A 70,991-nucleotide genomic window follows, 5' to 3' on the forward strand; every position below is an offset into this window, starting at 1 on the left:
AATATCATATTTTTCAACAAAACTACCCATTTTTGTACGTACAAATTACGTCAAAGTTGTAAGAGACGAAGAAAATGTTGGGGAATTTCACTCCCTGGTAAGCAGTGAGAGAAGTGTGGCTGACACTTTCTTCCTGAGTAGAAGAAACAAGGGATGAGAAGGTACTTCACCACTTGGATATTCAGTCCTTGCTGCCTCCCCGGGGAATGTGGTGGCAGTGAGAGGGCTGCCCACCCCACTGCCCTTGCTGATCAGCTTCCCTCTGAAACAGCAGGTCTGTGGGAGTGAGCCTGGCAGGGGCAAACACAAGGAGCTGTGCTGGCAGGCTGGGGGAGCTGGCTGTGCCAGGCCACCACGAGGGCACAGACAGGAGGAGCTGTGGCTGTGTCTCTATCTCACTCTTGCCTTATTTTTACAAGACTTTTTACAAGGGCACACGGTGACAGGGCAAGGGGTAGTGGGTTTGAAGTGAAAGAAGGTAGGGTTGGATTAGGTATTAGGGAGGAATTCTGCCCTGGGAGGGTGGTGAGGCCCTGGCACAGGTTGCCCAGAGAAGCTGTGGCTGCCCCATCCCTGGAAGTTTCCAAGGCCAGGTTGGTTGGGGCTTGAAGCAACCTGGTCTAGTGGAAGGTGTCCCTGCCCATGGCAGAGGTTTTTTTCAAATTATTTTTAAGATCCCTTCCAACTCAAACTGTTCTATGATCTTTTCCTGCTCCTGAGCAGGAGGTAGGTGGGCAGATCGTGTTGCTGGGGCTGGGAGCTGATCCCACCCTGGGCACCTCTAAGCCATGGAAGACTTTTGCAGAAGTAGATGCCAGGAGAGCCAACCTCCACCCAGGCTTTACTGGCAGTGCCAACCCGGGCTGGTCCACCCAGTTCACAGCACCTGGCTATCAGAACCTGCGCAGCCACTGCCCACACCCAGTTTACTCTGGGTGGGCTCCCTGTCGAGACAGAACAAATTCCTCTCCACACGCAGTGTAACCCACAGACCCAGCCCAGTCTGCCCTGGCTGAGTGAGGTCCTTCAAGGCCTCAAACCAAAGGGAATTTAGTCCTAGTGAGTGCTGACTACTCATTTCTATCCCTGGCAGGAGGAAAGTCAGCTCTTCTGGGAATAGACGTGGCTGCACCACCACTGCTTTACTCAGCCCTTACTCACGTGGGAGGTGGCAAAGTGTGTGTGTGTGACCCTGCAGTGACATTTCTGCCCTACTCCCCAGGCAGCAGTCACTGGTTTCCAGCTCACATGCCCATGGTAAGTCAAGTACAGCTCCATTTAAAGGAAAAGCCTTCCCTGGAAGGGTAGAGGCAGCCTGGTGTTGCCCCTTTGTGCTTTGCTTTGTGCCTGTGATTTTAATGAGTTCTTTGCACTTAGATAAGCTGAGCACGGTGTTCCCAACTTGTCTCATCCACGTGCAATAAAATGACATAATTCATGAGGAAATCATATCTAAATTATCCTGATTGAAATTCATCAAATCAACTGAACATGTGTGCAAGGGTAGCATGAGGCCCAGCAAGATCAAGGCATGGAAAGGAAAATCTGTCTGGATTTAAGTTTTTGGCCAAGCACCTCTGAGAAGCAAAAAGATCACCTCGTGGAGTTACTTATCAGGCTTCTGTCTGGGTGTAAAGGAGCTGCATCAGCCCCTGCACACACTGCCATGGGTAGGATTTGTGCAATCAGCAAATCTTTCCTGAACTGCAGCAGAATACACATGCTCTGTGGCCATCACTGCCACAAGCCAAGCAAGAAACTTCAGCTAAAACAAACAAACAAACAAACAAACAAACACAAAAATTCCAAATGGGCTTGCACTGGCAACTTCATTTTGGAGAAATGTAATTAGTGTTTTACTGATTGGGTTCTGCATGCCTGTGACTTTTCTGGCTTCCCCTCAGATCATCCCGGTGACCAAAAGTGGCACCGGCGCTGCATTCACACAGAGGTTAATGAGTAGGACCTACAAGAGGAGTGAGGGTGGGAGGAGGGGTTTGCCGTCCCTGCAGGACATTCAGCATCGTCAGAGCTCTGCCATCATCTACTGACCCATCCTAGGGTGTGCAGTGACCGTTTGAATCCATTTATGTCCCATTTCGGATTCTGTGCTCAACTCCTCGAGGCAGAAACTGCGCCTCGCTTAACATTTGCAGACTGCCCAGCAATTCGGGGCTACCGTGGTACGGCATCTTCTTCCAGCAGAAAGCCATATGTGGGATTAGCAGTAAAAAGAGCATTAATGACATTGCTCTAACTTCCCCTAGGAAGGGGAGACACCCATTTTCATTTTAATCCTTCCAGATGTCTGTTTCCTGGTGGAACGTGGCTGTCCCTGGACAAAGCTGGGTGAATTTTAAACTGAGAGGCTTCCAGGGGAATGTTGCAGTTTTCTCTACCCACGTGGAGAGCCACTATAGAAGACTGGAGCTAGACTGAAGGAGCAGTGGTTAGATTTGAAAGACACAGTCTGAGATTTGAGGACAAGGTTGCAACTGGGCCAAACCTATTTGGGATGATTCGCGTCCTCACTAGGATTGTGATTACTGCAGAATTGCCAGCTGGTAAATCTCAGCTTGGTATGGAGGGAGAGAATGCTGGAAAAAATGCATGGTAGCCTCAGTGTTGAGAGGGCAAGTGTTGGCTCCATCTTCAGCTGCTGTGGTTTTAGGGGCTTGCTCGTCTTTCTGGTGGCTGCGCCTGTGGGACCACTCAGAGCTGGAGGGCTGATGCACGTTGCTTATGGAATCATATTCCTGGCAGAGGCATTAGAAGTGATCAGTGGCTTTTGCAGACATGTGATAGTTACAAGGTTTATTGCCAGCACCATGTAATCACTGAGAATAGTGCTATTATCCTCCCCACCCTGCTAACTCCTTGAGGATAAAAAGGAAATCTAAAAATTTTGTGCAATTTTCCTCTTTGATCCTCCCTTGGCAATCCTTTAGCACAATGGCTGTGCAGCTGGGAGTGAGGAGACTGATGTGGGTGTCACGTGAGGGATTTCAGTGGGTTTTGCAAAAAGGATAATGAAACTGCCTTTTTGGTCCAAAGATGGAGAGTCCTTTCAAATGATTAGTCCCCTTCACCTGTGAAAAGACAGGCATCGTTGATATCCTTCCAGGACTGTTTGAGCAGTAAGTACCAGCATGAATAGAAATGTCAGGCTCCATATGTGTCCCTGTTATTATGCTGCTTTTCCCTACATAAGAATACATTTAGGTGGGCTAAAAAGGGGCTCTTAATGGAGTAGAGTAGCTAATACTACTCTGAAAAAAAAAAAAAAAAGGCAAGAAACTGGAGAAGATAAAAGGTTTCAGCTTTGGGCAATGTGGGAAGTGGATGGAGCTGATGCAAGCTAATGAACCCATATTTTGGCAGAAGAAGGTGTAATCATGCCTGATGCAAACACTGCAGCCCAAAACAGAGCATGGAATGGCACATACCCTGCTAGGCCTGAGTAGCTGCTGCTCCTGCATCCGGGAACGTGTAACCGGAATTTTGTCCAGTGAGCCCGGCATGCAAATTTGTGTGCAAATGTAACTGCCAGACCTGCTTTGTGGATGCTGTAGTGCACCTTGAGAGACACCAGCAGCGTGGAGACATTGAACTCATGTCCAGGTGAACAGTGCTGCTTATTTTGGTGCTTGGTAGGAGTGCCTGAAACTTCATTCCTCAGCTCGGACCAGCAGAGTACTCAGTTTTATTCTTTACACGCAGAGCACAGGGAAGGGGTGTCAGTGCCCTGTCTCCCTCTGCAGTGTCAGCTCCTACCTCTGCTGCCCTGGGAAGTGCACCTTGCATGAGATCCTCAGCAGGGACTCCACTGCCCTTCCTGAGCCTCTTACAGAATGGTTTGGGTTGGAAGGAACATTTTGAAGATCATTCCGTTCCAACCCTCCTGCCATGGGCAGGGACACCTCCCGCTAGACCAGGCTGCTCAGAGCCCCATCAAACCTGGCCTTGAGCACTTCCAGGGGTGGGACAGCCACAGCTTCTCTGGGAAACCTGTTCCAGTGCCTCATCACCCTCACAGTGAAGAATTTCTTGATAATATCTAATCTAAACCTACTCTCTTCCAATTTTAAGCCATTGCCCCTTGTCTTATCACTTCGTGCATGGTCTTAGCAGCACTGGCAGAGCAGAAGTGCAGCCTCCCACCTTGGACCCCTTCCCCTCTCTAGGAAGTCTGGAGGTGATGCTGGACCCATGGGATGGGCATTTTGGGGTGCCAGGCTTGCTCTTCCTTTTGCTACAGCTGTCTCCTTGCTGCAGGAGCTAATCCATGGCTATGCTGGCAGTCACCTGGCAGTAAAAGTACAGCAACAATTGGAATGATGCAGCAAGGGCAGCATGTCCACACACACCCAGGGCTAAATCAGGCACCTTTATCTCCTCTGGATTACCTGGTGTGTTTACAGAGAAGCTGATTTTCCAGGCAACTAGTTACAGGCACCAGCCTGCAGCTTCAGAAGGACTTGCACCGTATAAATGCACATTCAGAGGGCAAATTCTGATATAACCTGTGGTGGTGAAACTACCTTTTGCTGAGCTCTGAAGAAGTCAGGGCTCAAAAAATGAAAAAAAAACCCAGGCAAACCTTATCTGGGAAACAGGCTTTGATTTTGACCCTGCTGTATGGAGAGCAAATCCTTCCATGCAGCACAGCCCCAGGATTCAGTTCTTGTCTGAAAGAATGTCCCAGGGATTGTTACTGACTTTTACAGTCTGCAAACACCATTCTCACTCTGCAAACTTTGAGTTCCTCTTGTAAGTCACGCCATCGAATCCCCCTCCATTTGTCTTTCAAGATGATTATTGTCTCCCTAGTTAATTGTTAACAACTGGGATGAGAAAAGACCTCTGTCCTAGAGATAAATTCAGAGGTGTTACAAGGTTGTTGCACTGGAAATAATGGACTTAATCTCAACTTTGAAAAAAGTGAACAGTCCAAGTCAGCCTGCATAGGTCATGTTTGAAAGAAAGAGCTGTACCATACTAACTGGTACAAGCTTTTAATATTAAACAGCTTGTAACCTTTTCAATTTAATTTTATGCATTTTCATTCAAAAGATGCCTGCTGAGCCTCGAATCTGTAGAACACATGAGGCCATATGAATCCAGTGCAGCTCAAAACTTTGGGTGCCGCTAGGTGTTCACAATTCCCTCCTTAATCAAAACAGTTAAATAAATAAATAAATAAATATGTAGGCCTAGGAATGCCTTTTGTAAATAAATAAATAAATAAATATGTAGGCCTAGGAATGCCTTTTGTGAAGGTGCTGAGCACTGTGCAGCAGTAGGACAGCACCTGAGGCTTCCTACATGGGTGGAAATGGCAGCCTGAAGCACAGGTCAGTGAATGAACCACCACGGAGGGTGAATAAATGAAACACCTGGTAGGATAAAATGAAAGGCTGTAAATAAAGGGGAGGTTTCTGTACTTTTTTTGTCCACTACAAACCAGGATCTCCCTGGGTGTAGGCTGCCTTCTAGATGGACACAAAACTCATTGCTGAAACTCTCTGGCAAGGCATGTCCAGCCTCCACCGGCTCAGGATGACGCAGCCTTGGCTCATCGACCCTAAAATGAGTGGTGTGTCCTCTTCAAGCAAAGGATCTGGGACAAGTCACTGCTCCTGGAGATCTGCCCTTGGTAACACACACACACAAACATAGCAGGCAGCATGGCCAGGAGGATCAAGGTCTTGAGTGAGGGTGAAAGAAAAAAAGCGTTACGACACACACATCGCCCCAGTGAACTCTCTGAAGCACACGGTGTTTTAGGCTTGTTATCCTATAACCTTTAGGAACATATTTCATCAGCTCTTCCCTGAGACAAGAAATCCCCTCCCTGCAGTCAGACCCTGCTGGCCAGGCCCGGAGGCACCATGAGAGTCCAGTGGCATTGGGAATGATGGTGGGACATCTGCCACGGGGAAAGGAGGCAACAAACTCCTGCTTGTGAGCATGGTCTGGGCACTCCAGTGCCTGCCCCAGGCTCTGCCTCGCTTTCTGGGGTGCACTGGCCTCCTCTCAGGCACAAGCCTCTTACCCACTGCCTGCACAGCTTCCCATCCCTCATCCATGTGTTTTCCACCCACCACCCACAAGATCTGAGGGCAGCTGAGGAGGAATCCCAGCCATGACCATGAGCAGCCAAGGTGTCCCCTGTGGGCTGAAGTCAAATGGGGCAGGTTGTTTCAGAGCCAGACAAGGAGAAGTGGCAGAAAACAATTTCTGAGAGGGGTGTTATGGGCTTGTTTGTTTTAAGGATAATTCTGCCAGAAATTAATAATGTGGGTTTTTCTTTTGAAGGGAAATCTCATTTCATTTAGTTGAGGCTTTTTCAGTAGAGAAAATAAAATTTCAAACTTTCAAGACTGTACTGGTTTTTTTTTTTTTTTTTTTTTTTAAATGGAGAAATTTGCTTCTCAAAAAGGAAATCTTTCTGCCTTCCTAGAGAGGTGATTGACTCCCCAAGCATATTGTTGTTTAAGATGCCCTTAAGGTCAATGCCCTTAGCAACGTGCTGTAACTTTTGGTCAGCCCTGAAGTGGTAGCACGAGCACTGTGGGACAAATTGGCTTCCAGGGGTTAACCAGGGGAGCTGTTAAACTGGGCATGGCTTGGGCACAGCAATCTGAGGAGGATTTAGACATTTTTGTGTTGATTTTCTCGTTGCATTTTTCAGCCTGGAGCGTGTCCCAGCTGTCCAGGACACCATCAGTGGGGTGAGAACAAGCTCTCCTAGAATAAAAAGACACAGAGATGCTCCAAGTCCCTGTCAGTTTGGAGCTTTAGGGCAGAGGATCTGCTGGGTCTCTCGGCCAGGCAGTAACTCTGCTTCCACACAGTTTGGAAAACAGAGATTTTTTTTTTTCCCTCAGAGAGGTTATAGCAAACGTTGGCTGTGAGGAGACTGGTTTGCACCTTCCAAACCCTCCTGGTTCTAAGTTTGTCTTGCAACAGAGCCAAGAGTATTGCAAAAATATGTACAGTTAGCTGTTTTATGTGTGTGCCTGTGCCTGAGTACACCTGTAACTCCTGATTACGAGCCAAAACAGTCAGAAAGCTTTTTTTCTGTGCATGTGAGTTTGACTTCTCACTAGCAAACACATCAACTACAGCACGATGTCTGACTTGCTGATTACAGCTTCTTCATTTGTGAAGATGACTAATAAGTGGTTTTGGCCAGAAGTTTCTATTTTCTGATAATGGTAACTGTTGTTTTTCGCACCACAGGTGCTTTACAGATGTGTGTCTCTGTTTGAAAAGAGAGGGAAGCTGTGTTGGCTTGCTCTGGAGGGTATTTGAAGCCAGTATTTCATGTAGGTTTATTACAAAGACTGGTTTCTTGCGCTATCACAGCACCCACACACAGACCAGGACTCCAATGCTCCAGTTTTTCAGAGTACAAAGGACACCTCTGCCTCAGCACTGCCCTGGAGAGCTGAGAGAAAGGAAAGATTGCCTGCTGCTCTGCCATGTTGCCTAGAAAATGATCATCCAGGCTGTTTTATACACACTTCAGAAAGTCTTTGCTTCACTTTGCTGGTGCTGAACAAATCTTATTCACAAGGGAGAGGATTGCACATACAGAAGGGTGGCTCAGGAGGGCAGGACCTGCCTGGTGTCCTTTGGACCACAACCTGGAGCTGGGATGTGCCTGATTCCAGAACAATCTCTTGGAGATATATATATAGATATATATATATATGATAGTGTGGGAAACAGGTAAACCTTCACAGGAAAACTGAACAGTGATGATGGGCTCACACTCCCCACCAGCTCTCTGCTTCGCTCCCACATGGAGCAGATGCTGTTGTTATTGCTGCTCAGAGGCAGCTCTGAGAGGAACAATTTCCATCTACAGATACTTCTGTGGCATCACATAACCCCTGCATTAACACACACTAAATTTTCATTGCACATTGGCTGCTGGGGTGTGTGTGTGGGGGTGTTACTGATGATTTTAAAGGAATTGTTTCCCTTCCCAAGACCTGCAGTTACACTGTACCCTCAGTTTGATCTGATTATCAAAGCCATACTAAGAAATGAAGGGAATCACAGGGCTGTGGGACCTCCCAGTTTAAAAAAAAAAAAGAAAAAAAGGGGGAAAAAGGTAAAATCCCTTGTTTTCCAACCTAAATAGTGTGACTCAGAAGTCTAGGAGTAGCAATGTAAGGCTGGGGTGCACATGCCACTGTTATGGTGCTGAGAGTTGCATCCAACAGGTCACAGGAGGTTCCTTGTAAGACACCTACTATAAACTGAAACAACACTGGGATGTAATATTCACTGTTATTCATTGCATTAGGGAGAGAAAAGGATTAAATCACACTTGAGACATTTGTCTGCCTGCCCCAGAAAACTTCATTTTCATGCTAAGTCTAATTTTAAAATGTCACCTTGAAAATGTGTGACATTTTAATGGGCTGATTGCCAAGATCCTCAAATCCTTTAATTTGCATATGAATCACAACGTTAAATATTATGGGAAAAGTATAAAACCCTAGAATTATGAGAGAATGCCTTGCATTACCCTTGGTTAAACATACGTTGGGAGGACTGTCTCCTGGAAATCTAATATTAACAAAGGCAAATGAGATTAAAAAATGCTGTGGTATTCCCATTTATACCATTAGCTGGTTGTGATTGCATGTGGGTTTTTCTTGCAGCTGCCTAATAGCAGCCTGGGTGTTGCCTGTTCTTTGAATAAGCCTCACAGCACATTGCAGCATCATGAGGATGGGTTGCATTCCCCTCTCCCACATTTCTGACGCAGCTCCAAGAAAGCCAGCGGGATTTCATCAACGCCCTCTGATCGTCTCTTCTCAAGTAAACAGTTTTCAGGTTGCTCCTAAAAATGATGGGGCCAAAACAGGCCCCAGGGGCCATAAATTCCCAAAGATCCATGCACTTCATTTAGGGAAGGAACCTGGACTGTGCAAGTACCTCCTGTATGCCAGGGTCCATGACTAGGCTGGTGGGAGTTACATGGATAAACACTTGCTGGATTAGGGCTTGTGGTTAGAGAAAAGCCTTCCAACTGAAACAAAACTTCCTATAAGGATCTAACTCTTGAGAAGTTTTAGTGAAGTTTTCCTACAGCAGGTTTTCTCATCTAATGTGAGTGGCTCAGTGCAGGACTTGGCACGGCCTAAGCAACTGTTTGTAGCTCCTGTACAGCTCATCTGCTCTGGGAGCTGATTTGTGACAGAAATCCGCTTGAATGGAGATGGTAAATTCAATTTACTTGTCAGAAGGAAGTGAAAAATTCCACGGCAGAACAATCTGGGTCACAATGTACTTTGGATTAAAAGATTTAGTAAAGAAAAAGGGCCCAAACCACATAATTCTGATTCAACTTTCAAGCACGAAAAGTTTGAGGTTAATCAAAACTAGGGTTTAGTTCATCCATTCATGAAGATATCTGTGTGAGTTGGAGCTCATCCTGTGCCTGGATCTTCCCATTTCCCTTGGGATCTGTTCAAACCCAGGGACCAGACCCTTTCCCAGTTTGCAGCAGAGAGCCCAAAACCACACAGAAAAAGCTGTTTAAAGGAGAAGGCACCAACAGAGAGAACTGGCTGAGTCTCTGTTGGCTCTCTGGAAACTTGCAGGTAGGAACAGGGTAGAGAGGCGAAAGTTTCACAGTTCTCTGAATCTCCCTGAGAGGCTGAAGGGCTGCTGAAATAATACAGATTTTTGCAAAAGAAAAGAGACCAACTATGGGGAAACCTGTGGTGCACAGGTGTCAGTCACAGTCTGTTCACACAACTGCAACACCGGGCAGAGCTTGGCTCCCGACGTTTACAAAAGCCCTCAGTGGGACTGGAGTTCTTTTGGTGCTGCACTTGTGGTGCATCTGTACCTCAAAAATAATTCTAAAGCCTCTCCTCTGCAGGAGGACCATCCCTCCCCTCTCCTGTACAGCCCATTTCCTCGTGTTCGTTATGAAGGCATCTGTCTTTAGGAAACACAAACAGCTCTCACGTGCATGCATGTGCAAATGAAAACAAGGACAACACCCATTTCTGTAGAAGAATATATTATTTAGCAGATCAGTTTAAAAGTAAAAAAAAAAAAACCAAACCAAAAAAAACCTGTACATCTTTGAAGGGGTTTTTTGCTGCTTTTTTGCATCAACAAGGATAAAAATGTGTTTGCACCGTGGTTTCAGCTTTGTGCTCCCTTCTTTGCTCATGCTGAAGGATCCCATGATGTCCAGCTGTACCAGACCACAAAGCAACCCTGCAAACTCACTAAGGTTTCTTCTCATTTCTTATAGTTAAAAAAAAAAAAAAAAAGAAAAAAAAGAAAATTGCATCCACTAATGCCGGGCTTCTGAATGTACTGTGAACACTACAAAATTCAGGTAATAATGCAGAGAAATGTGTCATTAGGGCCTACTGGGCAAACAAAAATGTATGCCAGGACCCTGGTCAGTAAACAAGCATCTGTTAGGCTGTGCTGTAATTAGCATACTGCTGTACACATAGAGAGAGTATCTTCACTAAAACAGCTTCTTCTGGTGTTTTTGGGCGCCAGTGGAACACTTCCCAGAGGAGGCTCCTTAGCTAAGCTCCGATTTGTCTCTGCACGCTGTGGGTGACAGGCTGGTCACCAGAGAGGCAGCTCTGCCGGAGGTTTGAGCCGGTGCACTGTCCGCAGGGGGAATCCCAATGGGAGGCTGTGCCGGGAATGTCGGAGCGCCGGGAACCCTCGGCGTCTGTGCAAGGAGGTTGCAGGCTGCAGATGAGGTGCTGGGGCAGGCAGGACATCCGTCCCTGCCATCCCTGCCACTTCTCCTCATGCACGGTCCCAGCTGGATTTCGACGCGGCCGCCCGCGCCTGTTTGGCCAACACAGCATTTCTCAAAACCGGAGCAACCTCGGGGCTTGTGATTTTTCTTCAAAGGCTTTTCTCGTCTCACTTTTCGGTGCTGCCAGTTGTCAGACTTTCACTCTTCTGTTTCTGCAGCTGAAATGAAGAGCAAGGCAGGATTAGTGCCCCCTGACTCACGGGGTGCCGTGTTCCAGCACTGCTGTGAGTCACACGCCTGGCTCCCCACAAGGCATGGGCAACATTTCTTGGGAAGTAATAGCTGGCAGCTTGGAACATCACAGGCACTCTTTCATCCAAACGACTCTTGGATGCATGTCCTGAGCAAACTCGGTCTTTCTCATCATCTACTGCACTAGGCTCACAGATTATTAATTAAATCCTCTTGTTTTGGGGTATTTCTGAATTCAAGCAGCTCCTATTTTCCTAAGACCTTTTGTGCCAATACACTGCAATTAAAGCTCCATCAGTTTGTATAAAAATGCTGTTTTGACAGCTTCTGTAAACCAGAAGTAAAGTCTCAGCTCGAATTGAAAGATGAATAAGACTCAGACAGTCTGACAGTTGTATTTGAGTTCTTTCTCCCTCGTTTGAGAAATGCTCCTCTCTAAACTGAAGAATCCTGAAAGACTTTGTTCTCCTTTAAAACACAGTGCCCTCAAAGCATGTGCTCTTTGATTAACCAGCCTTAGTATCTGAGCTCCTGAGGGGCTTTTCCTCCAAAGCACTTAGGAGGAGGTGGGAGCTACACCAGAAGGCTGCTATTCCACTCTTGGATGATCAAGTGAATGAACCTTAATTTCCCACAGAGCTAACAATATCAGCACAACTTGTGCTCCAGGGCACTTCCCAATTTATTTTAATGACAGAGTGGCTGATAGCATCCCGACTACATAAATGTTTTCATGTCATAAAACCCCTACTCTGTGATGCCACTTGGGCAGGTTTTGTCGTAGACCTCCGCAGGGAAAAGTGGCCCTCCCCTGAGCCCATTTGTCAAAACGAGAAATGCCCTGTAAATGGAGGTCCCCACTGAGCCATAAAATGGTTGTGTGTTTAACCCTCCTGGGTGCTGTGCATGGCAGAGTAGTTCCTCATAAAATTTCAAGCACATCCTTGATGGCAGACACGTGACTGGAAGTTCCTTCCCAGAAAATAAACTTAACGCATTGGTGGTGCAGTGCCTTGAACTGCCCAAGCCCAGGACATTTTGCTGCAGTCTAGCCCAGCCTAACTCCTTCCCAGGGGCTGGCAGATCCTTCCAGGAGGAGGTGTTTGCTAAGCAGCTCCCTTTCCATGGCCACACTTGTGTGGTACCTGGTGGACTCTGCAAGGACAAGTTCTCACTGTTTGTAGCACACACCTCTCCCCAGCCAGGTGTACTGGGTGTGATTCTCATGATAATGACTATGCTGTAAGCATTCCTGCTGTTTGGGAATTAAGCTGCTGTTTAATTACAATGTTTGGCATATTCGGTCACAATATTTACTATATCAAGGGGATATTTAGAGTTTACCTCTTTTGTAGCATCATCTATCTGTTTTAATCCCTCGTAGTGGTCTCTGGATTCCCACAGGGGCTGGAGCATCACCTCCTCCACTTCTGGGAATAGCTGGGTGAAAACAAGAGAAAGAACATCAACATTTCCTGTTGTATTCATGAACTTCCCACGTTCTTTCATCGTACGTGCTAAAAACAGGGTGGAAGGCAGGGTGTGAACGGTGCATCCCCATTTCCCTGGCTCTGGGAACAAGTGATGGAGCAAACACTGGATTGCCCCTGCATTCCCCACTTCTGCTTCTGGCCCTGGGTGCCTCACCTTTGTTACTGTCTCAAACATGGGGATGAGGACGAACTTGAGGAAGCCGATCTGTGCCGTGGGCTTGGTCACTTTGTCGCGGTCCATGAACGGCGCCACTGGAAGCCCCTCGGATTTTTCTCGGTCGCTCTGGAACGAATCCAAAATTAAAAACATAGATCTTGGCTAGGAGCCCGTGAGGAGAATGAAGTCCTGCTGATCACAAGCTAAAGAGCAGTAGCCTTCAGACACAGATCACAGAGGTGTTTGAAGATAGCACAGAATAGCAGCGTGCTTCCCTCGGGCCTCCCTCAGTGAATCTGCTTTGTTGAGAGCAACATCTGAACAAAGACAAGTCTGCTCAGTTATTTCTGCTCAGCACTGGCATGAAAGTGTTCACCTCCAGGCTTACAGGGCATCTAATTCCCTTTGCAAACCCACTGGACTTGTGAGATAAAACATTTCAGAGCATCCAGAAAGGTGGTAATGGCTCTTGCTGCTCTGGAAGTGAAGGAATAGGTCTGTGATTTCCTCATAATTCTCCAGAGTGATTATTTTCAGCTATTCAACCAGAAATTACATCTCCTTCTTTACTAATAACAATTAGAACTAGTTCTGGCTAGCCAGGTCAGTGGAGAGTAGTTCCACTGAGTGCAAAGGGTTTGCCAAGCTACCTACTTAACCACATAACTCACTATTTCTATGTGGGTTCATGGGTAAGGAGGTCATGGACTATGTCTGCAAAAAGGACATCCTGTAGCAGATTTTATCTCCCACTTATTCGATCATTCAGCACATGGTGCCTTTGCTGGGTGGCCAAAACAGTAAGGCACAGAAATGCTGTAATTTTGAGGAAAAACTGGACACCCAGTGAGCCAGAAATTATTCTGACGCACCACCTCGTCTCTTGGAGAGGCCCTCCTTGTCATGCACCCGATCAAAGTGCAGACAGAGCGCCCAGGAAAGCTGTGGCATCTGCTCCCCAGGGCACTGCAGCTGTGTGTGGGCTGGGATCCCAGCACAGCTCGGACACGCTGCTCAGGAGCCCCTGTGCCAGAGACAACCGAGGGCTGCTCACCCAGGGATCCCTTTGTGAGGCACCAGAAACTGTGCCCAGCTGGGAATCCAGTGAGCAGCGATGCTTGTGAAGCTCAGAGTCTGACTTTGCACACCCCAGCAAGTTTTCTGCTTCCTCTTCAGGGGAATGTTCACATGCAGTGAAAATAAACTAGTTCCTCTGTGATATTGGATATAATTTACTTGACAGCTTTATCTTGCCGCTGCTCTTGTCCTTTTGGCTCAAAAATAATATATTTGTCAAAAAGCCATGCGAGGCAGCTGCTTTACAGAGAACAAGCTTCAGCCTGCTGGCATTAGGATTTCTGGGTTGCTTTTGTCTTTCTTCTGAAATTTGCAATCAATTGCACTTGGCATCTGAGCAAGTTCTATTTCTGGCTTCCTTCTATGACTTTCTCTAATAGAAACCCTTCCATGGAATCAGGGAATGGTTTGGGTTGTAAAGGACCCTAAGGATCATCTTGCTTTGACCCTCTACCATGGTCAGGGACACCTTCCACTGGTCCAGGTTGTTCAGAGCTAGAGCTGGACTGGGCTGTCTGACAAAGAAGCACCTGTAGGTGAGGTTGGGCTTCAGGAAAAGCAAGAAAACTGTGCAGTTGCATCTCTCCCTCATTCTTACCTGCATAAAATACTCCTCCAGTAAACAATCCACCCAGGGCTCCGCTACTTCCATCGGGCGGACTTCGTTGGAGATATCACAGCATTTTATCAGCACCATCTTCAGCTGGAAGAGGATAATACTTTAATACTATAGTTTCAGTGCCAGCCCTTGTCACCCCATGCACAGCTTACAGTGCAGTGGGAGGCAAAGCTTTCAGCCAGAAAGGACAGTTTCAGGATTAAGTCAGAGGTCTTAAATGATCTGGGTGCTTCTCCCCTCTCCCAGCTACTCTGTGTAAATCGCTTTTTCCCTCTCTGTCCTGGTTTCCCTGCCTGTAGCACTGGGATGTGTCACAGTGGGACGTGCACTTATCTGCTGCCTGAAGAGATTTGGGCACAAATGACTATTAAGCTTTCTGTGGAGCACTCAGAGGCAGCAGGGGAAAGATTTCCCTAGAAGTCAAAGACAACTGGATTGGGAAGTAAAGGAGTCTAGAATGTATACTCTTGTGGATATTTTTTTGCCCCACAGTAATGGACCTGATGGGACTCCAGGATTTCTAGAGCCTGAATAATCTCTTTTATATAGAGCTCTTCCAAATTGCAATTATTTCTGGTGGGGCAGAGAATGTAGGAAGGATTCTTTCTTTGATATTATATATTGAATCCTGGTTTTTAAACAAACAAATATTAATCTAAAAGCTTTCACACTTATGCACAGAAAAATAACAATCCACAAAACCTCCTTACACAGGTCATGTGTTCTTCATTTGAATAATCAAAATTCTCCATTTTTTCCTTGAAAGAGTCCAGTATTTCTGCGTGTCTCGCCATGTCTGTAGCCAGGATTAACGTAATTATCCCCTAACAAAGAAAACATGTTCACATATTAGCTTGACATTCTTTACAAAGTCTACTATTGCAGAGCTAAGCAGGGTCTTTCTCACACACAGAACGCCTCAGATACATTACATTGTTCGTAATGAAAGGGGAAGTTTCTGACTTGGAACTGTCAAGGAAACCTGGAAGAGGGTGATAAAAAGTTCATGGTACACGAAAATGATTGATCTGTAACACTGCTGTGATATTCCAGAGACACACTGAGGTTTTTCCTTTCTGACTGACTAATTGTAGAAAAGCAAACTGTACAGCAGGGTGTTAAAAGCCACACTCTGATTGCCCAGATCCACTTTTGGCTGCTTGGAAGGCACTGTGGGTTCTGCTGCTGACTCTCAGTGACCCTAATAAGAGACGAAAATCATTAGATGATGGATGTCATCTGTGCTCATCCTCTTTGCATTATGGGCTTTGAAATCCTCAGATGCAGTCAATGTGTCAGGAGCTCTGCGTCCTCCTGCCAGGCAGAGTTTATGACGTGAAAACATGTGGTTAATTTAAAGCTGTGGGGTTTTTGTACAGATTGATCCATTTGGGCCCCGTGCCTGCTTCCCATGCCCTGGCAGAATCAGTAACTACAACCAGACCAGTGTCCAAGCCCTTGTATTAGTCTGCTTTTTCGTTTGGTGTGTAAGGAAGGTGTAATGTGGAAATTAAGACTGAATTTTGGCCCTTCAAGCCCTAATGGGAACTGTAGCATTGTTCACAGTCTCAGAGCTAACTGATGACTCCCAGTCCACCAGAGCCTCTTCCAACAGTACAAGTGCTCTGCTTTGCCCACTTTGAAGCCATTAATAAAATGTTCCCTTGAAGCATAAACTTCTACCATGAGAGTTTAATCCTTCCCCAGCCCAGAGCTAATTGGTTCCTTGGATAATATAAATATATCCTCCCAAAATGCCATAGGCTTTAATAGTCAGCATGTACTCATTATTTCCCAGCCAGGCATCCCAGGGAGTAGTGCTGCTGTGGAAATTTTCCAAGAACCCTTCTTGGATCCTTCCAGTGTGAGGGGCTTTTTCAGTCCTGCCCCTGCAGTGAGAGCGATTCACTCGCGGGGAAGTCCGTGGGTGTTTTCACCTCCAGGGGCAGTTTGTGCAGTGCAGGTGGGAGGCAGAATTCCTACCTGTCTTATCTGTTTGAACTGGTCCTGGTCAACATTGGAGAAAATGTTGTATTCCGGCTGGGAGATGATCTGGAAGGCCACGGCACAGTGGTGGTTCTCCAGCGGGGAGATGTCGTTGTAGCGCACGGCGAGCTCGGTCCGCGCGTTTATCTGGTAGCTGATGTGGAGAGAAACAGTGAGGGCTCCTGCAGACACACACCAGCTGCTCTAAACCACGCTGCTTTCTCTTATTTACGTCCTTCTCAATGCTTATTCAATTAGCTGAGGTTCGGTTTTTCGACTGTTGGTACTAAATCGGATTTTTAGAGAAAATAGATATTACTTTGATATCACCCCAGGCACTAATTCCCCTACAGGTTTGGTTTTTGGAGTTTGTTTGGTTTTTTTTCCTTCTTTAAATGTTACCAAGTCTCTGTAGTTTAAAATGATATAGGAAAACAAAACCAAAACCAAAACAAAAGGAACTGTCTGGGCTCCATTCGACCCCCACTAATATCAAATTGAGAGAGTCCCACTGATCCCAGTCAGAACTGGTTTCTGCCTTTATTTAATGAATGGTTACAAATAAGTTAGGTTCTCCCTCTCTTTTTCACACACACATACATGCACACAAAGGTGTCCGTGGGGCAACAACAATAATTCCCTCACATGGCAATAAATAGGGTAATATGAACTTCATCATTTATAACTATGAAATAATGCATAAGTTAAATTCCCCTTTGCATTTTAGTGTCATTATTCCATTATAATAATTTATACCTCTGTTAACATGTGTAAAGTATTTTTTTCACTTGTTTTCTCAGGAGTTGGGGGAAAGTATTGGAAGAAATCTGAAAAATAATTTTCCTTACAGAGCCAAGGACAGCTGGCAACCCCACCCCAGACCTGAGTTTGCTTCATGAAGCTCTGCCTTGGCCCACGTGTGAGGGAACAGCAGGGCCTTGGGGAAAGGACATGGCCAGTTCAGGCTGCAAGAAGGAAAACCTGATCTGCCAAAAAATGCCAACTGGTATTACCTTCCCGATAAATTTCAAGGGAGGAGAAAGCAAGGGACAGACTTACGTGTTGTTATAGCCTGGATGGTCCAAGTCATGGCATACTGCTGCAGTCATGAGAATCAAAATGTCAATCTGGGAAAATTTCTCCTGTGAAATGCAAAACATTAATGGAATATTATGATTCCTAGTTCCCCTATCATCATAAATGAAAAGAAGTATAAACCCCCCTTTATTTACTCTCTGGAGAAATGCAAATCTGAGCAAAGAGAAGTATTTTTCCATAGATGAATTTACTTCAGCCAAGAAAGAGAATTCTGCCTTCCCTTCCAGTAAAAATGACTCAGATTTGCCTTTGTTGCATTAAATAACAGCAGCTCAGAGGAGGCAATTTTCTTGAGACTTGCTATTACAGCAGAGATCATATGAAAGCACTGAGATATTAGAACAGTCTCTCACAAGTCATTTGAGCACCCTGATTAGTTAAGGGAGGGCTGGGGGATGGCTCAGTTGCCATTGCATTCTGCATTAACTAAAGTCAGGAAAAGAGTGGGAAAAATTAAATGTTGTGTTCCCACAGCTTTTCTGAACAGGATCAACTTCCATTAAAGCAAGATTTTCTTCATATTCCTGCTGGCAAGAAAATATATTTAACCCAGGAGCTGAGGTGTTTAACTATGGAGAAGAAAGGGAGGAATAAAAGCAGTTTTGTACAGAAATTAAATTAATATATGAACGTAGGTTATCCAGACAATGAAATTAACTGATGCCTATGGTTTTGGACAAAGTACAGGTCAAATGTGAATCCTGCATACAGCACATGCCAGGGATTATTTGCAGGAGCTCATCCAGGTGCCAGCACACATGTGGAGAACATTCTGTGTCCCAGATGAAGACCATACCCACAGGCCATAATTCAGTAGGCTTTGGGATCTGATTCCTGGATGTTTCACACTATCAGAGAGCCAAAAGAGCTTCTGTGTACAAACTGGGGATATCCAGGAGGCGAATTTAGCTTCCAAGCAGTCTCAGAAAGCTGTGTGGGTGCTTGGGGTCTGGCATGGGAGGGCTGTGAGTGGGCCCCACGATGGAAATGGGGTGATGCTGTTGAGTTGGGGTCATACCTGGAGGCTGCAGAGCGAGATCATGCTGTACATCATCTGGGTCACGCAGAAGCAGTGCCGGAAATTGTGGAAGGGGTTGTTCCTGTAGTTGTCGTGAATACACAGCTGCAGAGAGAGGGAATGAAGCAGTCAGGGACAGGAGAGCTGTTTTCCAGTGACCCTGGAATCACTGTATACCTCTAGAGGAGTCCTGAGGAGCTCAGCAGTCTTTTCTGCTTGGACAGAGTGACAGCACAAGCCCCTCTGATAGTCTCTGCCTTCCTTTGGGGGGGACGGTGAGAGATTTTGGTGTTTCAAGAATTTTTCCGCAGGTAAAGCTCGCAGCAAATTCTCTCTCATACCAGCCAGCAGTGGGTAAACCTCCCAGCACAGCTGTGAGTGCATCTCAGTTCTCAGACAGGGACTCTGTGCTCCCGTGCTGAATTTGTATTTCAAACCGTGCGGTGGTTAAATGGCAACTTTGGGGAGCGTGAAGAACTCAGAACTCCCCATTCCCCTCTTTTGCTGAGTGCAAACTGCAGCTCTGAAATCCTGGAGGCTGAAATGTGCCTGTTACTTCATCTGCAAATGCTCAGAGGGGGCCCTTTGGAGCCCTTTGTTGCTTGGCAAAGTGAAGATGTGAATGCACTCGCTGTAGCACACCTACACCTGTGTGGATTTCCTAAGCCAGGCAGCACGGGAGAGATTTAGCTGTTATGGGCTCACGGGGCTGCTTGTTGTGTGGTTTAACTTTCTACAGATCCTGGCTCTGTGCCCTCATTCCCCAGGCAAGATAAAGCCTGTCTTTCCCTGTGTCCTCGCTACTGTCAGCCAGGCTGGCTGAGTGAAGCTGGCACAGCTGGGTTAACACATGGCACAGTCACTATTCCAGTGCTCTGGATAGCCTTTGGTATCCTGTTCTGCACAAAAATGACAAGCACTGGCAGCACTGCTGGACCCTTCTGCTGAATCCTCCATAGCCTGGACCCTAGAGAGCCCTTATGCACGTGCTTCAGGTACTGAGCCTGAATTAATGTCATGGACAGAATTCCTGTCCCTTCTCCAGTTAATAGTGAATTTACTTCAGGAGTCCTCGTGCCCCACCAGCATCAAACCCTTTAACCTGGGATCTGCCTTCCAGGAAGCCTCAAAGCTCTGGATAAGGCGAAGAGAACTGTGGGTTTTCACTGCTTATTTCATATTTGGGGGGCTCCATTGCAAATGCTGTTCAGGTTACCCTGCAGCAAGGTTTTTAGGCATTTATTTCAAAATGAATAACTGATGGCAGAGGATGGTTGGCAGCCAGGCTCACAGGGGGTGGGCAGTAGCTCACAGCCTCCATATGGACACGCTGGCCATGCCCAGGCACTGTGCAATGTACACATCCAGCACTGGAGCCCAGGGCATCCCAGGGGACTCCTGACTCAGAGCACTGAAGGGATGGAGTGCCTGGGTTGTATTAGTCATCCTTTCCTCCTCTTTCTGGCACATTTCTGTCGCCAGTGGATGTGGGAGCAAGAAAGCAAGTGTAGGCACGAGGTGGCTTTTTCCCACCCACTTAAGTTCAGACTGATGCTGTTGCCTAAAATTAAGGCATCAATGCCCATAGTGTGCCTGGGGAAGTATCATAGCTGGGAGCAGAGTCCTTGGGGCTTTTTTTAATCGTCTTTCTTTTTGCAAAGCTTGTGTTTAAGAAAGTAAACCTCACCCTGTCCTACCTTAGTAGAAAACACACAATAAACCAACCCCCCTTGTTGTTCAGAAAGAAGCTGTCTTAAATGCTGGTGGTAACAAATTACTTGGAGACACAAGCTGAAGGGAGCTGCCTGCAGCAATGTGTGGGGGTGGCATGTTGATGTGTGTTGACATATCACCTTGTTTCCCATGTTTTCAGGCTGTGAAACGGGAGGAGGAGATTTTCTGTTTTATCTACTCTGTGCCAGCCTTGTTTGTATTTGGTTTCATCCCACCCCTTCTGTTCAGCTGCTTTCTAAGACCAACAGCACCAAGCTTTCCATTTGCCTTCCCTGGGGGGGAGATTTCCTACTTCTTAATCTTTTTCTTTTTTTGTGTGTGTGTCTCCTTTGAGGTAGTCACACTATTTCTCTAAAAAGCCTTCACCAGGCATAAATGTCAGGTGAGCCTTATGCCTTCTGTGGTGACATTTTACCCTTTTTCCAGACCCTGCTCAGCCTTGTGCCTGGTTGGCTTCATCCTGCAGGAGGACACCAAGCACTGAGAGCCACTGGTGCCTTCCTGATCTTGCTGTGCTTCAACATATGATGAACCCACTGTTTCCTTTGTGTTTTCTAGCCACCCTCTGAATTTGTGGAATTCCTTCAGGCCTTTCTAGGGGTCTACATCCATCATGTAAAACAGTGGCCTCTATTCTGTGCAAGCTCTCGGGGTAATTAGAAGAGATTAACGAGATGTAGGTCTTCACTACAGGGATGGTATGAAACCTCTATGTAATGAACTTCCCACCATGATGTTTTTAATTACTATCTCAATCAATTTGTCAGAAGAGAGGTAAGTTTCAGTAGTTATAATTCTTCAGGCTATCCCAGGATACTTTTTAAACAATGGATCAATGGATAAAATATTTCCTGTTCTACAGTTCTATAGGAACGAGATTTTTTTTTTTTTTTCCTAAGAAAGCCAGTATATTCTTCATCTCTTTTAGCAAATGATTTCTTATGCTCTTCCTTGGACTTGAAAATTTGCTGATTTTTAAATATTCCAATGTTTCTTCCTCAAACATCTCACTTTTGGTATGATCTCATCTTTATCACGTCTTGCATCTCTCCAACATTCTTAACATTTAAGGTTGAAGCAAAGGAAGTTATTTAGCTTCTCAGCAATTCATTTTCCTTCCTGGCCTGCTTTTTTACTCCCTGTGATTTAGTACATCTACTGATTATTGGCTTTTTTTGCCCATATCTGATGACAGTTGTCTTGCCTCCATTTACAGGAGGTACCAAGAGCATTCAGCAGAAATTAGCTGTTGCCAGCAAATGAAAACTCAGCAAACAAATGCAAAACAATTAAAAAAAAAAGGAATCTGTGACCACAAGAATGCAAACATTTTTCTGAAGTACTTAAATGTTAAGAATTTGTATAGACCGACTGCTTTCAGTGGGATTACTCATGTGAGTCGAGGTAATTCCCTGGCTAGATGTCTCTCATTTATTGATTTTTGAATGTGAAAAATTGCACATGTAATTTGAAATACTTACCAACCACCTCTTTAACGTGATGGGATTGATGTTGAAGTCTTTTACCAGCCCGAGATCGTGGTACATGTGTTCCAAACAGCTCAGCATCTGCAGCCAGGGACAGACAGGTTATGGGCTTGGTAAACACCCCTTTATGATACACAGCAAAGTGAATTTCCTCCTTGCAAGCATCAAATAATGGCATAGCCCCTCTTGTTAAGATGAAAGAAGGATGTTCAAAGGTTTCATGATTAAAGACAGTGCAAGAGGGGAGACAGAGAGGGTCTGAAAGCTTTTTGAAGCAGGCATATTGCTGTTGACTTCGTAGCTTTTGTGCAGGGCTTTGAATCACACCAGCACTCTTCAGTAATGAAGCAATTCCCGCTCAGGAAAAAGCAATGACATTTTTCTAACTCATCTGGGATGTGTTCTAACGCTCAGCGAAATCAGTGGGAGCTTTTCCACTGACTCCAAAGGCTTTGGCTGTGCAGAAATGGATCAAGCCCTAGACGGATAGAAAAATGACAGCAGAAAATAAGAGATCCTAAAGTAACATTTATTCTAGGCATGTGTCAATACCATCTTTCTCTATGACTTCTTGTGAGTTCCTAATTCCACTATCTTAGCTCAGATCTCTCATTTAACACAAGATCTCCTGTTATAACCCCACAACATTGCAGCAGTTTTGTGACCATCCCCTCATGTAGACTGTAACTAAGAATCCCAGTGGTTGAAATGCAAAGGCAGGCAGCTCTTTTGAGACAACATCTGCTCTGCAGGAGAAAAGGGGATGCAGGCAATTTAGCACCACCATTCCCATTTAATCATTTAATCAAATATTACTAAAAAAAAAAAAAAGATACTGATAATCTCAAGTGTTTGGGTGTTCAACAGCAGCCACCAGTCAGAAATGAACAGGCTTGCAGGAATTCAGGAGTTTATATATCTGCATTCCCATTTCTAAAGGTTAAATCTGCAGGGGATGAAATGTAGCCATTGTATTAGAAAATGCAGTTCTTAGGCTGTGAAGCGAGCCAGGAGTTTCCAACATGATGAATACAACGCCACAAATACAGCCTTGGAGACATTTTTGGGTTAGTTTTCCCCTGTTTAGGCTCTTAAAAACTCACCGGAAAAAAAATGATTTAATCTAATGAAACTTTATGCTTATCCAGGGAATAAACATAATTCATGGGGTAACAAGTGGGCTGAGTCTGAGTCATCCAGGCAGGAAGAAACTTTCCTGCAAGACCTGAGGGACAGTGTCACGAGCTGAATTTTGCTCAGATCACATGGACAGCGTTTTGCTGAAGATCCCCTTGTCCTTGTCCTAGGCCCTGAGGTAGAATATATGTTTTGCAATAGTTTCATAAAAGACTTTCCAAGACAATAAACTTGATCCAGGAGGGCTGAATTGCCCTCAGAAATGCCTGTCTCCCCCCAGCTGTTGCCAAGAGAGCTTTGGGTGAGCGACAAGGTGACTCTCAGTCCCAAAGCTCTTGCCCCTGAACACATGAGAACCTCAGTTTTCATTTTTAGCTGTCTTGATCAGCAGCAAAAGCTTGAATGTGGGACTTCTTTAAGGCTTGAAAGTGAGAGGGCATTTGAGAAAGGGAACACAGGGTTTTGCTGCATAGCTCTGTTTACCGAGATGCTGCAGAGCACATTATTCATTTGCTTACAGATGATTATGGTTTATGACCTGCCTGTCCCACACGTGGGCAAACGCTGATTGCTCAACAAGCATTGACAGAATTGAAATATTCTCTGTAAACACAAACCAGAGCTAAAAGGGTGAGATAAACCCCATATGGTGCTCAGCTCAGTAGAGCTTGTGTGGAGTCTTATTTTTGAGCAGCACTCCTCCTTGCAGGGCATGTCTAATCCCCACACCCTCATGCTGGCCTCCTTCATGCCTCCATATAGTGTTTCCTATAGTACTCTGAATGAGTTACTGTGCTAAAATACTAAACCCTCAGCACACAAGAATCCGTGGATAATGGGTTTTGTTTCTCCTTATTCTTTCTTAATAGTCAGAACAACGAGCCAACAGTGTTATGGTCCACCTGTGAGAGTGTAATTCCTCCTTGCTGCAAAGACCTGACAGGAATTTAAAAGCTGTGGGCAAGGCAGATGTATGGCCATGGCACAGAGGAAAAGGGGCTGGAGAGGGAGCAGTGGTTGCAGAGCACCTCTGACCACACAAGGGAAGCTCTGCCAGCCTCTGCAAAATGGGAGATGGACCTAAAGCCACCAGAGAGTCCTTCTCTTGTTCTACCAGACACAGGAAATATCCTGCAGGGAATATGATGTTCCTGTGGATGCAGTATGGGGTGTTTTTCCCTTGTCATGTTGGACTACAGGTGCTGAGTCAGAGTGGCTCTTGCATGCACAACATCTGACTGAGAAGGTAATTAGGGAGATTGCTGCTGGGAGTGCTGCTGGAACTACCCAAGCCTTCCCTGGGGGAAAAATCCAGCACCAAGTTTTTCCTGAGGGAGATTTGATTGTATTTGCTGAATCTGAATTCACATTTTATTACAAGCTGTCCCTTCTTAGTGTCCTTCTCCCTCATGTGTCTACAGAGGTTTAAACCTCCTGCAACACAAGTGGTGAGCCATGAATAATACCAGCCCCAGCAAGAAAAAGAAAGAAGAAAATGAAGCAAAAAGAAAATACTAATTGGTTGTGCAGACAGCTTTGCAACCTCTTCAGAACACCCTGCAATGTGATTCACACCCCTGGGCTGAAGGGGTGTGAATCAATGCGTGAACCTCTGCCTGCTGCCTTATTGATCTGAGTGGAGTTATTGATGATGTGCTTAAGCACACACTTCGCTAGGGATTGATCTGTTCAGACAAAATGGTATGAGAGAACTCATGTGGCAGTAATGAGAGAGCACCAGTTGTGGGACATCACTAGGAAGGGACTAAATTAAAGAGGAATCAGCTAATGATAATCAGTATAATCTACCTGGCATCTGTTAGGAAAAACTACTGTATGTAGTTTGTGTGACATGAAAATAAAAGAAGTGCATAGAATAAGAAGCAGAAAAGGGTGAAAGCACTGCAGACTGTCTCTCTTCTGGCCTTGTTGATTCTCAGAAAGTGCTAAGCCAGCTGACATGGCATCCCTACCTCGTTGGGCTCCCACAGCCAGACGTCAAAGGTTGGTTTCCGAAGCGCTTCGATGGTCTCCTGGGACAGCATGTACTGCAGACAAAAAGGCACTTGGCGTAAATAGGGGTGTCCCTGGCATGGGACCTGCTCTTGGAATGTCTCTGGGACTCATGGGGTTCCATTTATGAGGGATTTAGCCCATATTTCCCAAGGATCTCTCCCAGCTGACCTCTCCTTCTTCCCACCCGACCCTCCTCACCCTTCCCACCAGCTGCTCATGATCACGCCAGGATGTCCATGCCTGATGGATGGAGACCCTTCTGGAGCAGAGAGGTGCGGGGTTTGGGAAAAAAGAGAGGAGGAGAGCAGAGGTGTTATGGACAGGGAAGTGAGTAAATCCAGCATTGTAATATAAAAGACACAGATCCATCTCTGTCTGCACTGGTTCTGCTGCCTGCAGAGCACGTCTGGTTCTGCTGCCTGCATCCAGTTACGGCTGGATGGTGTGAAGTGTCTCTGCTTACAGTGTTAAATTAGCTGGTGGGTATGATATATTTATTTTCACATGATTTATGCTCTCGTTTTGAGTGTTTTTTCAAGAACGCCCACAGTTTCAAATTGGTTGTCAGCCTGAAAGATTCAAGTGATTTTTTATCATTATGCTCAGAAGCTTAAAACAAAAATCAAGCTCATTCACCAGTTACAACTGCATACAAAATGAAAAAAAAAGGAACATGGAGGGTTAAAAGACATGGGGAGATCAGAGCTCTGCAATTCATCTTTCCAAGACTCTATTCATCAGAGTCTTTCTGGGACTCAAAAACCTTGTGGCTTTGATTGTCCCATTTACCATGGCTGTCTCTAGTTTGGGATTACTGCCCTGAGCAGGTGAACGACATTTTCTGAGCCAACAAACTTTTCTGATACTTAATCCTAGGAGGAACAACATCAAAGATCAGTTTTCCTTCTTGAGGAGGCAAGCTTTGCATTTGCCTGTATTAAGTATATTCAGTGTGACGTTGTTCAAGAAAACTGCACAGCAGCAGCACAGATTTGTTGCTGAGTACAAGATGCAACAGTGTTGTGGTGACATCTCCTTTCAGGGTACTCACTGCTCCCCAGCCTCACTGGCACGAGACAAATCCAGCGCCTGGCAAGTGATGACAAATTTCGCAAACCCCTCAAAACTGAACCCAAACTTCTAAACCCACAACTCCCGTGAGCTTTGGCTCTAGGAATGATACAGAAACACAAACTACCAGTTTACTCTGCAGCCAACAGTGCAGCTCTTCGTAGCACCTGTTGTTAGTTCAAATATCCTAATATCAGAGCACTACATCAAGGTTTGATCTGATATATATATATATACTTATCCAGGGGGAAAAAAAATCTGGTCTAGAAATTATGTGTGTTGTGAAATCGTGTGCTAGTGTCAGGAGCACAAACCTCTTGGGCAAAAGTTAATTAAAAGAAATATAAGTCCCATGGTCTTTGCTCCAGAGACCTGGAGGTCACTTTTTGCCAGGCAGAGCAGAATAAACAGCAGGATTTACAGCTCGTTGCTCTGTAAGGCTCTGAAGGCAAATAATGCAAGGATTCATGTCCATGTCACACATCTGCATCACACGAGGATTTCAGAGTGGCTGAGCCAGCTTCGATGTGTGCAAGCCCAGGGTTCAACCATGATTTGCACACGTGTGAGCTGCTGTTTTGTCAAGGTGTGAGCTGGGCACTGAGCAGACACAACCTGGCAGCCTTTAATAACTCCTGAGGGCAAAGGCTGCTGGGGCGAGGGCCAAAAATTCCTGTGCTCTTCGTGGTTTCAGCCTCATTCATCACTTGTGCTTGCCCAGGAGACATTTTTCTTCCAGTGTTACTGTTTTCTCTAGCAAATACACTAACTCATTTTCACAGGGACAATGAATCACTCCAGAGAGAATCCAATGCCGCATTTTCTCTTCGTTTCCCTAGGTGAAGCATCCCCGTAAATTACTATTTAAATTAAAAAATAATCCATTAGGAGAGAACGGGAAGCAGCAGTACTTTCAATTAGAGTACCACATTGCAGGGCATTTTGGATCGTTGCTATGAGCGTGGAGAATAAACAAATATAACCAGACAAAGGAGCGTTAAATGTTGATGAATGCAGAATGTTCATTAACATTTCAAACACTAATGAGCTTTCAAGTATTAAAGACTACTGAGGATTGAACTTTAAGTCACCGCAGGCAACGACAGCTCTTTCCATTGGCTTGCAGGGCTTTTGGATCAGGCTTTGGATTTAGAATAACTGGGAGGTAATGGCTAGGGAGTTGTGCATTGTAAAGCAGAGCTTGTCAGGATGGCAACCATGTAGCAGGATTTTGGGGAAGGGCATTGAGTGGTACCTTTGGGTAGGACGGTACATCCCGCCGGGGAGCCGGTCTCTTGTTCTCATCCAAAAAGCTGTACTTGCAGGGACAGTTAGTCCTGAAATGAAATATTCATCTCTTAGCGTGTTGGGAACACGCCTTGAAAAATGCTGTAAGTACTCTTGTCTCTCAGTAGGCATCCCAGAGAATTACCCCACTCCCCAACCTCTCCCTTTCTAATGTGGTGCTGCTCAAATGCCTTAAAAGTGTGATCCTCCTTAGGATTTTCTCCCCTTGTGCAACACCTCTGTTGTCCCTTCTCCATCTATTTGCATTCAAGGGAGGAGGATCTGTCTTCAGGCCTGTATCCATGGAGACTCAATCACTCCTATTTAAACCAAGTAACTCTTCCTTTCAGCGCTGTCCGTGGCAGGCATCCTTCTCCAAGGCTGGCAGAGCCCTGCCAGGGACCACACTGGGTATGGACACTGGCTCACCTGAGCTTATTTACTAGTCTAGGGCACCCACTGAGCCTTATTGCAACAGCAATGAGGCACAGACTCGGCAGACACGTCTGCTTGGCTCCCCAGTCCTGGAGGAAGGGAGTCACTGCCAGAAATTAACAGATGATTAACACTTGCCTGGTTATTAACACCAGCACCCACTGTCAGTTACCTGTTCTTCCTTCCTCTGCAGATTGAAAAGCCAAGCTGAGCAGAGGACCAGGGCAGACCTCATCACCCTCTACAGCTCCCTGAAAGGAGGTTGTAGCCAGGTGGGGGTCGGGCTCTTCTCCCAGGTAACAGGAGGAAATGCCCTCAAGCTGCACCAGGGTGGTTCAGGTTGGGCATCAGGAAGAATTTTTTCACTGAAAGGGCTGTCAAGCATTGGAAGGGGCTGCCCAAGGAGCTGGTGGAGTCCCCATCCCTGGAGGTGTTCAAGGAACGACGGGATGTGGCACTCAGTGCTCTGGTCTAGTTGACAAGGTGGTGATTGGTCAAAGGCTGGACTTGACGATCTGGGGGTCTTTTCCAACCTAAATGATTCTGTGATTCTGTAACTGGTGGTGGGAGATGCCCAACAGCCTTCCAGCCTTCCAGAACATCGAGGTGCTGCACTGCAGCAGGAGAGCAGTTTCTTGTCTTACAGCTGCAATACTTTAACACAACACGTGTTTCCCAGGTATTTGTTCACATGGGCTTTATTAACTCTCCTGTGAGGCCAGCCTGCTTGCCTTTTGCATTTATAGACTCATGGAATGGTTTGGGTTGGAAGGGACCTTAAAGATCATCTACTTCCAAATCCCCTGCCATGGGCAGGGATGCCATTTAGTAGATCAGGTTGCTCAGGGCCCCATCCAACCTGGCCTCAGACAGTTCCAGGGATCTATCCCTGTAGTTCTAACATTTGGATTATCCTTTCTCATTTTTCAAGCCTCCTGCCAAAGGAAGCAAAAAGAAACCCCCAAAGAAGCCAAGCAAAGCATTCCGCTAACTTTATTTGTCCCTTTTATGACCATTTCATACATTCTGTATTGCACCTCTTTTTAGTGCTCCTCTCCTCTGTTGGGAATTGGTCCAGGTGTCTTTTCTGCTCTTAACACTGATGTCTGCTACCATTTCTGGTGGCAGTGTCTGAATCCTGTGAAAGTTATGTCTTCTTACAGTTCATGGGGGTCAGCTGACTTCAACCAGCTGCCTTTTCCTGCCCTGTTTGAGGAGATTCTCAGTTGGTGAAAAGCTGTCTTAATCGTTTCTAAAGCTGTTTCCTCAAAACTCCACTGTGTGGGGTATTAGTCGGATAAAAATAGTGAAATTGGGGCATTCCTTGCCCTAATTGGAGCTGACTACCAGGGTTAGCTGAGGGTCAGCCAAATATCTCTAATTCCCAGCTGTAGTGAGATATTGAAGCCTTCATCCCAGCACACTGGGGAACACACCAGAGCCAGGATGCATCAGACCTTCACAAATGTAAAACTGTGTCTGCAAATGATCATGATTTCAAATGACACTATAATGCTATTAGCATCTGCCAGTGGTGAGTGCAAAAGGCAGACAAGCAGAAAGAAAGCAATTTGAGGGGATGCAAATGGGGGCTGCTCCACTTTTTGAAGAGGGGAGATGCACAACTCACTGTGCACGATGACTTTCATAAACCTGGCTGCTCAACCTTACTCTGTCATTTGGAAACAGCAAATATAAGAATAGGTAAACACACAAGAACACAGCTGCGTCCACTGTGATGTTATTGAAGGAATAGATGCACTCACACATATTTATGTGCATTAATTAAATTCAGATGTGATCCCTAATTGCAACTGCAGTGCATTATCTAGGAAATGACACTGCACAGGGGATGACAGGTCTAAATAGGAGCAAATACATTTCCACTTGCCCTGGGATGCCTCTGTTCCCCCACTTATCTCATTCCAAGGGGAGAGAGATTGCTCAGCTGCTCTGATGTGAAGCATTCCTAGGCTGGGGTCACTTTAGGCTAGTGGCATGGCTCCTGTGGAGTTATGGTAGCTTGGGAATAGGGAATCCTCAGCAGATAGGGTCCCTCTTAATGGCCAGCCACCAAGGAGCATCCTCTGCTCAGTCTTGTAGCAAAGAAGTGAGTTGTAGCCACTGAACCTATCTACATCCTGCTGCTGCTTGGAGACCCAAGCCCTTAGGGTACAGATAACCATGGACAGGATTCTGGGCAAGGAGGAGAAGCCTCTGTGCATCTGGGAGGAGGAAGACCCAACTCCAGGTAACCCAGAGGAGCTGTGACAGGCAGCTGCCATAACGATGCGACACAAAGTGATGCTGAGCAGAGCGAGTTGGGCTCCTGCTTCAGCGAAAGCAGCTGTGCAATGTGAGCTCAGAGCAAGCCAGTGTGGGTGTCTGTGCCCACAAATACCTGCTGGTGAGCTCCACACCCATTTTTACCACAGCTTTCCAGCCTCACACCCCACGCTGGTCCCTGGCTTTTCTCATATCTCACTACGAGCCCTTGGTGAAGATCACACCCCAGCTGGAGCCACCTGCACTGGGCACACGTAGCACTCCCCATTCTGTCTGTTCTTGTTAACAGACTGCTGTTTATACTACAGAACATAGACTGCAAGGTGACAAGACCTGCAAAAAGGAATGAGTCATGGCTGCTGAGACAGTCTCGTACTTCCTCAAGTGCGTGGTGGCAACTGCGCGAACACAAAGTTGCCGTCACTTCTGGTTCTGCTCTTAATTTTCTATCCACCCTGTGCATCACTGTGGTCCTAAGTGCAGCTCTCCCAGCTCCCTACAGCAGCTGAAGGAAAGACAGACGGGCACACACATTATTCCCCATCACTCCCGGCACAAATCAGCGCACGAGTTTTGCGCCTGCTGCCAACCCGAGCTCTGAGTGTTCCAATGAGATTTCCTCGCACACCTCAACAAGAGATGCTGCAAGCCACAGGGCAAGCTGCAGTCCACCCTACTGGTATAAATCTTGGGCAGACCTGAGGTTGATAATGTTACTCTGCATTTATGCCAATATGACAGCTAAATTTGGCCTCAAGACTTAATGGGAATGTATTAACGTTGTGCCTCCTGACATATCTGGATAACAACATTTATAAAAGCGGGTGATTGTACAGTCTGAATCTTTTAGCAAATCTCCCACTGCCCTCAATAGGAAAGAGCTTTGATTAAAGGTCAGAGAACTTGACCCAAGATGAAGAAAATGAGAGAGGCTGTCAGGACAGCGTATTTACATTTGCTGAGAAAAATCCTCTTCTGCCACGTTTTGAAGAACATGGTATATCCCTCTTCAGCAACCTTCCTGGAAGTACTCCTAATCTCACAGTGATGATTTGTTTGTCCTAATGAGATATTTCAGCAACACAGGAGGGGCACTTTCCAGCCAAGAATATGTACTGTACAAAAAGCAATTTTTTTTCTGCTGGTGTTTTAATTGCAGCGAAACCAAGCTTCACAATCACAGGGAGCCCTTGAATTAGAAATTCCCAATTTCTTGTTGAATTTGAAATGGATGATTTATAATAGCGTGAGGTCATTATTAGAAGAGCTGCTACATATTTATTTGGTATTTTCCCAGAATATATTGGAGCTGATTCGAGTGTTAGCTGCTTCCCAACCAAACACTGCACTGTGCAGAAGTTCTTTTCCCATTCCCTCTCTCCCAGTAAATCTGGATGAAGAATTCCCACTCTGTGTGGTGAAAAATAACTGTTGCAAGACCTTTCTCTCTATTCCCATGGCCCAAGCTAATTTAACTGATGAATGGCAATAGATCTTCAAAATGTTAAATTAAAGCCACCGTCCTTAATGGTTATTGGTTTCCTTGCTCTTTTACTTCTAAGCCCAGAAGGTAACTCAGTTCTGTGGAAATGTTGCATTAGGGTTTGAAACCAGATCCTTATTTCTGTGGTCAGGTCCAAAGAAGAACTTACCTGCTGCTTCTTGCTGCCATTTCCTCCCTCATCTTTTTAATGTCGCGCTTGCATTTCTCAATCTCCACCACTTTCAGGCCTTCCACTGTCAACAAAGGGAAACAACAGGGGTGTTACCATGGCAAAAGTCGCAGGATCTCGTTTCAAAGAGCTTTTTAACAGTGGGGTTATCCAGTGAGCCAGCAAGCCCTTACAGACTGCCTTGGTTCTCACACATGCAGGTGCTGCCAGAGCGATATATCCTGGAAACCCACAGGAATTCTCTGCTGCCAATTTAGTTAATAGCCACAGTATTTTAATTCACAGAATGGCTGCAGCGTCTCAGCTTTTCCAGGATTGTTAGCAGCAGTCGGCTGCTCCGCTGCCTTCACTTCTCTGCTGCAGAACACGAATCAAAGGAAATCCTGAGCAAAAAACCCCTCCCGCGATGGGGTGATAAGAGCAGGCAAACACGTCCCGGTAGGATTAGAATTCCCATTAAGATAAAAGGTTTTAATTTGAAAGTTCCATGCAGAGCATTGAGGAGCTCTGGGCTGCACTGCCAGATAGAGAAAAAACAAAGCGAGAATGCAGGGGGGAGAGAAAAACGCTGAAAAGTTTTGCTCTAATGATTGATTTCTCTCTCTCTCTCTTTATTTTTTTTTGTTTTGTTTTGTTTTAGGTATTGAAAACCTGTCACTTTGTTTTGCCGATCGATTTTGTAATCAAAAGGCTATTCCTGCATGAGGCTCAAAAATCCTATATTTCCCTACTGCATGTAATTGTGAGAGCCACAAGGCAAAAGGTTTGATTGGCTGCTTATGCAGCACACACTTTATTCCACGTAGCCACGAGAACCCAACTCAGTGTGAGTATGAGAATATTCTCTTTTTTTTTCCCCCCTTATTGGAGTATTATTGTGCTCAAGGACATAACACAGCACCACTTATTAGGTATATGTCATTCATATGCACTCATTTCACAGCTCATTTGTTTGCTGGACTCACTGTTTGCATGGACAAGCTGTGGTTCAGGGAACTCCGGGGAATGTGCAATCGGGACAATCAGTATTCAGTAACTTTCTTGGAAAATCACAGTCTGAATCACGCTTATCTGGAGAGCAGCATGTAAGCGATAAAAACCTGCCTCGAAGGGCACAACTCTGTAGATAAGCAGAGACCCCAGTTTTGTTTTTGTTTTGCCAGTAACAACACAAAAACAGATTGTTGAAACTGGGAGAGGGGAAAGAGATGTGTATGAATCAAGCCCAAAATATTAGGACAGGAAAGGGAAAAGGGTTTGATTTACACTTGTTTACAGGAATACCCTCTGTTTTAAAATCCCATTTGCAAATTTATATTTTTTTGGTCTATCATTGTTACAAGCAATTTCTTTGGGTGATCACAATGTGATGATACAGGTAAGTTGCTGTCCTGCTTATCAGGCTCTTCACTCTGGATACCTGGCTGCTCTGTTTTGGGGTATTTTGTTCAACTGCTGATGATCAGCTGCAGCTGACCCACAGGCCCCTTGCTGCAGTGTGCCACTTTGGTTCATTGATCCAGGGGAAATCGTGGGTATCCCATTTGCCAAGCTGTCTAAATGGTGGCTGGTGCCTGTTTGAAGCAGTGGGAGCAAAGCAGAGTTATCAGAGCGACAGGGAAGGAGGGCAGGCAACTGCAGGGTGGGGGGCAATTCTGGTGCAAAGTGGCAGCCCCGAGCATTTTTTTTCATACTGCATCTCCTTGGTTTTCATCCCAAACCTCTCCAGGGGAGCAGAGAATTTACATAATTATTTTCTTAAGGTAGATGTGAGATGCTTGCAAATTGCAAAGGTTTTTTTTTTTTTTTGCCAGCCTCCTTATTCATGTGTGGGCTGCTGTGCAAACACTGGAGCAGAGCAAGTGAAGCCACGGGACAAGGCATTCCCAGCGCTTGCTCGGAGTGGACTCATTTTCCAAGGGGAAGTGACAAGCTTTAGCTGGGATTTTAAAATCAGTTAAAGAATTTGGCTCCTTGAAAACACATCTCTGACGTGGTCTCTAGACAGGAACGGGAAGGAAGCTGAGAACATTCCATGTGAGGTGCAGATGTAGCGCTGTCATGAGCACTTTTCCCCACACACACACGTCCCCCCACCCCGCCCCGGGGAAGAAATCCTGGAGATCACATGTGGAAGTGGTGGAAAAGGGATCTCTAAAGGAGGCAGGAGTAAAGGAAGGCAAAGTAAAAGCACAGTTCTTTTCACATTTGGCTTGCAAATGATAAATGGCCTTGTCATGCACACTGATTAAGGGGCCATTATATTATTCTGCAGCAAGAAATACCTTCTGAAAAGACCCTGTGCTGTCTAAATAAATCCTTGGGCTGAATCCAGCAATGAAACATGGCTCTTAAAAGCAACCTCTGGGAGCCCAGCTCTAGCAGGGAGGTTGGACACTCCCTTTCTCCCACAGTTTTGCTTTTCAAACACGACAGCCAGGGATTCTTTCAGAACGTTGCAGATTTAGCTCCACTGCAAACTCTGGAAGTCCAGTTTCGAGCAGATGGGTGCACTTGCAGACAGGCAACCCCAGGAGCTCCTTCCTTCCCACAGGCTGAGGCTGCTGGAGCTGGGACTGAGAGTGCTCAGGGAGACTGGCAGCAGATTGGTACATCAGATGTTAATTCCATCAGCAGAGAGAACCCTCCTTTGGGGACCAGGGAGTTCAGTTCACCTGCATGGCACAGCAGTTCAAGATAGGCTGTGTGCAAGTGCACAACTTTTTCCTGCTGGCAGTGTCATGATGTCCTTCCTTATCTCCCTCCACTGCCTTGGGTTGCCAATGCTGAAGGGCAGCATGTGTGCCAGGGATCCCAGGGGATCACCAGGAGTCAAAAGCAGCCTTTTTTGGCTGGGATAGTTGCTTCCCTGCGCTCCCAAGGGGATAGAAATACCCGCAGGAACGTTTGCCTCATTTGCTCTGGTCCATGGCATTTAGCTCTGAGCACTGGAGCTGGTCAGAAGTTTCACTGAAAATGCAGAGTGACTGAGCTAATTCCACCCCCCTCCTTCTTTTGGATAAAAGAATAAATCAGTGGAGCCCTGGGAAAAACAGCAGCCAAACAGACAGGAGGAATTCCTACTCAGGCTTTTTGCTGGGTTGTAGGCACACTGCAGGTTACCCCCTCCATGGACATCCCACAGCACCAGGAGCCTGAGGCTGGGCTGGCTGCAGGGAGAAGAAGGACATTTTTGCCTCTCCCTGCTGACAAAGGCATCAGTCTCACTGAGCAGCTTCAGGGTCAAGGTACCTTCTGGTCAGGGGAAGTTTCAGGAAAACAACTTCTTCCATGAAACAGAAACTTTTTTTTTTTTCTCTTTTTTTTTCTTTTTTTTTTTTCCCCAGACAGCTCTAGTGGAAAAGTGCTTTCTGCAGCTGCAGTGCTGGGAAAGGCTCTGCCCACTCCTGACTCCAATGCTGTGCATCCTCAAGGATGTGGCCTTTGGAATCAAAACGGTGCTGGGTGACAGCGCTTTATTCATACCCCTTCCCCGCCTCTCTGGGACCTGTGTTCTGCATAATATAGTGAAAACAACTCAGATACTGCACAGGGGGTTAAAAAAACAACCAAAAAAAACAGGATAGGAGCTCTTGGACCCGCTGAATTCAACGTGGTTATCGCACAGTAACGACATGGCTGTGTTACGGTGCAAGTATCCGACTGACAGGGGAGGAGGGCAGTGGTGTTCCCCCCTGGAATTGCAGACCAATTGCACCAGTGAGTGCTTTAAGGGGTCAGGGAGTGTGTGTGTAGAGGGATGGGGGGTCGCTGCTGGGTGCAGGGAGGTGACAGGATGCTGGGTCAGGGGGGACATGGGAGGACAGAGCAGGGGTCTGGGATGTGGAAGACGGAGAGGTGGGCAACGGAGACCTTCTGCCACAGGGACATGGGAACACGTCCCAAACATTTATTGGGCCCAAACATCAGCAGAGGGCTCGGGAGCCCCTCAGAGGGGAGGTTGGGAGGTGATTTGGGTGCTGGACACCAACCATCCCACGCTGGCCTCACTGTGCCACCACAGGCTCCCACCATCCCCACGCCTCATCCCACGTCGGCCTGCAGACTTTTGGGCTCAAGGCTGGCCAAATGATGAGGGATTAGGAAAACAGAGGGGGCTGTGATCATAGCAGGGGGGATTCTGAGGCACCGGTTCCCACTGCAATAGGAATAAAGGGACACTCACATTCAACCTTTTTCTCCAGCATTGCCAAGTGATTAGCTACTTCCGTTTTCAGCTCATTGATTTTAAAAACCCTGAAAAGAAAACCCTCATGTATTAATGTTATACATTTAGTGCTGCACCTACCCTAGGTACTAAAGGACTTTTGCTAGAAATGCCTATATTCTTCTAGAGGATGGATCTGCCCAACTGTGACTGCCACAAGGAAAAGCAAATTTTCCACGGAAATGCTAACATTTGGGCAGAAAATACTCCCGGGTTTAATTTGCGGAAAAATTAACAGCAAATGATCTTTTTATGGCCCTGGGAATGTACTGTGGCTCTGCAACACTTCATCACCCCCTCTCTCAGCAGTGACTTGCCACTGTACCCCCCCAGGGAAGCAAAGTTAAATTGATAATGCTTGGTCTAACAGCAGCGTCTTGGTGTCTGCACCCTCTGAAGCCCTCCTCCTCTCCTCCTTTCGAGTTACACTGGTGATTTGCTGAGCTGTGGTGGGATTGATCTGCCTTATTGAAACCAGCTGGAATAAAATAAGCAGCTGTACAGATGTTGAGAAATCCTCTCGGAGGAGAGACGTTTTTGGGTGATAAAGGGGAAAATGAAACAAATCAGATGATTTGACTGTTCAATGAAGTAGTATTTCTTTTGCTTCCTAAGAGGGAAGGAGCACAAGAAAAGCATTTATATTTCCTACTTCATCTCCTTTTTAGATCAAAGATAATCACCAAAATCGCTTTTGGTTTAAGCTACTGTATTGCTGTCAGCAGGAAATAACACGTGTCCCAGACCTAAATTTGGCAGGCAGAGTGGGATTTGAAAGAAGTCTTAAATGCCCCTCTGCCTCCTGTGAAAATTTCACTTCAGGCTGATAAAAGAAATAGCATTTTAAATTAATAATGATGTTCAACTTCTTACCTCGAGAACTGCTCTGCAATCTGTCCCAATAAATTCTGGAACAATTCTTCTTTCTCTGAAAAAAAAAAATCAGAGGTAGACATAAGAGAAAAACAGAGGAGAAAAGATGCCCTCAGCTCCCCTGCAATGTGATGTCCCCAGACTTCCAGCCCCGATGGTGAAGCATTTAGCCAAAAAATTGCTCTGGTCCTTTGAACAGTGACAGGGTTTGGGAATGACTCCCCGTCTCACCTGCCTTCCTCTGCCTGGAGACTACAGTCAGGGTTTCTCAGAAGTTTAATTTTTGGGTCCCTGAGAGCTGGTTTTCTTTAAGGCAACACTCTTTGGACAGTAGACACCTTTCACATTTCCTGGGTGGGACACCCGGAATCGCCGTCCGTGTTTGAAAGGTCTGGCTCACAATTACTGCCCCTACACCACCAGCACACTGTGACAGAGCACCCATTAACAAGGCTACAGCTCATGAACGCAAAAAAAAATATCCAGATTGCCTTCTGGTTTTACACTGGGACGTTATTTTGGCGCAAATTCGTAAGGATCGTGCTGCTGTGCATAAACTTCAGGCAAGCGTGAGATGACAAAGTGACTGCCCTTTAAGAGGGAGGTCCACCCTTCCTGGTTTGTGGGATGGACGCAGCAGGGTACAATCTTCCCAGCGCCTTTCCCTTGAGAACGTAACTGGGACAGAGCTGCCACAGGGATCCTGTCAGGGTCTCACTGCTTCCTGAGCTACTGCAGCAGTGGCCACACCGGGAATGCTTGTGCCGGCAGCTCCCCACCTCCCACTCCCAAATCCAGCTCTCAGGCTCTTCAGCCGGCTCAGGTGAAGCCCCAGCCTCTTCCCAAGACAATCACAGCACTGCAATCACTAACATAGGGAAAATCAAGCGAGCCCTTAAAACAGGACCCTAGATTTCGAGGGACAGTACACTTCAGGAAGGAAGAAGTAAGATAGCGATGTTTTCCCATCTTCCAGTGTGTCCACACTGTGTTCACACAGACAGGGGGAAGTATAAAGCGCCTTTGCTGGACTGTGAGCTGCTGTTTTGAGACTGCTCCCTCCTTCCCCCACCAGCTAAGGCAAACTGCACTGGGCTGCAGTCGTTCCTGTTCCTGTACTGGGGCTGTACTCTTAGTTGAATGCACTCACATACAGCTCACAGATCACAGAACACCCATTTATACCCCACGTAGAAATACCCTGATGGCATTTCTGCAGCTACTTCATGCCCTTCCCTGAGGGAACACGATGCCTCATGAGTGCAATCACCCAGGCAAAACACATCAGACAGAAATACAGCCCAGCATTTACAATGTATTTCTAAATAATAGCTCTTGTACCTGTTGAAAGGATTTGCAATTCCTCAGGTATTAGAGATGTCAGAAACACTTGTCAAGAGCATTCATACTGCTGGTCAAAACAATTTGGCTGTTACCCCTGTGCCTCTAAACTGGAGCAAGCAATCTGTGCTCTGCAAGTCTCAGATCTAATTCCCTCTTCTTTTTTTTTTTTTTTTTTGCTATGATCCAGCTCCCAGTGGAGTGGCTAGCAGAGCAAAGGAAGAGATTAGTTCTCTTCACAGGGACCCATTTTTCAGTTTTCCCACAAAACCCAAGCGCTGAAACAAAGCAAATGCCATGTCCCATTTAAGGCAGGAGAAAAACTTACCGAGTGCTGCACCTGGGATGGCACCCGAGTCAGACAGTGAAAATAAGCAGAGAAACCCGTGTCCTCTCACTCCGATGCTGCTCAGCCCTCTGACAGTGGCTGTAGCGTGCCAGAGACTGACAAGTTCCCTACGAGCACAGTTCCAGTAAAAAAAACCCCAACAATCTTACTTTCACTCCCTCCCCCTGTCAAAACTCACTTGGAGTACTAGGAAATTCTCATCCAGGGAACAGTCAGCTGCAATCTGATGTTTATGGACGTAATAAAAGACTTTCAAAACGAAGATGTATGTTTTTATAACCCTAGGGTGCAGTAAAGATATATGACTAAGAGTGGCAGTTCGTCTCATCTTAAAGAGACAAAGATCCATTTCTCTGCCCTGTTCCTTTCTGAGGGGAAGTCCTCTGGTAACCCCTGTTTTTGAAGGAAATGAGACATTGTTCCAAGACCATGTAGTCTTGCTTGTCCCCTCCTTTGTAGAGCAGGAGGGTTAGGTGTGCTTTTACTCCCTTTATTACCCTCTGTCTTCTTTTTTTCCTATATACCTCTGGGCAGGGCTGATACCCCAGGTGCACACAGGTACCTTTTCCCTCAGCTTCTTCATTTCTTTTGCTGTGATTCCCTCTGTGGAAGGGAAACCTTATTGCATGCAGCTTGGGCACCTTGCTCAGGGTTTCCTGCTGCAGCGCCCCAAAACCCAACAGCAACTCTCTTCTCACCTCACCACCCCCCCACAAGAGCATTGCCGTGACCGTGCAACCTTTGCAAACGCAGGTGCTCATCAGTCCAGATTTCTGCACGACACACAGGATTGTTTTACAGCTGAGAGAAGAAAATCAGAAAGCCCCCCTCCAGAAGATGCTGCAATGGTGTAATTCTGGGCAGGGGATGGCCAGCTCAGGCTTCCCCGGGCTTCCCGAGGCTCATTCCCGTGCTCGCTTTGGGGCACAGGGACTTGGGCTCCTTGCCCGTTGGCCGCTGCCAAGCTCAGCAGGGAGCTTGGCTGGGACATCACGGAAGAATGAGCCATTTTGCCTTGTCTCCAGCAGGTCTGGGAAGAAAGCAGGTGCGGGGGAATATGGCAGGAGCATTTTTTCCTGTGACTCCTGCTGTGGCTGGATCGGAGGGCTGGCAGAGAGCACACACCTTCCCTGCCAGGGCAGGGACCAGGGACACACTGAGGCAGCTCAGGTTACCCTGCACTGACACAGATGGTTTATTACCCACTGCCAAGTGCCCTCTGCTTTGCACCACCCTGCTCAGCAGTGGCTCTTCCTCTACCCTCTTACCAGCTGGGATCAAGGCCAGGGAGCCACCTCCGTCCTCCCCATCACCCCTTGCCATCCAGGCTGCCAGCAGGGATTGCATGGGGTTGTGGGGATGGCCTGGTTTCCCTCCATCTTTTCTGCTGTGGCCAAGCAAGGCTGGGAGGACATGGGCATCTCCCTTTCCCTGCCAGCACCAGGCTGGTGAATGCCTGACACATTTCTCAGAAACGATTCTGCCTCTGGCTCGGGCTTCTGTCTGAATTTCGCTTTCCGTGGTTTGTTTGGATCTGGGCAATCAGGGTAATTAAAAAAAAAACTTCAGGTGGACAAAAGCCCCAGGAAGGGGTGTGGGCTTCAAGCCCACATCCATGAATCACACGGAGCACCGAATTCACTTGGCAGCTCGGGTTAATTTGGGTTGCTGCACCCAAGTTCCCAATCAGGTGAGTAATCCTGAAGCAGCTGGCCCCATCCCAATGCACGCATCCATGAGGGGGATGCATGCAAGGAGTAGCAGACAGGAGGAGGATTTTGCTCTCACAGTCTCTCTTTAGTCTTGCCTGAGCTGCAGGCGTGAATAAACCTCCAAAAGGAGAACAGAGATGTTCCAGAATAAGAAGGTTTAGACACAGTGACAAGCTTCTGTCTCTTCACCAGCAGCGATCTGCACAACATCTTGTGTATTTAATCATTTGGGGAGGGAAAGCATTCCCTGCAGATCTCTGGTGCAGTCATTGGTGGGCTCAGTGGGGTGGGCAAGGCAGGGTTAACAACAGTTCAGACGTGGGCCCTCTAGCAGGCAGCTACACACGTCTCGGTTGTGCTGTTTCTCCCACTGCAAGCCAATATTCCTGGGGAGAGACCCTCTGTCCTAGAGAGCATGCAAGCTGAAAAGGCAAATAACTGAGCAGTAGGTGAAGTGGGAGGTGAAGGCTCTGCCTACGGCCTCAGCCTGGCAAAGTGGCTCCAATGCATGGCCAGGATCCTGTCACTGGGCTGCTGAGCATGGAGGGGCAGGGGGGAGCTCTCCCCATGTGCTGACTTGTCAGGCACTGCTCTCTTGGGTTTGCTCACCCATTTCCCCAGGGATGAGGGGATATTTGTGTTGAAGGATCCACCAGAACGAGCCGGAGACAGAGGTGCAGAGAGAACTTGGGACAACTCAGCACATCTTGCGCTCTTTCAGGTCACATCCCTGGTGAGGTCTTTAATGACTTGGTCAGCCACCCGAGTGCTTTGTTGCCCAAACTTTGGAGCAGTAGGAAAGTCCCTGTGCAGGTTTTCCTGCCCGTTTAGGACTGCAGTGGATCGGACTCCCTTGATCTGCCACAATAGCTCCTTTCTCTGCGCTATCAGAACCCATGACAGACTCCAATTTTATTTCTCAAGAGCGTGCTGCTAGTAGGATTTGTTCATTTAATTGTCATCTCCGTCAATACTGCAGAGTGCCTGAACCCTGCTAATTAGAGTGACAACACAGCCATTTGGTTGTGAGTTTTGAGCCAGTTCCACCACGAGGACACAGACCAGAGCCCTTCTGCTCGTCGGGAGGGAGAAGATGCCAGCTCAACGGGCTTGGGAGTTTTAACACCCCAGAGAGAAGGAAGGGTTTGGCACCAGGGGTTTGATGCTCTGCTTGGACAAGCCATGTGCCTTCTGGTCCAGGGCCACAGGAGGAGGGACAACACATGATGCAACAGTCCCACAGGCTCAGAGCAGCTCAGCCTTTGCCTTTGCCTTGCAGACAGCTGACCCCTGATGCAGCAATCGCCGCTGCATCCAACCCTCACTGGAATCATAATTTTCTTGTTTCCAACCGTCTCCCATGACTGTGGCCAGGAAATGAAGAATGGTTTCTTAGCAGGACTCCGGTGGATATCTCCTCTGCTGGATGAAAGCCACTGCTTATATTTTCCTCCCAAAAGATCATATTTTCCAGTCCCACCTTTTACAGTCTTTGTTCTGCTGAAGTGTGTGTCGTTCTTCTCCAGCTGCCTGGGAGACTGATGAAAAGAGGTGCATTGCCTCCCACCGCCGTGAAAATTGGGGTGACCCCCTTTTCGGCATGTATTTGGATGAGTTGCTTTGGGAAGCAGAATCACACAGGCAGAGTTGTTTAAGAAGTGAAGACTAGAACAGAGCTGGGTTTTTTTTTTTTTTAATGAAGAGGAACAATTTCCCACTCTGTTTATTCTTCCTACTCTCAGCAAAATGTCAGGAATGCTTAAGATTAATGACAACCCATGTGAAAGAGAAACAGATACCAAGGAACATTAGTTCCATCACACTCAGTTCAACTTTCGTCCCCTTTCCACAGCAGACTCTGTCTTATGCTTTGGCAACCTGTGTCCAGAATTTTTCTTGCCCTTTTCAGCTTAGATCTTTGGAAATCCCTGTTTTATAAAATGCAGGGAGGGAAGAGAGATCTTTCTGACACAGTGAGCTATGTTCTGCACAAAGCAGAGCCATGTGCTGTCAGCTGGGGATGAAGAATGAGGGCCTTGGGAGAGTGAGAAAAGTTACACACGGCCTTATAAAAATATACGGTTAGCTTCGTGTTTGGGGAAAAAAAAAAAAAAAAAAAAGTAGATTTTCTAGAAATCTATCCCAACTGGTATAACACAGTAGCATTCCCTGGTAGAGCCATGCTGGCCCCATTTGCTAGTCTTTGTCTTGGGGCAAATGGCTACTGGTTACCCACACCAGCTGGCACAGAGGGAACACGTGGCCCACCCCACCTTTTCTGATCTGATAATGCAAACAGCTGCACTCCTGGACCAGAGGAGTGATGCTGTTCCAGCAGAGTTTGTCACAACAAGGAAACAGTTGAGGAGACAGCTTCTTTTCCCTTGGCAGCCACGTGTGTCCCTTGGCTTTGACTACCTCCTTCTGGCAAGGGCGGCAATCACTGACATGGGACCTGTACATGGCTTGTCACAAATCTTACTCTGGTTAAGCTCTTCCCTCTTTCACAGCCTCTTTGTTCTTCCTGCTCTCCATTTGCCTTTGTTCTCTGCGTGCACAGGCTCCCTGCTGTTGCCTCCCTGTCTCCCCCACATCCTCCTACACTGCCTTGCTGTGCCCGTTTCCCTACAGATGTTTCTGCCACAGTGGATGCCTCATGGAGTGCCGTTGGTTCCCTGTGCCTCCCCATCCAAAAGAAGGCAGCGCTGTGAGACATTTCCTTACATAATACAGGAGCCTAAGCAAGAAGAAGAGCTGGGACTTGCAATTACCGTAAGGAGGATGATGAGGTGGGACCAGCAGGACTGCATCACTCCTGTCCCAGCAGACTCACCCGTTCCTGCAGACTACTTTTTCCAGCCCCAGGCTTTCTGTCTCACTCTTGTCCTTTCTGTGCACGCTGTGTTTCCAAGATAATCTTAACCTCTTGCCCTCTGTCTCTCCTATCTTCCCATTTTACTGCTCCAAACAGTGTCCTCAGCTGACATCTCCTACTCTCCTGCAGTCCCTGCCTCAGCAGCTATTCCCTGTAGCTCCACAGTGCACAGGCTCAGGCTCCTGCTCAGGCTGCATTGATGTGAGTGGCAGAAGATGCTGCAGCTGCACAGAGGAGCAAAACCACGAGCCAGATGCTTGACAGGAATTGCCCCAAGCAAATGTCCTGCTCCAGTGTCTGAGAGCTACAGCCCTGAGCATGACACTGGCGGGCAAGGAGGAATGGCAAAAGCACCATTTCAGTCCTGCCTGTGGAGTACAACAGTGCTGTGGCTGAGGAATGTGTTCCAGATGTGTTCTTTCACCCAGGCGTTCTTTAATCTTGTCAGGTGTATTTAAATATTTATCACACTTAGAGCTACCGTGCCCACTGCAGAAATTATGTTCTCTCCTCACCCATTTGGAAATAACGTGGGGCTCAAAGGTTGTGCTCAGCTTTCCAGCAGAGCTTTGATGAGAGACGAACAAGTTTCACAAAACACTGCAGGACAGGCTTTCACATATTGTCTGTGTTGCCTAAAAAAACCCCCACTGCTCCATGCAAGACTTTTCCAAGGGCATCAGGAGTGATGAGTCAGACCAGGGCTAGGCATGGGGAAAGTCAGCCATTCACCTCACCCTCAAATTCTTTGAAATCTAGGGGCATTTTTTAAGCTTCCCTCCAAAACACTGTGATCAAACAACCTTTATTCTGCTGCAGCCACAACCACAACACCGTCACCTTTCTTTCTTCCATCATAGCCACGTAATTTCCACGCACAAATGTTCACAAATTCAGCGTTAGTAAATGAAGTACAAAAGGGTCGTTTTACCTGTGAGCTGCTCGGTGGCAACAGGTATCACTTTGTAAGGAGACCTGGAAGGGTCAAAGAGGGTTGATGTTAGCAACACTCAAAATGCAGTTTGTATTTCGGCCACTTTCTCTGATTTGCTAGAGGCAGAGAGATCTTTCTTGTGCTGTACGGCCATGCAGCGGACACGGCAAAAGTGCCTCCTCTTTGGCAAGCCTTGACAGCTTATGGGCTGATTTGGTGAGGAAATTTGGCAGCTCAGAAGGGAGCCCCAGTGGTGGGGATCATCTTTTTGCTCTGTGTTCTCACACTGTCCTGCAAATTCAGCTCCCTCCCAGCTGCTGGGGCTCCACCACACGGTATCAGTGAGGGTAATGGCAGTGACAAACAATAATGAAACAAGGAATGAAGGAGTAACTGCCAGCAGTCAGGGTGAAACTGAAAGTGCTGGGCTGCACAAGCAACAGGAAACCAAAGAGGAAAAAAAGAGAAAGGGATCTGGAGCTGGGAAGGGCCAAAGCCAGCATGGGAGAGACCTAAACTCATCAAAGGCTTGGGCTTCGCTGTCCAAGTAACCTCCTGGTTGTGCCCTAGCAGAGCAATAAGGAGTGAGGGAACAAAGGAGCTCAGAGCCTTGACAGCAAACAGGGAGGGATGGCAACAGATGTTCGGCATTAATTACTTGAAAGGAGTATTTTGGCCTCAAATACTCCTACTTTAAAAACAAGTAAAACTCTTCAAAACCAGCAGGCATTAGTGCTAGAGGCCAGCACGCATTTCTTACTGTCATCCCCCTCCCTCCAGGGAGTTGCTCACCTCCCACTGCACACAAAAGGCAACTGCAGGTGACCACCCCTTTTCCCTTGGGCTTGTCCCTGGTTTTGTAGAGCAGATGGAAGCAGGATTTACCTCTCTGTGTTTGCAGGCATTGTCGGATCGATGGACACCATGCAGTTGTCCGCCGTCAAAAGGGAGATGGTCGTGTTCCTGAAAAGCACGTCCCAAAGAGGATTGTTTGACCTCGAATTGCTGGCTGAAATCCTCTCCCTGGCCTGGAACTGTCTGGGACCCGTGTTACCTCAGTGCAGAAAGGGCCAAAGCACAGGACAGGGCAGGCTTGATGCTTCAACCACTACAGTTACCAGACATGTTTCTGGTAAAATGTAAAGCGTGATCATCTTTGATCTCAGAGCAGACTTTGCTTCCCTGCTAACTCATTTATTCTGTCGACTCACTGACTAATAATTTCTGTGAAAAAGCTGAGTTTTCTGATACATTGACTCAGCAACTATGTATTGACTCACATTATACAAATGACTATTGGTGCTATGAACGTCTTCAAGTTATTTAGTTACTCTTTTGCCAAAACAAACAAAACAAATGTCTTGTTGAGTATGGGGTCTTGATTGTTGTTTTTTTTTAATACTGTGCTAAGTGTGATCTCGTAGGCTCAGATGTAAACCTTGCAGGTTTACTTTGGCTCCAGGAGCCTGATTGAAAACCCACAGTCCTTTGGAAACCTTCTAGTGAAAATAAAATGCCAAATATGCAGTGAACACCCTGATCATGAATAACTAAAACAGCTAAACAAAGATTCCTGGGTGATGGAGTGGAAATATTTGACATGATAGGCAAATGAGAGTTATTAACCTCTCTAATGTCAAATGGGAGGAAATAGTCAGAATAATCAGCAAAGGGCATTAATTCTGTCCAGCAACTTATGCAAATTCTGAGTCAATACAGACAATTTTATCTTTAAATCCTCAGAGATGGAGTCATGCAATAAACCCATGATTCTAGAGGTGACTATGGGGCTTCCCTCCCCTGCTCCACTGCCCTGGACAGGTGGTGAAGAAGGGGATGGGTGCTACACTGTGCCACCCTCCGCCACACACCAGCCTCTCCCACTGACACACGACCACACCTGATCCTGGATCCCTCTCAACACCAAGTTTCAGCTGGATGCTGCTCTCTAGCTTGAATGTAAGAGAAGCAAACCCTAGAGGAAATTACAGCAGGAGGGGGGGATACACGGACTTTGCAGGACCACATAAATTAGGAAATACTTGCCCTGGGCAATGGATATGGGGATATTTATATTCAATAAAATGGTTCTGCTGGGGTACTTTGCCTTTGATTATCCCATACCTGTGATTAGATTGCACTACATCTAAATAGAAAGCTTATCACCTAGTGGCAATGATTCTCATTGGCCCCAGATTTTGCCCAGAAAGACAGGTTCTAAACATATGGCTGCATTTCACTCAATATGGGCAAAAACGTAGTGCTGAGGTATTACTGGCAGAGATTTTCACAGCCTCTGTGTACTTAGGGCTGAGCTTCTGCACCTGGCTTTATTATTTTAGATTACATCTCCCCTGTTCTACTCTGTTCCACTCTGTTCCTCAAGCACAGCCAGCACTGAAGTGGCTCAAAGCCCTGCCAGAGCTTCCACACTTTTCTGGATTGTCCCAGTTTCTTCTTTCAGTAGACTGGAAGGAGAGAGGAGCCTGAATAGCAGCTAAATAAATCATTTGGAACCTATCTCTAAATTGTTCCCAGTAGTAAAGAGACAGAAGTGAAATGAATGTCACAAATGAGAAGTCAGACCTACCTCGGTAACCCTGTTGCAATGCAGCAGAGGTCCATGATGTCTTTGGAATTGCAGTATTTACTAAAGATCACCTTCCAAACGGGACAGCAGCAGGGGGAAAAAGGAAGATGAAGAGAAAGGACGATTAGTTCCCAGTGAGATACGAGCTTTATTCAGGCGTGAACTTGGCTAATTTTAAGGCACGTTCTGTGATTTCAATTATCTGATTATCTGACTCGTGAGCTGGAATATTTCTCTGCTCCTGTTTTAATACCTGTGTCTATTTCGATAAAGCAAGAAAGCCCTGGAGGCCTAATTGCTGTTCAGAAGTAGAGCAATAATGAGCTACTGAATGAATAATGAACAGTGAACTGAGAGCAAAAAAGGTGTCTGATAACGCAGTACTGCTGCGGGGCGATAACAACTGTAAATTTTAGGATGTAAGAACCCAGATTTAGGAACAAAACAGCCTTGATTTGGGGGAGTCCTTGCATGTTAGAAAAGAGCACTGCTACCAGTATATGCTAGCTGTAAACTGAGCAGAGGGTTTTTCCCCCCAGCCTGTGCCAGATTTCCTGACGACTGTCGGGTTTTATTGTTCCTGCTGCTAGGTCAGAGCTCAGACCTGGAATTACAGAATTTGCCACTCTTACCTTCCCATCCCACAAACACTTCTTCATCCCCCCCAGCCTTCACAGGCAGCCCCTGTACAGAGAAGACTGAGCAGTGCATCTAAGGAGTGCAACATCCCCCTGATCCCATTGCGACACGGCCTTCAGTGACCCATTCCAATGCTAACATTTTTTCCCAAGATTCCTGCGTCCACCAGGACATCTGGGTGATGTTTCCTCCCTGTCTGAGAATCTCTTCTGCAGCTGGGGTGCAGAAAGCACCTTAATAATACCACTGTAGTGCTTTTCATCAGCCTCACTGCACCCACGTGCAATGTTTCACCTCTGTAATCTGCAGGTTATTTATGTTAAATGACTTGCCCAGTACCTTACCATGGCTAAGTGGCAGGCCAGAAATGGAACCCAGGAGTCCTAATTTGATTTCTCTTTGGATTCAGAGACAGCATTCTGCTGTCTCTGAAAGAAAACTCTCAGGAATTCAACAGCAGCACTCTGCACGAGGAGCCTCCCGTTCCAATAAATACGTGGTTATAGGATAACTGAGCTCCACTGACCGAGGTCCCTGAGGTTGCTTTCACTCCAAACTCTTGTGTCCCCTGTGGGTACACATTGCCCTATCAAACCTTTCAGTGCTCTAAACCAAAAGTCTTGTTCTTAGTGGAAGTACTGGGGGAAAAGTAGCCATCAGAAAGTACCACCAGTGGAAAAAGCAAGCGTGGGTGGAATAAAAAGAAACTGCAGGCATAAGAATATAGGATTGAGTTTTAATGCTTCTACCAGTGTTGGGTCTCTTCTCTCAGAGAAAACTCACTGTGTGGGTGACTGTGGTGGAGGCTTTGAACCCGATGTGGAAATCAAGTGCCTCACAGCAGCTGGGTCCAGCTCACCTTTCCAGAGCCAGGAACAGCAGAGAGCACTGGGGATGGTTGGTCTGGGGCTGCTGGTGTTACTGGGATGGCTGCAGGGGCTTGCAGTGGGGCAGCAGTGGTGTGGAGAGGGGCAGTTTCACATCAGTGACACAGTTCAGGGGTCAGGAACTGTTCAGTGTTCAGGATGCAGCAGCTCAAAGGGACCTGTGGAGGCCTAATGGTAAAACTCAGGAGGAGCAAGACTGTGGTATTTTGCAGATGAGATCTGAGGCACAGGGAGAGATCAACGTCAAAAGTCTACTATCCTTGTAAGTGCCTTGCTGGAAATGCAATTTTCCACCCCCTGCAACCACTTGTAGCATCCCATATTCTCATGGTTTCTGCTGCCAATCAACACAGATACGAGGGATATGCATGCCCACAGATCAGCCTCGAGGCTGGTGACCCAGAAAATGAGGAATGTGTCACCTGGGATGACTGCTGGGAGGAGGCAGGGGCTGCAGGAAGGGGGGCTGCCTGCAGTGGGGGCTGGGGCTGCTCTCCCTGGATCGAGCAGGCCCTGTAAATTCAGTGAGGCGAGGATCATGCTGGAAAAATAACATGTCATCATCTAATTAAAGACTCTCCCAAAAGGTGTAGGTGCCAGGAGGTAATTGAGCCTGCAGCCTCGCTCCAGCAGCCTTGGCCTTCGAGTGCTTTAATTCCTGAATTGTAGGAATGTGCCTTCTCTGAGGTGCCTTTCGGACACCAGGGGAAATCCCTGACCTGGAGGGGTCACACGGTGAGGACCAAACCTCTGCCACTGGCAATGGGAAAGCCATGGGAGAGCCCACAGGATGCTCTGCCAGTGAGGGGCTGCTAATGCCTGCTCAGAGCTTGGGGTATCACAAGCCTGAAGCACCAGGAGACCTGGGACAGGATTCGGCCAGGCTGGTTAGTCCTGGAAATGCAATGACACTTCAGCAAAGCTTCAGCCCTCAGTTTTCACTGGTGTGAGGAGCCCTCCTACTCCTGAGTGAAGCACCAGGGGTTTTGTGGTAGAGAAGAGGATGACAGAGGTCAGTTCCAGAGGTTGCCGTGACCCATCCGTACGCTCACACCCACCTTCCCTGTTTTCTGACCCGGATGAGGTTACTCCAGGCAGAACCTCTATCAGACATGAAGGCACTTGATTGCTGAGGTAGATAGCAACTGCTGCTCGGGAAATGGGTGTGTTTTAAAAGTCTGTGTCAGCCAGTGATTGACCCTTGGTGATTAAACTACAGCAGCAATCAAAGCAATAAAACATTGCCAGTCGAGTTCAGATAGGGCTGAAATCCAGCTCTGGCAGAACACATCATCCTGCCAGACTGATGGCTGCTAAAACTGGCTGACAGAATATTGGAGAGAACAACAACTGGTACATGCAGTAACTGAGCAGATGATGTTAATTGCAGCTGAACAGAAGGTAAAGGCTTGTGATGTGGCAGGAGTGCATTTTCAGGTATTGAGGTTCCTTATCCTGGAAATCAATTATTATTGACCAGGACAGACAAGAGAAGATAAAACATTAAAGGCAAGAAAGCTGGCCTGACCTGATGCATAGAAAGCAGTAGGAGCTTTCAGGATGAGGATGAATTTTGACGTTTCCTTTTACTCCATGTAGTAGTGAAAGAGTGGGAAGCAGAACAAAGACTGATACCAGATCACGAGCTACCTCTGTTCATGATTTTCATCTTTCCACACTGAAGTTTGCTACAAGTGGATTTGTGAATCACCCACCACCCTTTGATACCCATCTCAGGATGGTTGTCCTCAGCTGTCTGTTTTTTTAATCAAAAAGCAAAGCACATGCTATTTAAAGTTTTCTTCTACTGCAGCCCGCTGAGCTTTTCTGACCGTCTCCCTTCTGTTCCAAAACACAGCAGCCAGCCTCAGATGTTTCCCAGCAATATGCAATTGTCCCTGTTATCGTCCACAAGTTCGTGTTCCCAACAAAGTCGATGCCAGTTGTGCTGATGGAATACAATTGGGATGCATTTCAAAGAGATGGGAGGGCAGTACCGTGTACTATTGACTGCTCCAGCACAGTATAGGAATCCTGTCTGCCTGGAGTCCATTATCATTGCAGGGACATCAGCAACATGAAGGCAACACAGGGACACTTGGCCACGTTCCAGCCATCGGGGACACGTGGTTCCTCCCGTGACCTGCAGATGGCTGACCTGCAGCTTTGAGGACAGGCAGCCCCGGTGGCACAAGCTGCTGAGGAGAGCATCACACCCAGTCCTGTGAAGATGTCCTTGCTCTGGTAGGCGTCCTAAAGCTGTTCCTGTTCAGCCTGGGTCTCTGTGATGACAGGTTTCTGTTTGTGGGTCTGATCCAGACCCACAGTTGGCATGGAGGAACTTCATCTCCTTTCAGATCTGTGTCAGCTGTCTCTGACCCACAGTCATGGTCTTGCTCAGGACCCTGCTCCTATGCTGGGCAAGAAGCCACTGCTGAAATGTGTCTCATTCCCTGCATTAGTGCCTGGTGCTGGAAGGGATCCCTGCTTAGGACAGGACTGAGGCCTTGCTATGGAGTGTAACAGAGGCCAAAGACAGGAGACCACGGCATTTTCTACAGCTGTGGCAGTGAGTTAAGATCATGCATGCATAGGGTTTCCTATAAGGAAATTCCAGGTTTCCTCATAATACCCATCCAAAAAGTGCCGGTCAGCCCAGCCCAAAAAAGCCAGGGATGAACCTCCTGAGTCACCTCCTAGGAAAAAGAGTGGACACAGACAATATTGCCTGGTGGTACGAGAGTCTGTTGCAAGACCAGTCAACATGAGACACTCAGTTGCCAGTGTCATTTCTGAAAGCAGAGGCAGAGCCAAAATCATGTCTAAGCAGAGTGACAGCAGTGTTACATCGCCTGGGAAAGGGAAACAGAGGCCTCTGCTTCAGCCTGCAGATTGATGACTAAATGCCATGAAGAAAATCAGCCACATATAAACCCTGTTAATTGCATTTCCCTTGGATTTGTGCCAGGAGGAAAAGGATGTATTCCTCAAAAGCGATGCAGCATCTGCAAACAGTTTGTTTCCCCTGTTTGAGAGTTGCCATGATACCATATTTCTCTCCTTGTTGCTGTTAGCAAAACTCCTGAGATGGTTGGATGCCCCATCCCTGAAAACATTCAAGGCCAGGCTGGGGTGGGACTCTGAGGAACCTGATCTAGTTGGAGACGCCCCTGATCACGGCAGAGGGTTGAACTTTTAAAGGACCCTTCCAACCCAAACCATCCTATGGTTCTACCATGTGTAGAAAAAAAACAGCAGGAAAACCAGTCCTCTCTGAATGTTTCACTTGTTTATTTCAGTAAGTCCCCATCAAGACCGAGGATCAGCCATTTGATTTAAGTGGGGAATGCTGTCTGTCTGCCTGGGAACGTAACGTGACGCAAATGGGGGGAAAGCAGAATGAATAATAACTGAGGCTTTTTGGAGTGGAAATAATATTTTGATGAAGCATGCAGTGACTGCAAAGTAGGATAGCGTGGCTCGATGGGGATGCCTGGTTCCTGGCCTGGAGCTCACTTCTGTGGGACTGGTTTCCTTCCTGGAGACAGCTCTGCATTTTTTGAAACATTTTCTTCTGAAATAAGGAGCCATTTTCTCTTAATCTGTAGTGTCCACCTCTGCTCTAGGAGGATTAAAAACCCCTCTCAGGAAGAGTAGGGATTAAGAGCCTTGGTACTCTGGCTGGCTTTCCCACTCAAAGAGGCAGTTCAGATTAAGGACTGTGATGGAGTTATTACTAAGGGACCACTGTGTACATGATCGGCAGTTTACAACTAATCACATTGTATTTTGCTTTCAGATAGGATGGGTAAAAACACAGCTTACAAATCCAATTTCTGTTCTATATTTGATCCTCAGAACAGCTAATCCTCTCTGTAAACAGCAAACCCTGTCCTCAATGTTATCCTGTTCTGATCTCTTGTCAGTAATTGGGTTTTGTTCCAAGAATTTAACTCCTGTTTGATTTTTTTTTTTTTACCCCAGTAAAATTCCTAAATAAATAATGCAGAAACATTTTTGAAGCCATAGTGCCCTCAGTTTCCAGTTCTAGTTATTTTTGCTGGTCTCAGCCTGCTGTGTTCAAGACCTGAGCACTTGGGGATGTCTTCAATTCAGCTCAATGAGCAATGTTCAGAGTCAGGGCTGAAACTGCAGGGCTGAAACCATCTAAATTATAATCTTTCACTAATGAGATTGGGGGATAGCGTGTCAGGAAAGATTCTGGTAAAGAAAAAAGTTATGTATCTTACATGGACTGCGAAAATTGCTGCTGGTTCTGTCAGAGCAGCTTTCAGGGAGGGTTTATGAACTGCGAAGGCGAAAGGCTGATGTGAAATTTTTCATTGTGATTTTTCCCTGTCTCTCCAGTGGTCTTTGTTCTCCATATCAAAGTGAAGCAGGATCCAGAAGTTTCAGATACCACCCTGTAAGAATCACTGGAAGGAATTCATACTTCTAGACCTCTAAGCAAAAAGGTCTTCCCCCAAAAATATCGACAAATGACCTATCAGTTGTAGTCCCCAACATCCAACAGAAGCCTTACCTAAACTCCCATATTTAAACATCTTCCAGGTTCCTCATTCTTTGAATTCAGATGCAAACATAACATGAGCCCAACTACAGCCAAATTATCTGTCTCTCTTCTATTTCTTGCACTAATTAACAGCTGATACTCAGAAAACCACTCATTTATCCGAGCTTCGAATGTTGGGCGGTATTAAAAATAGTTTGCCAGAACCACCATCTGTTTGATGCAGTGGCAGCTTCTCCAAGAGAAGACCAGAAAACCGATGCATGTGTGCATGTACATGTGTGGGGGAGAAAACATGAGAGCCCTCAGCTGGGAGCGTGAGCAAAAATGGAAAGTCCCGCAGGCGCCTCAGGCACCGCCTCTGCCAGAGGATGAGAAACCGTGGTAGATGTTCTGCTCTCTCAACAGATGGAGCTCTGTAATCCTGCTGATTCACGCTTACCTTTGGGCAGGGACACGGCTCCACAGCGCTCATTCCAGCACGACACCCAAGTGGGGCGCTCGGGTGGGATTCGTGTGACGTAACTTTAACCGTCTACAAGTGCAGTAGCTCGTGTGTGTCTCTCTGCTGGACTCTCTTTCTTGCCAGCAGAGAAAGAGGATGATTTCCAAACGGTAAATTAGCCCACATGTCTCCAAAACCCACTTTTAAGATAGGATGTATCATCCCCTGGGGACACCACCGGCCTCCCCAGGGATTAGAGGGGACCCTGCGTGACTAGTTTGGAGCAGTCAACACCAACTTTGAGATGGCTTTGGCTGATGCATAGCTGGGGTGAATCCAGTCAGTTTCCTAATTATATACATCACTTTAAAATAAGAAACAGGAGCTGCCAGACAGAGCTGACGTACCAGGATCCCGAGGCATGTGGTAAGTCACACTTCCCTTCCCTGTAACATCCCTGAACAGAGAGATATGGGAAAAGAGGCTCTTCTCTTTCTAGGAAAGGAAAATTGTCTACAATAAGCTCATATATATGTGACCCCAGGACAGTTTTGGACGCCCATTGAAAGGGACAGCATGGCAGAGGTTTGCTCTTTCACTACGAGCAGTGAAGGATCTCATTACTTTTTGGAGTCATTGGGGCTCATAGAAGAAGGGAGGCAACATTTAACAGAGACTTGTGCAACCTCCTGACTATACTAAGGGTCATATTCCTAATATTCAGAACTAATAACTAATGGTAGAATATAACCAGCAACCAGCAAGGCTGGTGGTGAGGGGCGGAGCTGAAAGTTTCTTATTTTCCGCAGCAGAAATAAAAATATTCCATAAAAGTATTTAAACATTTGACAAATAACACAAATGTCTATAGTCTGTTCTTTCCTTAACATAAAAAGGGCACACATTTGCTGCTAATGGAATACTAAGTGCAATTAACCCTGCAGCACATGAATGCATTAGGCTTGAAATGTTTTGTAAACTGGATAATAAGGACTCTTTAGCACCACATGTTCTCACTAAATGTGAGTGGGGCTAGGCTGTTCGTTTCAAAACTACTCTCATAATTAAAGTCTGACACTGCAAAGTGCTTGATAAGGTAGGACTGTTAGAAGGGTAGTGCTTGTTTACAGAGTAAGGAAAAGCAGGTATAGAGAGAGACCAGCCACGGGCCAAATTTCAGCTGTAGAAATAAGTTCATGAGAAAGGTGAGAGAAACAGAAAGGTTTTGTCTTGTTTGTACTGAGCCAGAAGAGTTGTATATGAGGAGCATAAGTTGCTATGGTTGGCTTGTACAAACTCATGGGTAGAGTAACCTACAAGTAAAGTGTTAAATTTACCCTTTGTCTTGACCAGTGTGAACACAAACTGTAATAAATATGTTAGACTGAGCGTGACTTCAGAGAGATAAACAGAAGTAAACAAGCCTTTCTGGGTGATGGGTATGGAAGAACTATGGAGCTACCCTGGAATTATGGAGCTGTGCTGGGATTACGTTTTGTTCCCCCAAATTCCCCCTCTGGGGAGGGAGGAGAAGGAGAAGCAGGGGAGAGAGAAGCCCCAGGTATGACATTATCTTTCACTATTTTAAAAGAGTTTTGAGCCATTTTTACTCCTTAAAATGTTTATGTGCTGTAACGTGTTGGAGTTTTAGGAGCCTGCTGTTCATTTCCTGCTCTTTTACAACAAGAACATCTAGCAGACCCCTTGAATTCACCAGGGCCAGCTAAAACCAGAAAGCCAAGGTCAGCCAAGACCAGTGGCCAGACTCAGTCTGTGCTACCTTGTAGCCTCCCACACCCACAGAGACCTTCCAGCAGGCAAGAACATGGCCTTGATCACACAAACGAAACACTTATGTCTCACTGTGCTAAAGTAGGACTTGGGACCAACTTGTCACTGCATGGGACAAACTTGTGAGAACCAGATGGACAGAGGAGAACCCAGAGGTGTGGCCATGTCCTGACTGCCCATGAACAAGAGCACCCTTCGGGTGGTTGGCAGATGAAAGAGTGTTCCCCCAAATCATCAGTACAAAAAGACAAGGGGTCCACGTGCTGGGAGAGTCATCAGGATGCAAAAATATTTAATCGCCTTGACGGGACGGCCGCACCATTATTTTTCTTCTGTGTTTTGTTTTCCATCTGAATCCAGTTGGGCATGTTAAAAATAGCATGGCGAGCTTCAGGAAAATCAGTTGGGTTTGCTGGAGTCTGGGCATTTATACCACAGATGCTGCTGCTCTAAGTCAAAAGAAGAGCTCACACGACAGGAACGATTCCTGCGCGCTGACGTTTCGATGCAACGGCCACGGCGCCGAAATGCTGCCTGAGCCTTGTTCTGTTCCTCGTGCTCCAAGAGGAACAGTGGATGTGGATGGCTCAGTTCAGTAAGACACCCAGAAAGCCTGAACTCAATAAATTCCTTCAAGAAAGAAAAAGAAGGATATTTCTCTGTTAAACATCCAGAATGACTCAGTAAACCAGAAAAATGACCCCAAAATCCTTCACTTGCTTTCTGAAGAAGTGGAAAATACCACAGGGTGATTTCATGGAATCCTTGACAAAGGCGGCGGTCCTTTTCTTTTTTTCCGGTTAGTTCAGGCTCTGTACCCCTCTGATTTTCCATGCTTGTTAGAAATATGATGTTGATTAAGTCACTGGAAACAGAAATCCTCTTGAGTTAAGTATTTTTCTCAGAGGAACTCCTTGCAACTCTGTAAGCAAAGCCACTACCCTGTGACATTTGAAAAGGAGAGCCAGGAAGCCACCCAGCTGAGAATAAGGCCACTGGCTGGTTCAGCTCTGCTACCATTTAAATCTCAAAGGTCAAGAGAGAATGTTCCCTGTAGTTTCTTCTTGGAAAAAAAGATTGGGCACGAGCTGGGGAACGTTTTCTTGATGGTGGATTTTTAATTCAAAACAGAATCAATAGGAATTTTTCTTAAAAAACGTAGCCAAAGGGTTAATAACAACACTATGAAGGGAAATAAGACTCCAGATCCAGCCTAAGTTTGGCAGAGCAAACCTCACCTCTCCACTGAGGCTGGGGGTTTGGATGCTTGACCCCATCTAGTGGCGCTCCAGGAACCATAAGAAATCCCAGCCCATGGTGACATGCTGAGATCACCTCATCCTATATGAAATACAGCCATGGCTTCCCCTTGTCCTGCTGCCTTCTCCTTCACCTGGCAGCAGGCCAGGCTGTGGCAGGGCTGGGACATGGATGTGTTTCCCTGTGTGCTCAGCCCCAGGGGCACATGTGTGTCCAGGCAGGCAGGTAATGAACTGCTGCCCGTCCCTGGGAGAGAGGATCCTTTAAAAATAAACAAACTGAGCGGCACTTGTTTCCCCCAGGTGTGCATCCCCTTATGTAAGTGCTGGATGGGAAATGCATTACACTGTAATTTCATTTTTCAATCATCCCTGAGAATGAGTGACCTCTTTGAAGCCGGATTGTGCAGAGCCCTGGTTTGGTGTGCGGCTGTAACACCACCAAGTCTTTGATCTTCCCTCTCCCACGGCCCTGGCGCAGCCATCCCCTCCACTTCCTACTACATTTGGTTCCACTTCTCCCATGGGAGACCCCCATTCCCTGCCCCTTGACCAGGACACAGCTACCAGCTGCTCAAAGCCACCCCTTTGGGGATCTCGAGCCCAGGTGCCTGTGGGGGTACCATGGGTGTTGTCAGCTGGGTGGGCCACCTCAGGTCCCTCCCAGTGCAGAGCCCCTGGTACCCTAGCATGGGGAGATGTTCAGTCAACTCTGTCCCCTGGACAGCCCAACCCTGTGGTCAGCCTTGGTGAAGGCCATTTTTGGTCATGCCTCTGAAAGGCCAGTTTACCAAACTGTGACAAACAACCAGGAGCCTTTGAGGGCACAGGAAGGATGGGGACAAGGGGAGAGGGTGGGAGCTGAGGAGATTGTGGAGGCAAGGGCCAGGATTCCCCAGCAAGATGTAGGAGTGATGCACAGCAGCACTGGGACGGAATTCCTTCTCCTCCCAGCTTCCCACCGTCCTCCCACAGGAGGCTATTGGACTCCTTGAGTGTTCATGGCACTGGCCTTGCAGACACTGACCTCAGCTCTTCCTCTGGGACGTGCTGGCCTTGGTGTGGTCCTGCTCTCAACCCCTGCTGATGGTGCCTCCTGGCACTCCTAACTCCTGGGAAGGATTTCAAAGCCAGCAAACCCTTCTTTCGTAATCTCTGCGTCCCTCTGCCCTCCCTGCCGTGCTCCCTGTGGACCTGCCAGCACACAAACCTACTTAGCTTAATTCCCCGCTCCCGTCGCAGAGCACTTCCAAAGCGCTCCTCTGCAGCGCTCAGGTCCCCGGGGGAGGCACCGCGTGGCTCTCTGAGCCGGGTTTGTCCCTTCCTTTACCCCCGTGCCGAGGTGAAGCAGCTCCTCCCAAAGTCAGCAGCACATCCCCGCGGCCGCGCCGGGGGAAACTCAGGATGAGGCCGCGGGAGCACAAGGCTGCGATTACAGCGTGAGTAATTGCCGCCACAATAATCGCCGTGGTAGGATGCCCAGCCCTACTGCACGTTGATGTGATGCCCAGCAGGCCAGTTGCAAGCTGGAGCTGAGCCCTTTCAAACTCAACAAGTGCTGTTATAATGAAGCTCATACCTCCCTTACTGGTTGACAAGTAGCTTAGCATTGATTTAATGAGTTCCCTTTAGAAGCCTCCAATGCTGCATTCCTTGGAAGATTAAGGGCTGTTGCTTTTTATTTTTTTTTTCCCCTTCAGCTTCTTTCTAATGATGTTGTTACTGAGGAGGCAGGAGAATCTGAGATATGCCCTGCTTACCGCTGGGTGAACCCCATTTGCACAGCACTTTTACTTCAGGAATCCTTCCAAACACTGCACAGATGGAATTTTACATCTGACAAAAGAAACAGATAACGTTTATCGAGCTTAAACCCCCTTAATACCGCCTGAGTTTGCATTCGCTTGCTCATGTGACTGTGCCTCTTCTGTGTTTTTAGTATCAAAAAGTACTCTCCAGGGGCTGCTTTGAGAAATGCTGCATTTTTTTTTTTTTAAGAGTGTAGATGACAATATGCTTTACTGATATCTGTGGCAACACTCACCACCCTTTCAAAATGTGGAAACATTTTGTGGAAACTGAACCGTACAGGTACCAGGGAGCTCCATACAACCCTTGCTTCGGGGGGGGGGCTGTCAGGTAACCAATTCATTAAGCCCTGGCGAAAGAGAATCAGTGCCTTCAGCTCAGCAGAGCCGGCACCGACGAGCCCGAGGAGGCAGAAGAAGACAGATGAAGAGGAACAGCCTTCTCTGGGGAATCCGGCACAGATTTGGATTCTCCAAGGTCTGGTTCCTGAGGACGCGACTTTGGCGGTCGCGAGGGGTCTCCAGGGCAGTGACTGTAGGACACGGAGGCGTGCGTGGTGGGATGGGACTGTGAGTATCAGCTATTTAGCTCACTTCTGTGGTCACTCACACAGCAAAAGGGGAGGGAAGAGAGAGGGCATCTTTGCTGTTTCTGTTTTAAAGGAGAAACTAAGGGTGAGGATGGATGAAACGAAAATTTAGAGCAGGAAGACGAGAGATTTGCTTTGCTTTTTTTTTTTCAAAGTCGGAGTTTACTTGCTCTGGGAGCCTCGCAGCAGCTCTCTGCCACAGCAAAGGCACTTGACTTGTGGCCAAAGTATTGCTGACCAAATTAAAAAAAAAATAAATAAAAAAAAAAAAAAAGGAAAAAAAGGGAAAAAAGACTCGCACAGACGCGGCGGTTTGTTTCTCTTTAAAAGCAGTGGGCTGTCAGCCCGGCAGCGTGAGAGCTCTCGCTTTATAACCAGAACACATTTTCTCCCGCAGTTCCCCGTGCGCTGTGGACCGTGGTTAACCAAACAAGGCAGGCGAATGGCAGGGAAAGTTTTAATTAACGTTTTATCGGCGTTTCAGGAACAACCCGGCAGAGGCGGCGGGGACCCCGCAGCCCCCGGCGATGCGATGGCATCACCGCCGGGCACCGCCTGCCCTTCGGCGCGGCCCTGGGCGAATGCCCGTCGCCAAAACCCTCCGGGAAGGCAGTCTCCAAAGGAACCGCTGCTTTCCCGGCTCCCACTGCCTGCGGGGAAAGCCTGGCCGCAGGCAAAACTTTGTAAACACGTCGCGACGCGGCTCCGGGAGAGGAAGCGGGGATGCGAAACCCAGGAATCCCAACGCCGGCAGCGAGAGCTGGCAGCGAGTTAGTGCTGGCAGCGCCCAGCCCTCCCCTGCTACCAGCCTCCCCTTCCCCTTTAAATAAACATCCGTGTACAAAGCAGAAGGCATTCGAGATCCCCCCCCACTCCTCCCTTTTCCCCTTAAAGAGGGATTTGGAGCCCGCACCGGCGCTCGATGCAAACGCGCGTCTGAGCCGCGGCACAGACACGGGTCGTGCAGCGATCACAGCCCCGCAGCCGCCGTCCGGAGACCCCACTTCGTGAAAAACAGCAAAAGTACCTTTTGAATTCTTCCATCAATGTCCAAATAAATACACTTGGGCCGGTAAGTCGAGGAGGCAGATCCCATCTTGCTACTGTTGGGCTTTCACCGGACTTGTTTCCAGTGTCAAGCGGAGCAGAAAATCAGGTTTATCCTATACCAAGCCGAGCCACCGCTGCCTGGCAGTTTGGTGTCCCCGCTCTTCTGTATCCCGCTGTACTCTCATTCTGGGAAGGTCCCTCCTCTAACATGCATGCATTTTGCTGTGCCTCTGTCTCTCTCTGCCACCTCCTTTTAGTTTTGCTTCCCTCCAAATCCAGCTGCTTCGGACAGGGAAAGGCACAGGCTCCAGATGCTCTCTGCGAGTCCCCGCTCCATTCCCATAGCAACAACCCCTCCTGGCTTTAGGGCTGAGAGCTGCTGGGCATCGGCACTGTGCCTCTGACCCTGGGACTGACCAGCTCCTGCTATGCACAGGACCATGTGGCATTTATCCCTGGGGGGAGAGCGGGGGGGCGGCTGAGGAGGGGGATAAAACCCTCCCGCATCAGGGTGGTGAGAGACGTAATTTGATTTTGTGGTGAAATAGGAACATAATTATTAATTAGTGCCTCTCCTGGTGAGCTGCTCGCACCCTGTATGCGGCGTGATAGGCTCCCACCTGGAAGTGCCCTGTGCTGGAAGTGCTTTCAGACACACGCAGCAGCTGGGGTTCGGACCATCTCAGCCCAAACCCAGCAGCTCCATTCCCACATCCCTCCTGTCATCACTACAAGCAGAGAAAGAAAAAGCAGTAGCTTTTCTTTTTTTTTTTTTTTTCCTTGCAAGCTCCAGCAGCGTGAAGAAAGTGTAAAGCCCATGCTCTCGCCCACCGCCATCCGAGCCACCCCCGGAGAGAAAGAATTTGTTATTTTAAGGGAATGTGAAGTATCCTGGCAAAAGCATCTCCTGGGAGAAGGCACAGCCGAGAAGCGGGAGGGAGTAAAGCATCCGACGGTGTGTTCTCGGAGCGGATGCCGAATGCCATCTGCTGTGCTGTGCTGCAGAGCCTGGGGGAGCCGGAGCGGCGGCAGCGGCGGGTGATGCTCGGTCACGGATGGGAGAGAGGTTTGGAGGCAGCAGCTCCTCCGCCCTCGCAGCGGGAGAGGTGCCCGACGTTCTGCACGGCTGGGAGCAGCGCTAGCTCGCTGTGTTTTCTGATGGAGGGGCTGCAAGGACATTTCCCGGCCACCTCACTCTGTGCTGCAGGCTGGGAGGGTCGGGAGTGGGGCAGGGGGGTCGGTGCTGCCCACCCTGCCCAGCCCTAGGCCTTGTTGTAGCTGGAGTGAGACAATCCTGACCCATAGGCTCAGGCACACAGTGCTCTGCCCCTGTGTGAAAGGGATTCCTGAGGGCTGGAGGGCTGAGCGGGTCCCAGAGCCCGTTTGGGAGTCAAAGCCGGGCTGGCCTTTCAGGCTGAAGCCAGCAGAGCTCCTAAAGCCCCCAGAGCCAGCGGCAAGGTGACGCCTTTGGGAAGTGCAAGACTTTGCTTCACATCCTTCCTCTGCCAGCTTGGAGCTGGCACTGGAAGTCTTCCAGGAGAGATCCTTTGCCCCTGCTGGGCTATCCTGTTCTGTGTTGCAGTCGATCCCACAGAATAATAGAATATTTGGAGCTGGAAGGGACCCATATGCACCATCAAAGTCCCACTCCTGACCCTGCACATGACAGAATCACACCACAAGCCGTCCTGGAGGTTACCCTCTAGGCTATTTTGCAGCCTATCCCACAAACTACTCTGTAAACTGGATAATCCTGGAGGCTAATCCCTTAGATTATTCCACAGGCTATCCCCATGGCTATTCTGACATGGGCACAGCTTCTCCCACTGCTACAGCCCTTCCACACCAACCCCACTGCTTCTGTACATCAGTCATGACTTTGGTGACCCATCCCTTCATACCCTGCTCTGCCTTAATCCTGTTTTATCTGAATGACTTGCCAAGCAGCAGACACCTGAGGGAGATGGCCAGGATGACAAAAATGCAGCCATTTAGAAAGAGGCATCCAGAGCACTCACACTGGGAGATGCACGTGGGGCATTTGGTCTTGTAGAGGCAGGGGTTGAGATGTCCCCCTGTGATGCCCCACTCCTGGAGGGGTCAGACAAGGTCACTGGTGCATTGAAGGATTTGACCACACATCACTGAGACATCCAATGATCAGCCTCACACTGCTGAGCATCTACCTTTTGATTTCTATCTCAAAAAGCAACCTGCTTCTCCAGCCAGCAAAAAAAAAAGACAGGCTCTGAAATCCAGGTGATGATCCTGCTCCTGCCTCTCCATCCTTCTTGTCCTATCTACTGTCCCTGTGCATTTAAAATAGTGTTCCTTAGACTCCAGCACACACACCCCTCCCCTTAATTACATTAATACTTGTCAGAAAAATTGCTTTGCTGTGAAACTGCTGATTATTGCACTTTTCAAGAACTTTTCATGCAAAATTCAATCTACAAAAGCTGAGCTCCCAGAAATTACAACAAAAGCCTGATGCAACTGAAGGCACAGTTGAAGTCCATGCCTGAAAGACAGTATTCATCAAAGAGGATGTGCAGTTCCCTGAGATAACTGCCTGCCTTTAGTTGGTTTAACCTTCCCAAATCTCCTTATTTCGTTATACACCGTGCAACGCGGGGCAAAAAAGATTGGGAAGCACTGTCCTATCTTATCAAATCCCTCAGCAGTTCATCAGCTGGGCCAAATCCAGGCAACACAGTGCCAGACAACGATTTTCCAGCATTTGCCTTTGCAGGAGTGTTTAGCCCAGCTCAGGGCAGCACCAGGCTGTTCTACCCCCACCCCACATCAAGGGTTGCACAGCTCTGCTTTGCCTTCCCTGCTAAGCTGTTTACCGAGGCCAACACACACCCCTCTGTACACTCAAACCTTGAAAGTAGGAATGCCTTTTGGAGAGCTGTGGGGCTCGAGCCTTTGGCCCAGCGACCTGGCAGTGCCCCAGCCAGATGTCGCTCCCGAGGAGTGAAAAAGGCAGCTCTGTCTCCCGCTCCTGGTGCCTGCTCCACGTCTGTGGTTCAGAGGCAGCTTTATTAGGGTTTCCAAGGTGTAACCAGAGGATATTCAGACTACACATGGATTGCCCTCAGACTCGCTGCTGTCGAGGCACGAAGCACCCGCGCTGGCTTTGTGTGGGTTGAGATGTCCCCGTGCTGCAAACCCCGCTCAAAGGGAGAGGGAAAAGCTTTAGGGATCGAAAGGGTTGCCCAAGCCACTCAACATCTGTGCCTGAGGTGGGATGGCACCATTCCTGTCCCCTCCCATCCCTGCCTGCAGCTGAAATGATGCAGAAGAGACAGAGCTAATGAGCCATCGAGGACAAGGTGGGGCAGCAACACAGACTGCCAGCCCTCATTGTCCCTCCAAGGATCTGCCCTCACCAGACGTGTCTCAAGGTAGCAACATCCTTATGCAGTGGTCTCCCCAAATCTTTCCTTTCCACAGAGCATTCCTATCAATCCCAGTCACCAATTTACAGCCGTGGGATGGGGTTTCCCAGGCTTGCTTCTCCAGTCCTCGCCCAACCTCTCTAATACCTGGTTTTCCTGCAGCACTCAAGAAATTAGGCTCCCCTTGCAGCCTGCTGTGAGCACATCCAAACCTGGGAAGTGCAGGGCAGTGATCTTCAAAGGGACTGAGACAGGGAAAAACAAAGCAAGATAAGTTAAACCTTTCAGTGAAAGATCTCCTGTTCAGTTTTTCTCAGAGAAACACATTTCCACATGAACACTCTTCTCTCAGTCCCTGCTGTGCTCTGACTCTCCTTGCCCTTTGGGATAAAGTGAGGCATTTGGGTGCCCTTCCTGCCCCTGCCCTGTGCCCTGGGAGGCTGCAGGGCTGGACACAGCACCAAACAGCTCACCCCACCTAGAAGGGCAGGGAGAGAAAACCAAAGCACGTAAAGTACCTGGGTGTCCTTGGAGGGGGCTGATGAGGGTCTAAGGTCGTGTTTGGAAATGCCTCCTGGGCCACTGTGACTGGCAAGGTGCAGCCTGGTCCCAGGAGGTGATGGGCAGCTGGAGTGTGACTCAAGCCAGGTTTTTTAAGGACAGTGATATATTTTCAACAAAGATTGCCTAGAATTAAAAACAGAGAATTTTTGAAAATTAACCTTTTTCCTTACCTACTCCGTATCTCAGTCTTCCAGGTGCTTCCTCTGCCCACTAATCCCTTCTCTTGCAGGTCCCCTCCTTCAGCTGCAGGTTGGTCCATCTCCACGTTCCCACAGGGCCTTGTCCTACTGCTTTACCTCCCTCAAACCTACCAAAACACTGGATTGCCCCTGGAGCTGGGAAGGTTTCCCCTTCACTCCCACAGCTCCCCTTCCTCTCCCTATTTTGCTCAGTCTTCTCTCCTCCTTTGACCTTCTTTGGTGTTTCGCCATTTTTCCTTCTGGTTGTTTCTCCCCCACAAACCTGAAGTCCTGCAGATTTCATGCAGGAATTAACTGCCCTTGGAGTTTTCTCTGTTGACAGCTAAAGGTTTGCCGTGGCAGTGTGAGCTCCTCCATGCAGAGCACGGCTGACCTTTCCAGCCCAGCTCTCACTCCTTTCCATAACCCTGCGGAAAGAATATTCCTTGCTGTACACGGAAATTTTAGCTCACTTCTTTGCACAATTTCTTTCATACACGGCCAGGTTTCCACAGGACCAGTCCTGGAAATGATCATATTGGATGCTAATTAGAGAATGAGTGATTATTAATCTCGAGACCTTTGTGCGATTTGTCCATGTGGACCTTTACATCATTTGCCCCTGGGGAGCCCGTGTTTGGCCCTCCACCTCGCTCTCGGCTCCACAGCCACATTCCTGGGACTTGTTGCTCGCCCCATCCCCATTCCCAGTCCACACGGTACAGCTGCAATCACCTGGTTTCCATGGCAACCCGCCGGGAACGCGGGTCAGAAGGGAGCTGTGACATCTTCTGGCGCGGCCGGTGCGGGCACCAGGGTGCAGGTGCGGAGCTCTGTGGGCGGGAGACGTCGTGTTACTCACTCGGGAGCCAGCTCTGCTCTCTAATCCAGCAGCGTCGGCCACCTCGGTGATAATGCTGCCTTTATTCTGTTCACAGTTGTTGTTAAAATTCCGGTGCCAGCAGTTCTCTCACGTCTCAGCACTCAGACGTACCAGTTAATAGGCTCAAATCTTGGAAAAGTGAAGCAAACCCTGTTGACTCACAAAAACCTGTCCACGTGTGCAGCGCTGGCTTGGAGAAGAAGAGCAGACTCAAGACACGGGCAATCCTTTATTTCACTGTATGACAGCACGTGTCCAACACAGCATCTGGCATTTCTCTGTTGAGGAAAAAAACACCCCTTCTTTCTCCTGCTCTGTGTTAGAAACTTTATTAATAAACCTGTTTTCTAAAGCACTTAACAATACCTGGCAGGCCCCAGGTTGATTTCCTGAAGGTCTCCCAGCGGTGCAAGCCCACTGCCTTTCCCTGCTTTCACTGCAGCACCAGGTCCTTGGCAGGGCCTGTGTCCTGATTTCACTAAGAGCACTTTCCATCACCTCCCGGGTGACCCCCTTCTCCCCCTCCAGGAGCAAGCAGGATCTCAGGAATCTCCATGCCCCATGCCATGGTGTGGCGCGCTCACCTACGGCGAGCTTTGACTGTCCTCTCTTTCATCGCCACCTCTCTGCTTGATTTTCAGCCTCCCTTCTCTCTCTGCTTTCCATTTTTCTACCTCTTCCCTTTGTTTCTCACTCCACTCCCACCTCCTCAGTCCAGCCGTCTGCTCCTAGGCTTTCATTTAAAGTTTGAAGAGAGCCAAGAGTACCTTGTGCCTCTCAGTCTCGCCCCAGGCACTGCTGCAGGATGTGGAGCGTGCAAGGCAAAGCAGACACCCACGCACACACACGGGCCCCAACTAGCTGCTAACGACCCTTCTGCATCCACGGAATGGAGCTTCTGGGAAAGCCCAGCCAGGAGAGCTGCGTTTTCATAAGGTTATGGAAGAAATTAGCAGACCCAACTGGAACTTTCAAGAGCTGATGGGGGGAAAAAGAAAAATAAATGAAATTAAGTGTGCCTGGAGTCACCCACTCGATCATGCAGAGGCACGATAGCCAAGAAGTGGAAAAATCAATTCCCTCCACGGGGCAAGGCTGGCTCGTGCTCTTGGCAGGAAAGCCTGAGCGGGGGCTGCAGCCCTTGATCCCGAACGGGAGGGAAGGGATATGTGGCTCGACTTGGAAGAAAACTGCCTGGCATTTTATGCGGTGCAGGAAAGTGAAGTTCCTTCAGATGCCTGTTTTGGGAGGCTGCCATCTGAGCAGCTCAGGGCTGTGCAGTGACTCACTGTAAATCAGCTCTTCCATCTCTCTGACAAGCAGACCTCAGACACCCTAAAGTCTTGGCAACCTGAAGATTACCCGAAGATTAAGAGTTGCTACTACCGGTGCCAGACTGATGTAATCTGTTTCACAGCCCACAGATGTGGGGCCTGAGGGACAGCAGATGTCCCTTTTGTGTCTTGGCCCAAGACCGGACATGGGCAGAGCAGGAGGGAATCATTGCTGCATCCCTGACTCATCCCTGGGTGCCTCCTTGTCTGCACGCTGACGATCACCCCCTCCCACAGCAGGAGCCACCACCACATCAGCAGGAACGTCTGTGAAATGTTTCACTGCTTGGGGTTGGGAAATTGCACCTCAACTGCATCACACCCACATCCCATAAACATCAGAGCAACAGCCACGTGAATTCCTGGGGGGTGGGTTCAGCAGAGAGGAACTCTGAACAGCTCTTTGCAGTACGTTAAAAATTGGACCTTCTATGTTAACATTATTATTAAAATACCAGTCTTCCTAAATAGCTTGATAACGTCTCAAATACATAACATTTCTACATAATGTACATATTTTCTTGTGTTTGTTCTGTTTGCACAGTCGTGTTTCCATTAACAGACAGAAGCACATTTTCTCAACAGAAGTCACTTCTACGGGGGGGGAGGCCAAAAAAAACGCCACAGACTCTGTGTGAAAAAGACGACAAAAGCCTCCTGTAGCACTGAAAGTGTCTGATCTGCTCCACTAGAACACTGAAGGCAGCATGAAAGGGGAAAATTTTTAACTATTCTTGGCATTCCCAAAACTATGTTGAGTATTTCTTTTCCTGGGAGCACTACCTATACAATCAGCCATCACAGGCCTCTCCAGAGCATTCTCATCATCTCCAAAAATCACAGGTCACAACCAACAAACCGTGCAACAGATTGAATGAGAAGTCATTAGTGTCTTCTTTCAAGTAACACGTTTGTGGCTCTTCCTTTTACTTGTCTCCTGTTTCCTGAGCCTGACTGTTCACCCATGTCAGGTACATGAGCTTTCCTCTGGAACTCTGAAAGCCAGAAACTCTCACTAAGGAAAATTGAACTGAGATTTTCGTGCAATAAGACAATCCAATTTCCTGAGGAAACAGTGAGCATCATGAATTAATGGTATGGTCAGGAGAGAGGGCAGTGCTGAAGTAACATAGAAAATGAAATGGAAGTAGCTTATGGGGGGAGGGAGTGCCTTGTACAAAACCTGAATTCCACTTTTTTTTCTTTTTAAATACTTTTCACTGTGATTTCTCCAGCCTCCATTTGATCGAACACGGCCCAAGTTTTCACCACAGTGCTGGGTCTCAGCCCTGATCTCCCCTCCCCTCCTGCACCCTCCTTTTCTTTGAGGTGCCCCCAGGCAAACCTTTCAGTGAGAAGCTTCTCCCACAGGGGCTTTGTTAGTGGTTGGATCCTCTCTGGTCACACTCCAACACAGCTGAAGCCATGTCTCCTCCTGAGTTCTTCTTCCTCCCTTCCTTCTTTCTTTTTCCTTCTTCTTTGAATGGATTCACCTGGATTTTTTTTTTTTTTTAACCCTATCCTCCCACCTTCAGCTGCTTCCACACAACCTGGACACTGGATGTGAAGGTTTTCCCCTCCTTGGATCTCTCCCTCTGTCCAAGTGTTTGATGAAAATGAACTGTTGGCTCTCAGCCCCTGCCTACAAGCTTCCTGCAGGCAGCAAACAAGTTTTCGGACAAGAAACTGTGATCAAGAACATACAGAAATAAACACAGAGAAATACAGTAAAAAACCAGGAGCCCTCCACTGAAAAGGACAGAGTGTTGTGTGCAGCTTGTCTCTCCAACCCCCCACACCTTTTCCCTGCACTGTGACTCTGTTTCCCTCCTGCTGCTCTTCCATCACCATCACTCCTCCGATCTCTGCTCTGTTCCCCACTCTCTGCCTCAGTGCCTTCACCTGCCACAGCTGAAGGGGCTCCACGTTCCTCCCCCAGCCCCACTTCATCCACGGGGCGACATCTCCCTGCAATTTGCCATCCAGCCCCCCAGCCAGCGGCACAACCTCCTGCCCCAGGCACAGCAGCAGAGCCACAGAGCCGGAATCGCTCACCGCCAAAGCAGGATCCCTGCAGGCACACCCAGCCCTGCTCGCTTTGGAGCCTGACCCTCGAGCCAGGGAGAGGCAGCCAGAGGCAACACACCACTTTGTTTCACTTCATGAAATGGTGCTTCTGGTCTGTTTTCCTTCTGCACACCCCTCTCCTCCCCCCCAAACACACCACGTTCCCAGAGCGAGCCGCTGAGACCGGAGCTGTGTCTGAAGAAGAGTAGCTGCTGTTCAGCAGGTGCTTGGTTTGTGAGTCCATCTCTGCGTGCACATTCCCTATCTGTGAGTGGCTCTATAAAGCTCTAAGGCACGACATGCACTGTGAACATGTTTCCTTCCCCTCCCCAAACGCCACACACACACACCCCCCTCTGAGACGTGGTGGCTCCATGAATTTAATATTGCTGGTGTGCCACAGCATCATGTTGCAACAAACACCACCATTACCTGCTTGTTCCTGCATTGCTGAATATTGATTTTAGGAATTTTCTGCTGAGTCCTCCATGAGGATACCCAAACCTCCTGCAAGATTAGCACATCCCAACACTGCACTGCTACTCCTCACGCTTTTGGAGTCCAGTTTCTCCCCTGTGCTGCTCCCTGGGGTGCATCTGCTCCGTGTTTCTTTGCCAGGATCCCTTGAGAGCCTTCAGCAACCAGCTCTGCTTCTCATTCTAAAGGTAAGGAGGTTTAAACTCTATAATAGAGTCCTCCTAAGACACAAATTCCATCACCAAGGGTCACTTTTGTGAAAGCATCCTGCCCTTGGCATCCCAGCCCAGCACATCCCCCCAGGGAGCATCAGCTGAGCAGGCAGCCCCGATACCTGTGCCAGGAAGAGCCCAGCAAAGGCTGCACGCTCCAGAAGGATCCAGGATTTGACTCTGGGTGAATCAAATTGTAATTCACAAGGTAATTAATTGGACAAACGTGCTTGAAAACGGATTCATGCCACAGAATACTAAACTTGCTGGAAAGTCACGCAGCACTAGATCAGTGTGGGTTTTTTTTTTTCTTTTGGCTTAAAAAAATCAGAATAGCGAGGCAGTTTATCATGGGGTTGTTTGTTCTTGTTTTTCCCAGCAGAACCCATTTATGAGGACAATTTCAAATGTGCTTGAACAACAGAGATGGTAGAAAGAACGTACAGAAGGCAGCTCCTGATGTTTACAGGGATGCATAAGGTGACTCTACCAGAGCTGCTAATCATCCATTTCGACTGCCTTTATGGGTCTGGGAAGTCTGAAAAAGCCGTGTATAGGGAACCAGTCTGCATTTCAGAATAACATTTCCTTTCTGATGACACACAGGAATGACATTTAAACGCTGCTTTGACAGATGCATTATTTTATTAGATGATTTCAAGCAGGACAAACACAGGAGCTTTGTTTTCCCTGTTACTGTAAGGCTTACATCATCTGAAACATTTCTACGGAGAGGTCTCATTTCAAATGACAGGGAACATTGTTCTGAGAACTGCATGTGTTAGTTCTGCCTCAGATGCTCAGGGAATTTCATCCATTCCAGCACCATTTCTAGGTGCTTTGCTGGAGAGGAATTTCATCCTCCTCAAAAGATTATTTGCTGACGTCTGGGGTAAATGCAGAGTCTCATGACTTGCCTGACAGGGAACTGTATAGTAATTTATTCTGTCTAATCTAATGCAGGTATCAGTCCTAAACCAACCATTCCTGGGCTTCTCTGCCTGCACCCCGGATTTGTCAGTCTGCCCAGTTCTGCCTTTTTGGGGTGGTGGCCCCTATTTTGAGAACTGCCACTGTGAAAATCAGAGCAAGGAAGCCAGAAGGTTCTATTTTTCTCTACCTTCAGCCACCTTTTTTGCAGGCAGACACGCGAAACATCTGTGGTGGAGGATTATGGATTTCTCTCAGTGCCAAGCAAGCGAGAAAAATTCAGAAGAGAGAATGTGCTTTTGATGTTTTTTTGGTGACCTCTCAGGTTCTTTGTTACCACACTTTCTTCCTTTCGTGTACCAGGAAAGCTGAAGCCAGAGGAAAAGGGAGGAGAAGCTTTATAAAGACTTCTAACAGTGACGGCTGAATTGAATCCCGTTGTTACCTACTGGTACAAAACTAAACCTGCAGATTGTGCCACAGAATGACACAACACTCAGCTGTTTCCTACCAGATGATCAGAGCAATTTAAGAATAAGATTCAGAACCTGCTGTACTTATTAAGCTGAAGCCTCATGTGGCCTGTGGTGAAATTGGGTGACTCAGACTCGAATATAATACTCCATCCTTGCAGCAGAAATAACGTCACTGTGTTGGTAGAAAAATTCAGAAGAAACTCTCTCCTTCCAAAAGTTTTGCCTGTATGTGATTCAGCTGTGATGAGCTGCCCATACTGCATCACAAAAAGAGGTGAGAACTCAGAAATTATTGATCACTTCGTTTCAGGCTGCTGCTTCGAGTTCTGGCCTCAACACAAGAAGCTGCCGCTGGTTTCTGAATAACCCAAGAAATTCAGACCACCTGTTCAGGATGCAGATACCAGATAGCCTTGTAACAGCATTCCAGTGCCTATACTTACACGGCAGCACACGTGTCAAGTTTAGTGTCCTCCTCTGCTGAAACAAACAACTGGACCAAAGGGAATATTGTGGAAAAGAGGTTAAGTCTTTGACAGCTACTTTTATAAAAGAAGGAGGGAGAGAAACCCCACCCCCATTATCATCATGAGGTGAAGAAAACATCCCTAAAACCCCCTAGGTAAGTACAGCACCAAAAGAGACTTTGGACACATTTTTGTAGCTGATTTCCTACTGCAGGAGATGAGCAGGTTCCTGGAATACGCCTAAAGAAAGTTTGCCTTTTGTGTTCGCAGTTTACCAGCTGTGAATGTTTCACTGCAGCCAAAGGGTAACTGGTATACAGAGGAAACACAAAGGGGGGAAAAAAAAAGTAAAAACAAACGCCATGCACCAACTAATTATCTCCTCATTCCAAACTGGAAACTAACCAAAAGAAGGGAGACAAAGAAGGAAACAACTAATACTTTATAACAACCCAGCTTATTAAACTCAGGCAGTGAGACACATAACACAACGTTAAGGTCA

At 47.4% G+C, this 70,991-nt stretch overlaps 1 protein-coding gene across 7 annotated transcripts; it reads right to left on the minus strand.

Annotated features, from left to right (window-relative positions):
* Positions 1 to 10,037: 10,037 nt before the first annotated feature.
* Positions 10,038 to 60,528, minus strand: PDE9A (phosphodiesterase 9A). 7 transcript variants are annotated; one of them, XM_050331879.1, is made up of 18 exons: positions 59,474 to 60,528; positions 46,497 to 46,567; positions 44,792 to 44,869; positions 43,904 to 43,947; positions 36,696 to 36,750; positions 35,781 to 35,851; positions 31,574 to 31,658; positions 27,169 to 27,250; positions 24,800 to 24,874; positions 21,684 to 21,770; positions 18,469 to 18,573; positions 17,412 to 17,494; positions 16,350 to 16,506; positions 15,077 to 15,190; positions 14,346 to 14,450; positions 12,668 to 12,796; positions 12,365 to 12,460; positions 10,038 to 10,986 (listed from the first exon to the last, which is right to left on the minus strand). In XM_050331879.1, exons 1-18 carry the CDS (start codon positions 59,540 to 59,542, stop codon positions 10,936 to 10,938), a joined length of 1,557 nt encoding a protein of 518 aa, XP_050187836.1. In that variant the 5' UTR covers positions 59,543 to 60,528; the 3' UTR covers positions 10,038 to 10,935. The 7 variants fall into 7 exon arrangements, with proteins under 7 accessions (XP_050187836.1, XP_050187840.1, XP_050187838.1 ...); XM_050331883.1 differs by lacking the exons at positions 43,904 to 43,947; positions 44,792 to 44,869; positions 46,497 to 46,567; positions 59,474 to 60,528 and adding an exon at positions 38,564 to 38,583; XM_050331881.1 differs by lacking the exons at positions 43,904 to 43,947; positions 44,792 to 44,869; positions 46,497 to 46,567; positions 59,474 to 60,528 and adding an exon at positions 38,365 to 38,556.
* Between the last annotated feature and the right edge of the window lie 10,463 nt (positions 60,529 to 70,991).

Source organism: Myiozetetes cayanensis, unplaced genomic scaffold (assembly GCF_022539395.1).
Source record: "Myiozetetes cayanensis isolate MyiCay16 unplaced genomic scaffold, myiCay2020 scf5-8, whole genome shotgun sequence".
Classification (NCBI taxonomy): domain Eukaryota; kingdom Metazoa; phylum Chordata; class Aves; order Passeriformes; family Tyrannidae; genus Myiozetetes; species Myiozetetes cayanensis.

Coding starts and splice junctions, on each gene's coding strand:
- PDE9A (XM_050331879.1), bottom strand. CDS start 59,542: ATGGGATCTGCCTCCTCGACTTACCGGCCCAAGTGTATTTATTTGGAC. Junction 17,495..18,468: donor TCTCGCTCTGCAGCCTCCAG/GTATGACCCCAA, acceptor TGCATTTCACAG/GAGAAATTTTCCCAGATTGA. Junction 14,451..15,076: donor ATGAAGAACACATGACCTGT/GTAAGGAGGTTT, acceptor ATCCTCTTCCAG/CTGAAGATGGTGCTGATAAA.